At 44.0% G+C, this 71,780-nt stretch overlaps 1 protein-coding gene and 1 long non-coding RNA gene across 6 annotated transcripts; one reads left to right on the forward strand and one right to left on the reverse strand.

Annotated features, from left to right (window-relative positions):
- Positions 1 to 11,050: 11,050 nt before the first annotated feature.
- On the reverse strand, positions 11,051 to 16,722 carry LOC105731237 (uncharacterized). Its single transcript, XR_010343211.1, has 3 exons — positions 16,455 to 16,722; positions 11,913 to 12,403; positions 11,051 to 11,175 (listed from the first exon to the last, which is right to left on the reverse strand). It is a non-coding gene; the product is annotated as an uncharacterized LOC105731237 (long non-coding RNA).
- A 131-nt stretch (positions 16,723 to 16,853) lies between these two features.
- THNSL2 (threonine synthase like 2) lies at positions 16,854 to 34,550 on the forward strand. Of its 5 annotated transcripts, XM_012472967.3 has the most exons (9): positions 16,854 to 16,917; positions 19,484 to 19,718; positions 21,090 to 21,284; positions 21,690 to 21,842; positions 25,270 to 25,500; positions 28,734 to 28,882; positions 28,989 to 29,114; positions 31,082 to 31,233; positions 31,659 to 34,550. In XM_012472967.3, the coding sequence occupies exons 2-9, from the start codon at positions 19,496 to 19,498 to the stop codon at positions 31,885 to 31,887; spliced, it is 1,458 nt and encodes a 485-aa protein (XP_012328390.2). In that variant the 5' UTR covers positions 16,854 to 16,917; positions 19,484 to 19,495; the 3' UTR covers positions 31,888 to 34,550. The 5 variants fall into 5 exon arrangements, with proteins under 5 accessions (XP_012328390.2, XP_012328391.1, XP_064234038.1 ...); XM_012472965.3 differs by lacking the exon at positions 16,854 to 16,917 and having other exon boundaries at positions 18,017 to 19,718; XM_012472966.2 differs by lacking the exon at positions 16,854 to 16,917 and having other exon boundaries at positions 18,017 to 19,718; positions 31,662 to 34,550.
- The last annotated feature ends 37,230 nt before the right edge of the window (positions 34,551 to 71,780 follow it).

Raw genomic sequence — 71,780 nt, forward strand, 5'->3', positions numbered from 1 at the left:
GAACATATAGGGAAAACCATAGGAAATCTATTTAATGAGTAACAGCTGAAAATTTCCCAAGTCATGGAAGAGGTATAAACATTCAGATACAGAAAGCTCAAAGGTACTCAAATAGATCCAACCCAAAAAGATATTCTCTGAGGCACATTACAATCAGACTGTCAAGTCACAGACATAGAGATAATTCTAAAATAGCAAGGGAAAAACGTCAAATCACATATAAAGACATTTCTATTAGACTAACAGCATACTTTTTATCAGAAACATTATAAGTCAGGAGAGAATGGGATGATATATTCAAAGTACTGGAAGAAAAAAAAGTGGCAGCCAACAATACTCTACATAACAAAGTTATCCTTCAGAAATAGAAGAGAAAAAAGTTTTTTCCAGACAGGCAAAACCTAAAGGAATTCATCACCACTAGACTGGTCCTACAAGAAATATTAAGGGAATCCTACATTTGGAAGTGAAAGAAAAATGTCTACCACCATTAAAACACACAAAAGTACAAAACTCACTGATAGAGCAGATACACAAATGAGAAAAATAAAGGCATCAAACATCACTACAGAAAATGACCAAATTGCAAAAGTAAATAATAAGGGAGAAAGAAAGGAAGAAAGGATATACAAAACAATTGGAAACCAATGAACAAAATGACAGGAGTAATTTATCACATCAGTAATAATGTAAATTGTTTAAATTCCTCAACTGAAACATAAAGACTGGTTGAATGAATTAAAAAAAAAGACAGAACTTTATGCTGCCTACAAGAACTCACTCCATCTGTAAGACACATATAGACTGAAAGTGAAGAGATGAAAAAAGATATTCCATGCAAACAGAAACCAAAATTGTCCAGAAGTAGCTATACTTATATCAGATAAAGTAGTTTTTAAGTAAAAAAATAAAAAAGACAAAGAAGATCCTTATGTAATAGTAAAGGGATCAGTTGAATAAGAGGATGTAACAATTGCAAATATATATGCACCCAACATTGGAGCACCTAGATATATAAAGCCAATATAACTAGAGCTAAAGAGAGAGAGAGGCTGGGCGCGGTGGCTCATGCCTATAATCCCAGCACTTTGGGAGGCCGAGGCGGGTGGATCACGAGGTCAAGAGATCGAGACCATCCTGGTCAACATGGTGAAACCCTGTCTCTACTAAAAATACAAAAATTAGCTGGGCGTGGTGGCGCGTGCCTGTAGTCCCAGCTACTCGGGAGGCTGAGGCAGGAGAATTGCCTGAACCCAGGAGGCGGAGGTTGCGGTGAGCCGAGATTGCGCCATTGCACTCCAGCCTGGGTAACAAGAGTGAAACTCCAACTCAAAAAAAAAAAAAGAGAGATAGACCTCAATACAATAATAGTTAGGGACATTAACACCCCACTTTCAGCACTGGACATAACACTTGGACACAAAACCAACAAAGAAATATCCAACTTAAATTGCACAACAGACCAAATGGAGCTAATGGACATTTACAGAACATTTTATACATTAGCTGAAGAATAGACATTCTTCTCCTGAGCATATGGAACATTTTCTAAAATATACCATATATTAGGCCACAAAACAAATCTCAACAAATAAAGAAGCAAAATCATATCAAATATTATCTCAGACCAAAATGATATTAAACTAGAAATCAACAAGAGAAACTCTCAATACTGTACAAATACATGGAAACTAAATAATGTGCTCCTAAATTATTATTGGTCAATGAAAATATTAAGAAGAAAGTCAAAAGATTCTTTGAAATAAAATGGAAGCACAACATGAAAAAACCTATGGGATACAAGAAAAGCAGTATCATGAGGGAAGTTTATAGCAATGGAGAGCTACATCGAAAAAGAAGAAAGACTCTAAATAAATTGCTTAATAATCTACATCAAGGAACTAGAAAAGCAAAAACAGATCAAACCCAAAATTAGTAGAAGGGAAAATAAAAATAATAAAAAATAATAAAATAATAAAAAATCAGAGAAGAACAAAATGAAATAGAGACTAAAACAACAATCAAAAGATCAATGAAATGAAAAGTTGGTTTTCGAAAAGATAAACAATGTTTACAAGTTATAAGAGTAACCAAGAAAAAGGAGAGAAAAGCCAAATAAATAAAGCCAGAAACAAAAAGAAGACATTAAAACTGATAATAGAAATTAAAAGGATCATTAGAGACTTTTATGAACTATATGCCAACAAATGCCAACCTAGAGGAAATGGACAAATTTTTGGACACATATAACCTACCAAGATTGAACAAGGAAGAAATAGAAAACCTGAATAGACCAATAATGAGTAACACTGAATAAGCACTTAAAAAAAAATCCCCCAAAAAGAAAAGCCCAGGGCTAGGTGGCTTTACTACTAAATTCTACCAACATTTTAAAGAACAAGAATTATTTTCAAACTCTTCAAAAAAATTGAGAAGTAGTGAATTCTTCCTAACTCATTCAATGGGGTCAGCATTACCTTGTCACCAAAACCAAACAAGAACACTGCAAACAAAAAAACAAACAAAAACTACAGGCCAATTTCACTAATGAAAAATTAATATAACTGATGCAAAAATCCTCCACCAAATATTAGTGAACTAAATCCAACAACATATCAAAAAGATAATGTACCATGACCAAGTGGAATTTATCTCAGGAATGCAAGAATGGCTCAACATACAGAATCAATAAATGTGATATATCTCATCAACAGAATGAAGGACAAAAACCACATGATCATGTCAATAGTTGGAGAAAAAGCATTTAATAAAATGTAATCTTTCTTCATGATAAAAACTCTCAACAAATTAGGTATAGAAGGAACACACTTCAACACAATAAAGACCATATATGAGAAACCCACTGGTAACATCATACTGAATGGGGTATGCCTACTTTCACCACTGTTATTCAACATAGTACTGAAGGTCATAGAGCAATTAGGCAAGAGAGGAAATAAAAGGCTTCCAAATTGGAAAAGAAGTTGATTTGTCCCTCTTTGCAGATGATATAATAGTATATATAGAAAAACCTAAAGATTTTACCAAAGAACTCTTTGAACTGATAAATAAATTCAGTAATGTTGCAGGATACAAATCAACATACAAAAATCAGTAATATTTCTATACACCAATAACAAGTTGACTGAAAAATAAATCAAGAAAGCAATCCCATTTGAAATTTCTTAAAAAAAAAAAAACCCATAAGTATAAATTTAACCAAGAAGGTGAAAGATCTCTATGATGAAAACTGAAAACTGATGAAAGAAATTGCAGAGAACAGACAAAAATGGAATGACATTCCATGCTTACACATTAGAATAATTAATATTGTTAAAATGACCATACTGCCCAAAGCAATCTACAGATTTAATGCAATCCCTATCAAAATACCAATGGCATTCTTCACGTAAATAGTAAGACAATCCTAAAGTTCCTATGGAACTACAAAAGACACTGAATAGCCAAAGCAATTCTTAGCAAAATAAAAAAGCTGGAAGCATCACAATATGTGACTTCAAAATATATTACGGACCTATAGGTCTAGGCAAAGATTTTATAGCTAAGACCTCAAAAGCATGGACAACTAAAACAAAAATAGACAAATGGGACTATATCAAACTGAAAAGTTTCCATACAGCAAAGGAAACAAACAACAAAGCAAAGAGACAACCTGGAGAATGGGAGAAAATATTTGTAAACTACTCCTCTGAAATATACAAGGAACCCAAACAACTTAACAGCCAAAAACCCAAATAATCAGATTTTAAAATGGGCAAATGATCTAAATAAGCATTTCTCAAAAGAAAACCACATCAACAAATATATGAAACAGTACTCAATATCACTAATTATCAGGGAAATGCAAATAAAAGACTCAAGGAGTTATCATCTCAGTCCAGGAAGAACAGCTATCAGCAAAAAGACAAATAAAAACAAAAATGAACACTGATGAAGATGTGAAGAAAAGGGAAGTCTTATACCCCATTAGTGGGAATGTAAACTAACATAGCCATTATGGATGCCAGTGTGGAGATTCCTCAAAAAACTAAAAATGGAACTACCATACCATCCAGCAATAATATCCAGTATTTACCCGAAGCAAAAGAAACTAGTACATCAAGGAGATACCTACACTTTCATGTTTATTGCAATATTATTCACAACAGCCAAAAAATGGAATCATTCAAAGTGTCTACTGACATATGAATGGATAAAGAAAGTATGGTGTATGTACACCATGGAATACTAGTCAGCCATAAAAAAATGAAATCCTGTCATTTGCAGCCGCATGGATGATCCTGGAGGACATTATGTTAAGGGAAATAAGTCAGCCATATGTCCTGTGATAAACATCACATGTCCTCACTTATATCTAGGAGCTGAAAAAATTGAGCTCATAAAAGTAAAGAGTAGAATTGTGGTTATTAGGTGTTGAGCAGATTAGTAGAGAGAGGAGGATAGGGAGAGGTTGGTTATGCCTACAAAGTTATAGCTCCAAGGGAGGAATAAGTTCTAGCATTTTGTAGCACTGTAGAGTGAATATGATTAATAATAATTTGGTATATATTTTCAAAAAGCTAGAAGAGAAAATTCTGAATGCTTACAACATAAATAAATGATATGTGTTTGAGGTGATGGATATGCTAATTACTCTTATTTTATCCTTACATTGCATATACTTATATTGAAGTGTTCTGTATCCCATAAATATGTACAACTATTACACATCAAGTAGAAATAAAAGATAAAAAGAAAAAGAAAAAGAAAAAAGAACATTTGTGACTCATGGGAGAAGGTAAAAAGACCAACATTAATAGGAGTTTGGAATAAGTAAATGGCAACCCTCATGGATGACTTTGAGGGGTTCAAGACTTCAGTGGAGAAAGTAACTGCAGATGTGAAAATTAGCAGGAGAATGAGAATTAGAAGTGGAGCCTGGAGATGTGACTGAATTGCTGCAATCTCATGCTAAAACTTGAACAGATGAAGAGTTGCTTTTTACGGACGAGCGAAGAGAGTGGTTTCTTGAAATGGAATCTACTCCTTGTGAAGATGCTGTGAATATTGTCAAAATGACAACTAAGGATTTAGAACAGTACATAAGTTTAGTTGATAAATTACCAGCAGGGTTTAAGAAAATTGACTCCAATTTTGAAAGAAGTTCTACTGTGGGGAAAATGCTACCAAACAACATCCCATGCTACAGAGAAATTTTTCTGTGAAGGGAAGAGTCAATGGGTGCTGCTAACTTCACTGTTGGCTTATTTTAAGAAATTGCTGCAGCCACCCCAACCTGCAGCAACCACCACCTTTATCAGTTAGCAGCCATCCTCATTAAGGCAAGACCCTCTACCAGCAAAAATATTATAACTTGCTGAAGGCCCAGCAGACCACTAGAATTTTTGGCAATAGAGTATTTTTATTTATCTATCTATTTTTATTTTTATTGTGAGACAGGGTCTTGCTATGTTGCCCAGGCTAGACAGGAACTCCTGGGCTTAAGGAATCCTCCTCCCTTAGTCTCCTAAGTAGCTGCAACTACAGACACATGCCACCACACCTGGCTTTAGAAATTAAGTATTTTTATTTTTCTAAACTATTTTATTTCCATAGGTTATTGGTGAACAGGTGATGTTTTGTTGCATGAGTGAGTTCTTTTAGTGGTGATTTGAGAGATTTCGGTGTACCCATCACCTGAGCAGTATACACCGAACCCAATTTGTCATCTTTTATCCCTCACCCACTTCCCAACCCTTCCCCCTGAATACCCAAAGTTCATTGTGTCATTCTTATGCCTTTACATCCTCATAGCTTAGCTCCAAGTTATGAGTGAGAAAGTATAATATTTGATCCGTCTTGAGTGGATTTTGTATAAAATGAGAGATGAGGATCCAGTTTCATTCTCCTACATGTGGCTAGCCAATTATCCCAGCACCATTTGTTGAAAAGGGTGTCCTTTCCCCACTTTATGTTTTTGTTTGCTTTGTTGAAGATCAGTTGGCTGTAAGTATTTGGGTTTATTTCTGGGTTCTCTATTCTGTTCCATTGGTCTATGTGCCTATTTTTAGACCAGTACATTGCTGTTTTGGTGACTATGGCCTAATAATATAGTTTGAAATTTGGTAATGTGATGCCTCCAGATTTGTTCTTTTTGCTCAGTCTTGCTTTGTCTATGAGGGCTCTTTTTTGGTTCCATATGAATTTTAGGATTGTTTTTTCCAGTTCTGTGAAGAATGATCGTGGTATTTTGATGGGAATTGCATTGAATTTATAGATTGCTTTTGTCTATATGGTCATTTTCACAATATTGAGTCTACCCATCCATGAGCATGGGATGTGTTTCCATTTGTTTGTGTCATCTACGGTTTCTTTCCTCAGTGTTTTGTAGTTTTCCTTGTAGAGGTCTTTCACCTACTTGGTTAGGTATATTCCTGAGTATTCTTTTTTTTGTAACTATTGTAAAAGGGATTAAGTTCTTGATTTGATTTTCAGCTTGGTTGCTGTTGATGTATAGAAGAGCTACTGATTTGTGTACATTAGCAATTAAGTATTTTTAAATTAAGGTATGTATATTGCTTTTTAGACATAATGCTATTGCACACTTAACAGACTACAAGATAGTATCAACATAGCTTTTATATGTACCTGGAAACAAAAAAAAAATTATATGACTTGCTGATTTCACTTTATTGTGGTGGTCTGGAACCATCCTGCAGTATCTCCAAGGTATGCTTGTAATAAAAAAGGAGCCAGGTGACCTTGAAGATGAACCTTAATTCTATTTGTTCCATCTATAAAATGTGGGGGAAGGTCTAACCTACCTTCTGATTCTAATATGTTACAAACATTTTAGACAATTGCTGCTTTCCGATCATCTACTTAACAGAGAAGGCAAGGGAAAAGGAAAAAGTGATAAAGTCACTGCTACTGGAGATCAAGGAAAACAAATTAAATATAACATCACTAACGTGGGTACAGAACTGGTAGTTAACCACTTACTATGCCATAGTAAGGAAAGATAATTTTCATAGAAAAAATTCCAATGCTGATAATTTTCTGGGAAAACATTTATTGTTTCTTCTCCTCCTTCCCTTCCTCCTCCACCTCCTTTTTCTTCTTTTTTTCTGGCAATAATTTCCAATCTACTATGGTTATAGCAGCCTATACACTCTAGTATTTTTTTGATTTTTTTCTGAGACAAGGTCACACACTGTTGCCCAAGATGGAGTGCAGTGGCGTGATCACAGCTCACTGCAGCCTCAACCACCTGGATCACAGTCTCCTAAGTAGCTGGGACTACAGACCCATGCTGCCATGCCAGGCTAATTTTTGTATTTGAGGTAGAGACGGAGTTTCACCATGTTCCCCATGCTGGTCTCGAACTCCTGGTCTCAAGTGATCTGCCTGCCACAGTCTCTCAAAGTGTTGGGATTACCGGTGTGAGCCACTGTGCCCAGCCAGTATTTGCTTGATTTTTAAACTCTTTTGGCACATGAATATATATATGCCTTATGCAATTTAATGAATTAAAGAAAATTTTCTTTGTAATCTGTACAATTCTATTGCCACTTCTAAGGATTTCTTCCTCCCTCCACACCAAAACCAGACCTAGGGCTAATTTGCAATGAAACCCCAGTTACAAGCACTTTTGACCAAGTACTGCCATCTAGTGGCAGTGAATGTAACTTTTTTGCCGGAACAAGGAACCAGAAAGTTTAGTCTTAGGGTGCCAGTACTATGTAGGAAAGAAGGCTGTCAAACACCGCATCAGCCAACTTTCTGCCTGGTGCAGGTGGGTAAACAGAAACCTTCTTCAGTTCCACCTATGACGGCAAACCAAGTCACCGAGGCTAGTTCAGAGGTCACCTCCTCCGTGACGCCTGCATTGAGTCTCTCACAGGCCCCTCTACTCTCTGTGCTATGCCAAAGCCTGTGCTTGTTTCCCTTAGAGCACTTCTCAGCTGGGCTATGCATGTCTGTCTGTCTGTCCCTCTCCTGCTCTCCAGACTATGAGCTTCTGGAGGGCAGAGGTCTTGTTTCATGCTTTCCTTTATATGCCTAGAGCCTTGGCATATAAATAATATATACAAGATTATACATCATACATACATACATATAATTATACAATTTATGGAATAAAAATGATTGAATGAGAGAGTAAATGTCCATTACTTTAATAATGTCAATTCCAAAAAATGTGACATCTGCTTCTCTTTAATCATTTTGTAGATGTGGCAGATGCTGCAAGGTTTTGCATGAAGGCTCCTACGGGAAGAGAGAGCTTCTTCCCCAGCTGCTGGGAACTGCTGGCAGAAGGTCCTCAGCTATAACCTTCTTTCTAAATTGTGTCAGCTGAAGAAACAGCCTCTCCCAAGGTCAGCCCTCCGCCTGGGGCAGCCGTATCCAGTACCTGACTAGTATGGCAGTATGAGGGCCCACAGTTAGAGATTCACCTCTGATTCCTGAAGATGCTGTGATGTTTCTAAGGCCTGCCCTCAGGGGCTTAGTGTGTCTTCCTTGTGTCTCCTTCCCCAGGCCCTGAGTAATCTGTCCCATCTCTGCACCTGCAGAAACATGCCCCTCCCATGGCACAGGACACACCTCTAGCGTCCCTGCTCCTGCACTCAGGCAAGCTCAGCTGAGTACTGTGGTTTAATTTACAATGTTGCCCTGTTTTCAACTCTATCGTTTGCCTCTGTATCCCTTTTGTGTCTTGCATTGTTTCCTTCCTTCCTTTCCCTTGACAAATAAACACCAGACATTGTCTTGTGGAGTCTCACATTGTGAGAGATATAGAATCCACAAGTTCTGAGTCTCCCCCCACATTGTTCAAACAAATGCTGCCCATCTTCACTTTGAAGACAGTAATTGTACCAAGGAGAGAGCTTCTAGACCAGAACCCAGCAAATTTTTTCTGTAAAGGGCCAGACAGTAAACAATTTAGACTTTGCAGGCCACGTGGTCTATGTCGCAACTATACAATACTGTACTGTTGGAGTACAAAAGCAGCCATAGGCGCTACTCAAATGGTTCCAGTATAACTTTATTTACAAATCAGGCAGTGGGCAGGATTTGGCCCATAGATCATGTTTGCTGATGCTGTTCTAAGCAGTCATCATCTACTCCCAGCCTGGGCTTGACCTATGGCTGTCTTGCCTGACTCATGTGTTCTGTCTTCCAATGAGTCTTGGCCTCGTGTAGTCTCAGGCTTGTTCTTTGTGACCCAGAACTGTGTCATCCAGATGGCCTGCATAGTACCTGTGTCAACTTGAAGCTCACCTGAAGTTTTCCATGCACACGAAGTAATAAATTATATGCTGACCTTGCCCTATTTTATGGTGAGAAGAAACCAATGACTTTCTCCAGTGTCTGGTAGTGATAAGCCTATGCTGAAGAATTAAGCCTGAGGAGAGGGCTGTTTTAGACAAAGTGCTCAGGGAAATCCTTTCTAAATAGGAGAAAACTGAGCAGAAACCTGGCTGCATTAAGAGGGAAGACCTCTAGGGGAAGCCCATTCCAGGCAGAAGGGCAAGAGAGTGAAAAGATGTGAGGTGGTCATGTGTTTGTCACGTGGAGGAATGGTCAAACGCCACGTGGCTTGAGCAGAGTGAGCAAAGGGTAGAGTGTAGGGGATGAAGTTAGATTTTAATCCTACATTTCTAACTGCCTGTGAAAATGAGCTTTCCAAAAATATATGTGCTGTAGTTCTGGTTATTTCCTGAAATATCAATCCAGGCCCATTGTTATGAACAACGCCAAGCTCTGTATTAAGAACTCATTACTTCACTAGCACATTCATTAGCTTCTGCGTTGGCAATTTTTAGGTATCTGAACAAAGGCCGTTTGCAAACATTGTACCGCAAACATCATATTGACATCACTCTTCCTCATGATCCACGAGAAAGTACCTATAAAGGGCTCCTTCTCTACCATGCCCCCAATCCATTTGCTATTTCTTTAGCTGCCTTTTTTTAAGGCAGCTCATTAGCCCTTCACTCTTTGTGAGTTTTTTTATTATAATGAACAAATACAAAAGTTCTGTAAATGTGTCCGCAGACCACTGGATCAGAATCACCAGGGGCACTTGTTGAAAATAAAGATTCTGGGGTCCCTCTCACTGACCATGTAAATTAGAATTTCAGACGTTGAGCCCAGGAATCAGCATTTTAAATAAGCTTCCTAGGTACTTGCTACTCAAAGTGTGATCATCAGACCAGCAGCATGGGTCCCTGGGAACTTGTTAAAAATGCACAATCTCAGGCCCTATGCCAGGTCTACTGAATCTAACTGAATTTAACAAAATTCTCAGGTGTTGCCTTTACCTATTAAAGTCTGAGAAAGGCCTAGATGATTCTTCTTACATCCTGGAATGTGAGAACCACTGATTTAACACCATTAAAGGGAGGCAGCAAATTTTTTCAGAATAGGGTCTACACTGAGATTTGGATCCCAGGAAATGGTTGCATGGCTTGCCCAGTAGAAAAGGAACATATGCAGTCTGCAGGTTCCCTTTCTGCACGTGAGACCACTTTAATCTACAAAGATTTTATAGTTTTCAATGTATCCAGCTGCAGAAGTGTGTCCCTTTTCTGAAGCTTGCAATGTCCTTGCTGATGACTGTTTTCCAGGAGTGTTTATCATGGCCACTGATTGTGGAATTTCATATTGGTATCAAATCTGCTTTTACAGGCTGACTCTGTGCTGAGTTATTAGTGATATTCAGGTGGCTGGCAGTTTATGCAAGTCAACGTTGTTTTCTTTTATTCTTTCATTCAACAAGCATGCACTGAGTGTTGCTAGTTACTGTTCTAGGTGCTGAGGAGACTTGAATACAAAAAATAAGGTTCCTGCTCTCATAGAGCTTCCATTAGAATAGAGAGGTAAAAAAGCTAACAAGCACATAAATCTGATTGCAATAGTGGTATGAGGGCAATACGTTGGCAGTACGATAGAGTGACTGTGGGCAGATGGGCTCTTCGGGTGCTCTAAGGCCATTCTGAAGTTACAAAACTATTATCTCACTTTTAGAAAAGAAAAGCAGCCATCACACCTATCAAAACCAACATTTATTAAGAGCTCAAGTGGCTGGTAGGTGGCCCAAGGGCTGTAGGCACAGTGGTGAATGAGGCAGGCTTCTGCTCTCAAGCAGCTGATGTTCCAGCAGGGGTTGAGCTAGGGGTAGAAAATAAACAAAACAAAATATAAGCAAGGCAACTTCAGGCTGCAGTAAGTGGAATTAGGAAAGTAAGAATGGTGATTTCACAGAGAGAAACAGGGAAGGGAGAATGATTAGGAAAAGTTCATTGAAGTGATGTTAGTGCCAATACCTCAGTTGTGCGAAAGAGCCAGTCATGGAAGACCCTAGGGAACAGCATTTAGTTAGAAGGAACAGCAATGTCCAAAGATGTGAAAAATCTTGGCTTCTTTTAGAAAGGAATAAAGCTAAGTACTACTCGAGCATCACAATGGGTGAGGGTTGGAGTGTTTCAAGGTGAGACTAGAGAAATCACTCAGGGACACAGACTCAGAACTGAATGGTGAAATGGTGATGCGAATTGTTGAGGCTTTAATCACTGGTGTGCTGGGACCAATTCTGCCACTGGGAGAATGGGTTGTGTGGTGGAAGGGCAGAGACAGTAGGGAGTAGTGCTGAGTAGGAGGTGGAGGTGGTGGGAAGTGGACCATATATTCTTGGGATAGAACCTGTGGGGCTTGCTGATGCGTTGGATATAGGTGATAAGGGAAAGGGAAAAATCAAGAATGCCTGCTTGGGGGCTTCAGCAGCTGAGGCAATGGCAGTGCTGCTTACAGAGTGAGGGAAGGGTAACAGGGAGAATGCAGAGTCCTGTGCAGGACACGGGCACTTCATTTTGTACTCTGGTTTTGTAACAGTTGTTTATACCCCTTACCCTTTTTTCCTTTTTGCTTGGCTTCTGTCCTGTCAGTTTCTGATAGAAGAAATGTAGCAGTTAGGATATTGTTTGGCTCCTTGCAAGAGAAAATAAGGTTTAGACAAGGAAGTACAAGGCTTGTTCAGTTGCTCAAGGAAGCCACCACAGTCTCAGGCCCCTTCTATCTTTCTGTTCTCTCATCATTAATTTATGGCTTTCTTCCTCATGGTGCAAGGTAGCAGCGGTTCCTCTGGCATTGGAAGAAAATTCTCCATGAATATTTCATAGATTTTCATGGTTCAGGCTTTCTGAACAGAGGAGGTGTTTGGATTCCCATGGCCTTAGAAACTGGAGATAGTGTCTCCCTAAAGGTATAGAACTCCTGAGAGATTTGGAGAGTTAAAATTCCTCTTTTTATCCATCTTGGAGTCATTTCTTACAATCCAGATGATCAACCAAGTGATGCCTTCCTCTTCTCTGTTGGAGGACATTTCTTTAATGAGTAATCTCTCCTTGGAGGAAAGAATAAGCAGATGTACCAGTGGCCTCTGAATCTCCTGATTTTGGGATGTAAACTCCGCTTTTACTTAATTCTACTCAATAGGGATAAATGGGTAGAAATGTCTTTCCTATTTGCTTGAACAAAAGTATCTTTGAATTTAGCATAAATGCTTTCATGCATACAGAGCAATGCTTAGCATGGGCCAGGGGAAGGAAAAAAACATGACTGGAAAACCAGCACCCAGTCCTTATAACAAACATCTCTTATAAACACACACTGCGCAGACGGTGAAAGAACAGCACCAGAAGTAAAAATAACTACAGAACTATTTGTATCCCTCTCAAATTATTCTGCTGGTTTCTCAAAAGCTATTGAGTAAAACTAGAAATCAGAATACTAAAAGGCATCTCTCATCTGTATTAATTCTGCACCATTCACTACTATTTAATAAATTCAGCAATGGAAAAATGTATTTGGAACAGCAGGAAAGAGTACATAATATTAATACATATGAGAAGCTCCCAGCAACAGAGGAGGCTTTGTTCTCTGAGTTTTTAGAAATGATTTCTAAAGTTGTTTACTTATGAATAAAATCACGCCTGAATCAGTCTTTCTCTGGTTGTTTTGTTCTCTCAGTGGCAGCAACGTGCTCCTTCCCAAGACTCAGTCTACCCTGCAGGCCTTAAAAACCGTCCTCTCTGGGCAGCTGTTTTGGATAATGCACCCTGACTCCTAGCCATGCAGTTTTTATATTTTTTGCAGATTTCAAATACAATATAATTCACATAACATAAAATCCACCTCTTTAAAGTGCACAATCCCGTGATTTTTTAGTAAATTCACACTAATTTGTATTATCTATCCCCACTATCTAATTCCAGAAATTTTAATCACCCCTAAAAGAATCTTTGGAATCATTAGCAGTCACTCCTTATTTCTCTCTTGCCCAGCCCCTGGCAACTACTAATCTACTTTCAGCCTCTTATAGATTTACCTGTTCTGGGTATTACCTATAAATAGAACCATACAATATGCAGCCTTTTGTGTCAGGCTTGTTTCACCTGCATAGTATTTTCAAGGTTCATTCATGTCATAGTATGTATCAGTATTTCATTCCTTTTATGGCTGAATAAATTTTCCATGGTTTGGATAGATCACATTTATTTTTCAGTTCATGAACATATGGGTCATTTCCACATTTTGGCTATTATAAATAGTGCTGCTAAGAACATTCTTATGCTACATTTTGCATGAATCTATGTTTTCAATTCTCATGGGTATGTACCTAAGAATGGAATTGCTGGGTCACATTTTGAGGAACTGCCAAATTGTTTTTCCAAATTGGCTGCAGCAGTTCACATCCTCACCAGTAATGTATGAGGGTTCCAATTTCCCCATATCCTTGACACTTGCTATCTGTCTTTTTTGATTCTAGTCATCCTCCTGGGTGACAAGCAGTATCTCATTGTGTTTTTGACTTGCATTTACCTAATGACTAATGATGTTAAACATCTTTTGAGGTGCTTATTGGCCATTTGTCTATCTTCTTCAGAGAAAAGTCTATTTATGTTCTTTGCCCATTTAAGACTTAGATATTTTTATTATTGAGTTGTAACAGCTTTTCATATATTCTGGATACTAGATTGGTTATCAGGTGTATGATTTGCACATATTTTCTACCATTTTATAGACTGTCTTTTCACTTTCTTAATATAGTCCTTTGATGCACAAAAGTTTTAATTTTGATGAAGTTCAATTTATCTGTTTTCTCTTTTGTTGCATGTGCTTTAGGTGTCATATCTAGGAAACTGTTGCCTAACCCAAGGTCATGATGATTTAAACCTATGTTTAATTCTAAGAGGTTTATAGTTTTAGCTCCTATATTTAGGTCTTTGATCCATTTGGAGCTAATTTCTGCATACGGTGTGAGGCAGCGATCCAAACTCACTCATTTGTGTATGGATGTCCAGTTGTCCAATTATAATTTATTTAAGATTATTCATTTCCCATTGAATAGTCTTGACATCCTTGTCAAAAATCAATTGATTGTATGGGTATGGATTTATTTCTAGATTCTCAATTCTATCCCATTGATCTGTTTGTCTGTCCTTATGCCAGTACCAGGCCATCTTGATTAACATGGCTTTGTATTAGGATTTAAAATTAGGAAGTGTAAGTCCTCCAACTTTGTTTTTCTTTTTCAAGATTATATTGGCTACTCTGGGTTCCTTGTACCTCCAAATGAATTTTAGGATCATTTCTGCAAAAAAGGCAGTTGGAATTATGCCAGTCATGTTTTGCATGACAGTTTGGGGCTATTTATTTGGCACTCTTGTTACTGAGTTAGAAACTCAAGAAGTGAGGGTGATTCAGGGTACTTAAATTCAAATATTACCCCATTTCCTCCAAAAACCACCACACATATTTGGTAAAATGATGGATTATCAATTTAGGAGTTCAAAAATGTTCAGAGAGAACAGTGTGTTCTGACTTGGAATGTCATCTTCTCTCTCTTCTGCCCTGCTGTCCTTGCCCAGCTTGGATACCAGAAGCAGCCTGCATTCTGGCCTCTGCCCTGCACAAAAGCTGGAGGACTTTTAGCAGGTTGCTTTCTTCTCCAGAAGTCTAGGCCCTAACCTAATTCTTAGCAAGGGCTCTGGTTCCTAACTCCTACATCCGGCACATGGCGACAGAGGTAAATTCTCCTGCACAAGCTTAGAGAAGCCTCTCTAAAGATAGCTCTGCCTGGGTCACACAGAAGAAACAGCACTGCATGGATCCCAGGGCTCTGCTTCAGCATTGGCTGGAATATCGTTGGCTTCAATGTTATAGACAGCTAAGCACTCTAATCTATAAGGTTGAAAAGAAAAAAAAACAAGTGGTTTCTAATCCTATAAAAACTAAATGTTGATACCATGTAGAAGTCTCTAAGAACTCCACATCCCTACTGTTGCTTGGCATTCAGAATTCTGTCTTCCTCATGGGCTATGCAGAAGTTTCTGTTCTCTGCGGCTGCACTATTCTTTATGTCCCAGACAGAGATTCCCAATGAACCCTGTTGCTCCCTGAGCCTTTTGTTCCTCTCTTTTCTGGGGAGTCAAACTACAATTCACAGAAGAATTTCTGGCCACTCCTCCCGCCCACAGAATCGCAAAGGCCTGCAGGCCTGTGTAAGTGTGGCAGAGGGCGTGTGGGAGAGCTCCATGGAAGATGCATCTGTCCTTATGCAGACTCCACTGATTGGTTATGAGTGCTGTAACGCACACTGCTGAATCTTGCAGCATTTTTGCCATGGACCTCAGTTTCCCTGACCTCTGAGTGATTCAGTACACCTGACAGAGGGGATGAAAACCTTTGGGGGTCCCTGCCTGGCCTATATCCATCTCTCTTGGAATGGCCCTTCTGACCCCTGTGAATTCTGTGACAAGTCCTCAGCCCCAGCTTGGGACAAGAAGGCCAATCCCATTAGCTGAGCAGTGACCAGTCTCTCTCTCTCTCCCTCTCTCTTTCCGGAATCTGAGACCCACCCAGACTACGGTCAGTCCATGGTAGCTGCGTGAACCTGTGTGGATATGTCAAGTGGGCACCACGTATGGGCAGAATTTTGGAGAACAAAATTCGAATAGGTAACTTGAATAAGCAGAGACCACAAGCGTAGGACGATGTCAGAGATAGGAGGAAGAAAAAGGTGAAACAGGCAACGATAGAGGGCCGCTGGAGGCCCAGCCGGGACTGCCACAGTGACCTGACCCATCCAGGACTAAACCTTTGCCCGCACCTGTCTGCTCCGGCTCCTCTAACTTTGCTTCAGAGGGTTGGGCCCCAGGAGCTGAATGTGAATCCAGGGGCATTTGGGCACATCTAAAGGGCGTTTTTGTTGCTGTTTTTTTTTTTCCTTCAAGTGTTTTTTTCTCTTAAAAATGTGGTGATGGGCTTTTATCCTGGAATAGACCTATGCTTAATAAAAAGTGTTTCTCAAAAAATATAAAGAATTTTTATACCCCTCAAAACCACTGAAATGTTTTAAAAAAGATTTTTTGGAGTTGAGTCGATGTCACCTACCTGGTGGGTCCTGAAGTCTTAACATACTAACCACAGTTTGAGGACCAAGGCGTCTGTCCAGTCCTCTGATGCTGCAGACGAGAAACTAGAATCCTAAAGGAACGCAGGGCCTTTCTTCCTCGCATCTTTCTAAACTGAAAACTGAGGTTTTGTGGGACTCACAGCCCTGCAGCGAAGATTCAGAGGCTGAAGGTGAATAAAGCGTTTAGCAAAGAGCCTTAAAAAATAGGCCGCGGGAGGCGCACAAGGCTTCTCTCTCGTGATGCTGCCCACGCCCTCTCCTCCAACCTACGCCCCGCGTCCCAACCCCAAGTCCTTCCAGCTGCGGAACCGAGACCCGCAGCCCCGGCCCCGGCCCCGGCCCCGGCCGGAAGCCCCACCCCGCCGCCGGAGACGCGGACTCGGGAGCGCGCACGTCCGCATCCCCGGTAGCCACGTCGCGCCCCGCACGTCGCACAGGTAACTCTTGCCAACCTCGCAGCCCTCCCGGGGTCCTCGCGGGCGAGATTTCCGAGTTCCCGACGCTCTCGCGGCTCCACTCAGCCCTGACTTCCGAGGGCCCGCGTCGGCCGCTCCGCCCGTTTCTGGAACCTTTAGTTCGGCGCTCGGACTTAGGAGAACTTGGGAGGATGGTGGTGGGGTTTCCGATGCTTTACATTTTCTGCGGGGTTTGGGCAGTCCTTGGGGAACCCCGAAACCGAAGTCCGCGGTGTATTCAGGGTCTGGGATTGGAACCTCAGGCGCCTGCGAGCCCCCTGAGGGCTTGGGCCGCCCTCCTTGGCGGGATGACTGGCGCCGGCAGCCTCAGAGAGCCGGGGGCCTGCCTCCACCGCTAAGGGTGGCGTGGGCTGCTGGGGTTCGAGTCTCTGCCCTGCTCCACCCCTTCTCACAAAGCCCCTCCACCTCCCTGAGGAGCTCCCTTCTACCCCCCTTCCTGTCCCCAGCCTTCGGACTACTCCTATTTTCGTATTATTTATTTATCCTGGTTATTGGTCAGAGTTTCTCTGACCTTTTCCACTCTGGAATAGGTTCCAGAGGAGTCACTCGCCCGGGAAAATTATTAGAATATAAAATCCCAGAGGTCACACGTAGTCCAGGTCCCCATCCCATGCTTGGCGCCCTCATAGAGCAGCCTCACAACAGCGCTTGGTTTTCTTCCTCAACTTCACCACCACCTGTGGTTGCTGATTCTGCCTCTGGCTTACATGGAACCCAACCATGTGTATTTCTCTGTAGCTCTGCTCTTTTGGCCTGGGAATGCTGCTCCTGCAGGCCATTGGACAGAACAGGGACAGTCCTGTTGTGTGAAGGGCATGGGTCTGTGCTAATCAGGCCCTCTCCTTCCATGACCTGTGCAGAGCCCTGCGCCAGCCCCTCTGCCCACTGTTCCAGGACAGTTGTTCTACATCCTCCTTCCCAGTGCCCGAGGTGTTCCTTCCACCCAGGGAAGGACCTTTCAAAAATATTTTCTTTTGCTGTACCTTACGGCCCTGCCTGCTCCTGCCCTCGCTTCTGCCATGGTTTCTTTGGCAGCTCAGGCGTAGCATTTAAGTCTGGTCCTATGAAGGCTTTCTTTCTGTTACTCCGGGGTCTTGGGCAGTTTGCGATGGCTTTAACTCTTACTACAGAATTGCAGAAATTCCTCTCTTTGTGGAAGGCACTGCTAGCCCCTGCCCCCGACGCCCCGTTCTGTTTTATGGAACACTGCGCCTGCTTTGCTTATCCACTGCAGTTAACTTTTGGAGTTACCCAGATTTCATCTCTTTGACATGGACTCACATACAGTATGACCTTGTGTCCTGGATTGCCAGAGATATTTCTGGCTTATACCGTTGTCCCAGCATAATCACTTTCAAAAGATTCATGGTTTGTATGATCAAGCTTGTCTTTGTCTCTAAGTTAGATGCACTTAAATTTGTAATTAAGAGAGTGGCACGTGCCAGCCCATGTGAGAGTTGCACTGACCCACAGATTTTAGAGCCACAGACTAAGAAACCAGAATTTCTCCAAGTCAGTGCTCATACCCTTCATGTAGATAGAGAGCTTTGGGTGGCTTTGCCCCCAGAGGGTAGGGGTTCCCCTCCTACCCTGGCACAGAAAGTCCAAGCTAATACTGAGAAGTATGTCTAGTCAAATTCATCCCCAGTTACTATGGGGCTTTGAAGCCAGTCCTCCTAAATTCACAGCCATGATTCAGAGGAAGGTGTTGTTCAAGCCCAGCTCCTTGACATGGCACCTGGTTCCTGGAAAAGTAACTGACATGGAAGTGTGACCAAAGTTAGGCTTGAGGTGTCCTGGGCTTTCCCAGGAACCAGAGAACTCAGTCCATGAAGGGCCAGTTAGTTTTAAAGAGACTGCATGTCAGCACTTCTAACTGTCCTAGCATTAGGCTAAGAGGTAGAACACTGGTTATCTACTAGGATGACCAACCATCTTTGCCTGGGATTGAGGAGTTTCCTGGTACCTGAGTGTTGCAGTTTTAAGACCGGAAAACCCCTGGGCAAACTGGGATGAATTGATTACCCTCTTCTCAACCCTGGCTGCACGTTAGACTCTCTTGATAAGCCTCTCATTTAGAGACTAATGTAATTGATTCAGGTATTTGTACTTTTTAAAAAGCTTTCAAGTTGATTCCAGCAAGCTACCAGAGTTGAGAATTACTTGGCTGTAGACAGTGTTTCTAATAACCATTGAAGTTGTTTGTTTTTTGAGCAGAAGCAGACCCAGACATCTCTCAAAGGGGTGTATGACCCTGTGTGTTGGTCTTCACCTTATCAAGAGGGATATCAAGCTAGCAGTTGCCTACACTATTATCTGTCCCCACCCCCAGCCCTTCTTTCCTACTGGTGAGGACCAAGCTTTCTCCTTTCCTGGCATGCTCTGATACCCTCTCCTTCAGGATAGGAGGTCAGTGGAATTGCCTCGTTTTGATTGGTGGAATCATGATTGTGTGTGTACTTTGGCTTTGCCCTATGGGATGTGGGAGCTTTGAGACCAGATGCCTCTGGGACTGTCCCATCTGCAGGCTTCCAGGATCATGTGGTACATTAGCACCAGAGGCATGGCCCCACGGGTCGACTTTGAGGGGGCCCTCTTCTCTGGCTATGCGTCCGACGGAGGCCTCTTTATGCCTGAGGAGCTTCCACAGTTGGACAGAGAGACCCTGTGTCAGTGGAGCACACTCTCCTATCCTGGTCTCGTGAAGGAGCTGTGCGCCCTCTTCATTGGCTCTGAGCTCATCCCAAAAGGTGACTTAAATGGTGAGCACTCCCACCTCTACTTCCACTCCCCCAGCCCTTGCCAGCTCCGTCTACAGAGTTGCAAATGCATCACCAAACCACTAAGAAGTCTATAATCACGTTTCTCAAACTTTGGGATTTTTTCCTGACTCTAGAATCCCAGAACTGAAAATATTCTGAAAGATTTCATCCTTTCTCCAGCAAGATGAATGTTGAAATTACTTATAGGGAATTCTTTCTTTCCTTTTCTTTCTTTCTCTGCCTCTCCCTTTCTTTCTTCCTCTCTTTTCTCCTTCCTTCCTTTCCTTCCTCCCTTCCCCTCCCCTCCCCTCCCCTCCCTTTCCCCTCTTTCTTTCTTTCTCTCTCTCTTTCTTTCTTTCTCTCTCTCTCTTTCTTTCTTTCTTCAAAAACCTCTTCAAGACTAGGGATTTTAGAATTATCTTGAGCGACTTGAATGTTGGGGTGTTTCTTTCCTGCACATAAAGCACCCAGACCCCCAAATTGCTATTTTGTTTTTTGAATGGTAATTCCAGAGGGGAATTCAAGACTGTCTGGGACCAGCTTGTCTTAAGCTGTAATGTGCCTATGGATTCCCCTGGGGATCTTCTTAAAAAGCAAATTCTGATTTAGCAGGTCTGGGGTAGGTGTGAGAATTCTGCATGTCCAGATAATCCTAGACTACTGGTCCATGAACCACACTTTAAGTAGCAAGTACAAAATCCATGACATAGTGGTGGTGGTTTGGGGTTGGCAAGAGAAAGGACCACTTAAAATACAGTCCAGTGACCAGCAGTGATGGCATTGCTTGGGCATTTGTTGGAAATCCGAGACTCCCTCCCACTGACTGAACCAGCCTGCATTTTAACAAGATCCCAGGGGCTTGGTTTGCCAGTGACAGTTTGACAAGCTCTGCTCTAGGACTTCTACAGTTTGCCCTAGGGAGGGCTGTATATCAACCATCCAAAGGTTCTGGTGTCACAGGTGTGAGAGTTAGTAATGCAACAAACAAAAAGCTTCCTCTCTTTAGGAAGGAACATTAGATGGGATGTGACATTAATGTGTTATGTAGCTATTTAATTGACCCCTGATTGGAGTACTTACTCACAAGACAGTTAAACAATGAAGAATTATAAAAAGTGAAAAATAAAGTCTTCTAGTACCAGTTCTGGTCTCTGGGGAAATCACTATAAGGAATCTATGAACAGTTTGGTGCATGTTTTCCCAGACTTTTTTCTAGGTTTATACAATTGTATTCAAAAATGGTATCATTTAAGATGAAAATTTGGCCTTTTAACTTAGTAGCAGGAGTTGGAAACTTTATATTCAGAGACTGAGAGGGAACTTGAAAGAGACCAGGCCCCTCAGTGGCTCTCCACCCCTGCATCCTCACAGATCTGATTGACCGAGCCTTCAGCAGATTTCGTCACAGAGAGGTGGTCCATCTGTCCAGGTTGAGGAATGGGCTGAACGTGTTGGAGCTGTGGCATGGCGTCACATATGCATTTAAGGACCTGTCTCTGTCCTGCACAGCACAGTTCCTACAGTACTTCCTGGAGAAGAAGGAGAAGCACGTCACTGTGGTTGTAGGTGTGTTTTGGGGCATGAACGCGGGATACCTGAGTGTGGGGTGTCCACCTATAGGATGTCATTCATTGAGCCACTCAGGGACTATGTTACCAGTTCTTCCAGAGCTGGGTTCCTAACCTTTTCTGGTGCCATGGACCCCTTTGCCAGGCTGATGGAGGCTGTGGATCTTTCTCAGAGTAATGTTTGAAATGCCCAAAATGCTTAAGATGATGTCATTCACAAGTTCACTAATGTCCTGAATTTCATCCGTGAATCCATAGACCCTAGGTGGAGTACTAGGTTCATATCCTCCAAGTATTTGAAGTAGATGTTGCTTTATTTGACAACAGTGCTTTGGGGACCATTTGTTTCCTCATTCATTCCCTTTGTTCTGAAGGGGGCGAGTTCTTCTTTCTTCCCATCCAGGAACGTCTGGGGACACAGGAAGTGCTGCCATTGAGAGTGTTCAAGGGGCAAAGAACGTGGACATTATCGTTCTGCTGCCCAAAGGTCACTGCACAAAGATTCAGGAGCTCCAGATGACAACAGTGCTGAAGGAGAACGTCCATGTGTTTGTAGGTGTGTGCTGAGGCAGAGTCTCTGGGGACAGTGCAGCCCTACCTTAATTGGGTCTGCGTTGGGAGATGAGCCAGAACACAACTGCATGATTGGCTGGCTGACTGTCTTCCTTTTATCAGTCGTATTCAAGGTTGGTGTATATGCCTTGGCTTAGCTCTGGGCAGGGTTCTGGCTACACAGTAAACTATTGAAGGCGACAGAGACGTAAGTCAATACCAACAGTACAACATAGGAAGTACAGACTGAAAACCAAAAAATGCCGGTCCAACCTGCAAGTGTCATATATGTCGGGAGCATCATGCAGAGCCATGGGAGCCACGTGACTTGGATTTTGTTCCAAGACTGAAGTTTAGAGGACACCAACATGTTAAATAATTATTTTAAGAAAGTGTGCTACCAGGTGCAGTGACTCACGCCTGTAATCCCAGCACTTTGGGAGGTAAAGGTGGGTAGATTGCTTTAGCCCAGGAGTTTGAGACCATCCTGGGCAACATGGCGAAACTCTGCCTCTATAAAAAAATACAAAAATTAGCCAGCCGTAGTGATATGTGTCTGTAGTCTTAGCTACTCCAGAAGCTAAGATGGGAGGATCGCTTAAGCCCAGAAGATTGCAGTGAGCCAAGATCATGCCATTGCATTGCAGTCTGGGCAACAGAGTTGAGACTCTCTCAAAAAAAAAAAAAAGAGAGAGAGAGAATGTTTTATTACATGTTGACAGTTCATGCTGTTCTTTATAATATGGGAACAACTAAGCCATGCACTGGTTATCCGGTCTAAATATTTAAAACAGGGAACTACTCAGTGGTACCAACCACTGGTTATACTCCTACCTGAGTCACATTATGAGAATCACAGCATTTTGTGCTTGGAGAAAAGCAAACGCCATCTTCTTTAATATCAGGTCATCTATTCTGAATGGATTTAATCTTTATAGGGATTGAGAGTAGAGAAAGATGGGGTGACTGTGGGTGGAGCTGTACATTTTTATTTTTACCTCTCACACCCCAGTGGACTCTAGGTAGCTGTAAGGTGGGGACTTGGCATAAGTTTCGGCCTGGGCAGGCTTTGGCCTTGGGCAGGCTTTCCAGGAGGCCTGGCTTAGTTTGATCACTTACCTGGCAGGACAGCAAGTGTGATGGCGGAGAATATTCCTTCTACAACTGGCCTGGCCTCCTATGATAATCCTGTAGGGGTTATTTTTGTATAACATCAACTTTGACAAGGAGCAAAAGCATAGCGAAAGCAAACCTCATCCAAAGGAGTAGCGTAAATATCCTTTGCCAATTTGTTTAAAAGCAAGCAAACTGCCCCTCTGCTCTGTTCTTTAGAGAGTGCATACGCTTGCCGGTGAAAAGTCCATGATTTAGCTAATGCAGGTGTTGATATCATCTACACATTAGCCTTGCTAATTGCTCACATTTGGCTGCATTTTCCTGTAGTTGTTACAAGACTTTAATGCACCAGATTCAGGCTCCTGAGGATCCTTGTTGTACCCCAGGTACCAAAATTGCTACTTATGGATCTAGGACTGTCTTTTCCTAGAATGAAGGAGAGGATAGCATTTTGTGCTTCTGTCCTGTCTCTCTCTTCTTGCCTTGTACACAGACCTAAGGGTGTGAATGAAAGCTCCATTCCTGACTGTGGATTGGAGAACAGTGCCCAGTTGTAAAGTAATGGCAGAAATGTGGAATCTGATGAATGCAGTAAGTCATTAAATACTGGATCTGAAGGGGGTATTTCTGTTCTGTACATGTTCAAGAAAATAAGAAACTAAGGCAGCAGACTTCACAGAAATCAGTTTTGTTTATAAATGGCAGTATTCAAATGCTTCCTTTCCTTTCTAGAGCTTTCTGGTTTGGTTTTAAGGAGGATGTGTGTTAGTACAGGATATAACAGCAAATACGTATTTTTCTGTAGACTGATAAGCTTAGGGAGTAGGAATGGACCACTTAGATTATTGTGTGTGGACGTTTGGTTTATAAGGTCATTAATTTCCATGTACATTGTATACTTTGTTCTTAAGCACAGAATAATCAGCAAGTGCTAGGTATTTATTAATTATATTATTTGGGATACTTTTGGCTGGAAGTAGCAAAAAATTCAACTCAGACCAGCTTAAACAAGAATGTTTTCCAGCTTCCATAACTGGAAACCCAGAGGAGGAGTGGGCTCCCAGTTGCTTGATTTGGTGACTCAAAGTGCTCTCAGGAACCTAGGTCCTTCCCTTTCTCTGCTCTGCCATGCCAGTCCTAAGGCTCATTCCTCTTGTAGTCATAAGGTGATTCCTTCAGGTACACATCTCTCCTTTCCTATAGCTCTTTTTTAAAAGCAGCAAATCTTTCTTTAGAACCCAGCAAACTTGTATCACCATATTAGGTCTCTGATGGAAAAAAGAAAAAAAAAAAAAAAAAAAAGAACCCAGCAAACATGTCCTTGTGGTTCACTGACCTGAATTTAGTCACATGCTCATTGTGGAACCAAACCTGACCCCATGAGAATACCAGGCACTGATTGGTGTGGTCCTGGCAAAGGAATGGAATCACCACGACTGGTTCTGGCCATTCCAGGTACACACGTGGATCTAGAATTAGTCCCCCAGGCCTAGTGCTGCTACACAGTGGTGAAGGGCAGAATAATTAGCACCCTTAATGCCTACTCTGATACATTTCCCAGTAAATTTCACCCCTCTCCCCTCCCAAGTGTAGATCCAGTGGAGAAATACTCGGGTATCAGATAAGAAATCAGTATTGGCTTGATTGCTTACTGAGCTAGATTGGGGGATATAACTTTTATTAGTAGACAATTCACCCATAAATTTATCGGGCAATTCACTCATATATTACACTGATGCACACACCCAGCTTCAGGGATGAGAAATTCTGTCCTTGTAAGCTTACCTGCCTTGTAGGAGCAGAGAACAGAACACTTACCCTGTGATCTAAATGAGGGCAGAGGGCACAGGGGAATGGTGACAGTTTCTACCCTGGCCCCTGATAGAGGACTGTGGAGGAAAGGCTAGGTCTCTTACCATCTCACAATCAGGCACACAGTTCCTCTTCTGTGGAAGAGTGGGGGAAGTGGCATGGAATACAAAGAGAAATTCTCCCAGTATCCCAGAACGTTGACATTTGCTATTTTATTTTCTATAATGGTAGAAACATTGGAACTGGTTCTGGCTGCCTTTTCTGTTCTAAACTAGGGCAGATCTTCAGGAACACAAGAATCTGAGGCATGGTTTCTGTCCTTGAGGACCTTAACATTGAGTCTAGAAACTGAGGCCAAGCTATGTGAAAGTAAAGAAACCAAGGCTGGGCAAAGATCCCAGAATGATGGGCTTAGCCTGGGAGGGCCTTGTCACAGGTGAGTGCTGACCTCCTGGGGGTTCTACGTGCTCCTGACAGCTGCCCTCTCTTCTGTCCCCTGGCAGTGGAGGGAAACAGTGATGAGCTTGATGAGCCAATCAAGGCCGTGTTTGCTGATACGGTTTTTGTCAAGAAGCACAATCTGATGAGCCTGAATTCGATCAACTGGTCCCGGATCCTGGTGCAGATGGCCCACCACTTCTTTGCTTACTTCCAGTGTGCACCGTCCTTGGACACGCATCCCCTACCCCTGGTGGAGGTGGTTGTGCCAACAGGGGCTGCTGGTAACCTTGCAGGTAAGGAGCCCCTGGGGCACAAATGGGCTTTCCAGAAAAATGCCTGTGGCCCCAGTCCTTCTAGCTGCCCTTTGGCTACAACTGTGAGGAGAAAGAAGGTGGAGTCCCAGTTCTGAAGGTGATGGGAAAGCCCATAGAAGAAGCTCCCAGAACATGTTCCCCCTCATTGCCTGGGGCAGCGTCCTGGGTTCCTGCTGCCATCAGAGGGTGATGGGTTAACCCCGCATGCTCCTGCAGCCTGACCCAGTGTGCTCGCTGGCTCAGCAGAGTGTGGAGAGGCAAGGTCAAGGGTCAGCTGTTGTGCCTGGCTGGCAGTGCCCTCAATCAGAAATGTGGACTTTGCTCCCAGCCCTGGTCAGCTGCCCACTGTGAGGGCAAGTGTCTTGACTGGCATATGTGTTCCCACTCCTGGACACACTACCCTGACCCTGTGTGAAGTGGAAAAAGTTCTGGACTTGGGGTTCTGGCCCAAGTTCTGTTCTTTACTAGCTGAGAGGCTGTGGAGCAGTCCTTTGGACTCAACCTCTGAGCTATAAAATGAGATTGTATCATCATATCTCCCAGGACTGCCTCGATGAGCAAATAAGATTCCTGTGTGCATGCAGACTTTGTAAGGACAAAGTGCGGTACACCTGTGTAGCATTAAAGTCATTTCTCTAATAATCATTAATATTTATCAAGCACTTACTGTGCAACTGGCACTGTTCTAAGTGCTTTTCATGTATTAACTCATTGATCCTCCTGTGGAGAGGATACTTTCCATTTTGTAATGAGGAAACAAAGGCACAAAGAAAGCAGTCATGCCCTAATTACAGAGCTGGGCAGCAGTGGAGCAAGGAGCGTGGCCCAGGCAGTCTGGCTGCAGAACTGACAAGGATAGGGGAATTACTGTTCCTGATAGTTCCAGCGATGGCATTGGTTCTGGTGGGTACCAAGGATGGTCTAGCTGAGAGCACAGAAGCATCTTAGTGGTTAGGAACCTTCCTGACCTCTGCCACTAATGGGGGTGGAGAGAACAGTGGGCTGGCAGGCAAGGAGGGATGGGCTTCTTTGCCACTATGGGTAAAGCCCACCATGCTCCCCATTCCTATCACCCTCCAATTAGTGATGCACCAAGTTGTGCAGCCAGTGGTCCTCTGCGGCCCAGAGCCTACTACAGTGCTTGATAGAAAATAAACACGTGGCCAACATTTGCTGAGGGTGTTTCTATCCATCTTTCCTCTGTCATGAACCAACTCTTTGGCTTTAAGGCCCTGGACCTCCCTGAGCCTCCATTTCTTCTCTGTCAGGCAGGGATATCATGATGTTCTCATGAGGATCAGGTGAAATAAGAATGAGAAAGTTGAGGTCAGTAGTTTGAGACCAGCCTCCTGGCCAACATGGTGAAACCCCATCTCTACTAAAAATACAAAAATTAGCCAGGCATGGTGGTGCATGCCTGTAATCTCAGCTGCTCAGGAGGCGGAGGCAGGAGAATTGCTTGAACCAGGAGGTGGAGGTTGCAGTGAGCTGAAATTGCGCCATTGCATTTCAGCCTGGGCGACAGAGACTTAGTCTCATAAAAAAAAAAAAAGAATGAGAAAGTGTTTTTCCAAGTTAAGAGTGATATTAGGTGATGTGGTTATCCTAACTCCTCTTAGTTACTCACCAGAGGTAAACTGCTCATGAAACCACCATATGTAAAACCTTACTAAACGATGTGACGTATCTGGGCTCTACGCCTCTCAGGGGGAGGAATTCCTTGCTTGTTCCATGAAAATAAGACCTGCTGTTGGGATGGACTGAGGGTGCTGCTCTGGCCTCCCCTGGTGCCTGTGCAGGGAGAGTAGTCTGAAGCTACTGGCTCTAGGAGGCTGAGTCAAGGGAGGGTATGTGCTCTGGACGTGGGTGTATTTTGAATCCTGACTCTGACACTTCACAGGCTTCAGACAGGTCATTTTGACCTCTTGGAACTTTCATTTCCTCTTCCAAAAATTGGTGTTTTATAGTAGTCAGCCATCTATTAAATACTTTGGCACCTGGCAGGGGGCTGACACATAGAATAGCCTCATGGTGTGGTGATGTGCTCCTAGTCATTCTCACGCTCTCTCACTCTCTTGCTCTCTCTCTTCTCTCTCTCTCTCTCTGTGTGTGTATGTGTGTGTAACAGGTTTATTTCTAAATGATTCACATACCATTCACACATTTTAAGTAAATGATTCAGTGGTTTTTAGTATAATATATTCACAGAGTTGTGCAACTATCACCATAATCAATTTTGGAACGTTTACATCACGCTGAAAAGAAACGCTGTACCCATTAGTAGTCACTCCTGACTTTTCCTTAGACCACCTCCTTCGCCAGCCCTCAGCAACCATGAATCTATTTTGTCTCTATAGACTTTCCTATTCTAGACATTTTCTATAAATGGAATCATAGAGTATGTGGTCTTTTGTGCCTGGCTTCTTTCACCTACTGTGATGTTTTCAAGGTTCATCCATGTTGTATCATATATCAGTACTGTTGCTATTGTGTGGATATACCGTACAGTGGTATATTTTATTTATCAGTTTATCAGCTGATAGACATTTGGATTGTTTTAACACCGTAGCTGTTATGAATAATACCACAGTGAACATTTGTATATAAGTTTTCACGTGAACATATATTTTTATTTCTTTTGGGTATATAACTAGGAGTGGAATTTCTGGGTTATATGATAACTCTGTGTTTAATATGTTAAGGAACTGACAGACTTCAGTTTTCCGAAGTGGCTGCACCATTTTATGTCACCACCAGCAATGGAGGAATTTTCTAGTTTCTCCACATCCTCACCAACACTCATTATCTGTCATCTTGATTCTAACCATCCTAGAGGGTGTGAAGTGATGTCTCATGATTTTTGTTTATATTTCTCTCGTGACTAATGATGTTGAACATCTTTTCATGTGCTCATTGGCCATTTGTATGTCTTCTTTGAAGGAATGCCTTTCTTTTGCCCATTTTTAAATTGGGTTATTTGTATTTTTATTGTTGAGCTGCAACAGTTCTTTATATATTCTAGATACAAGTACCTTATCAGATATATGAATTGCATTTTTTCCCATTCTGTGAGTTACCTTTTCACTTTCTTGATAGTGTCGTTTATAAAGCACAAAAGCTTCAAAACACAAAAGTTTTTTAACTTTGATGAAGCCCAATTTACTTTTTTCTTTTGTTTCTAAAAAGCTATTGTTCTCCTGTCTTGTCTTAAGCTGGGTACATTGCTCAGAAGATAGGCCTGCCCATCCGTCTGGTTGTGGCAGTAAACCGCAATGACATCATCCACAGGACTGTCCGGCAGGGAGACTTCTCTCTGTCTGAGGCTGTTAAATCAACCTTGGCATCAGCTATGGACATTCAGGTAGGCCTGGGGGAGGTGTGCAGATCTGGCCCAGGTATTAGTTGGGGCTGGGTGGGGCTGGATGGGGCTGAGATCAGTGTGGGCCTGAAACTGACTTTCTGCCCAGGTGCCCTACAACATGGAGAGGGTATTCTGGCTGCTGTCTGGCTCTGACAGCCAGGTGACAAGAGCCCTCATGGAGCAGTTTGAAAGGACCCAAAGTCTGAATCTGCCCAAGGAACTGCACAGCAAGGTCAGTCACTACCCACACACCACAGAGAAAGGAAAGGGTACAGCCACATTGCAGACCTGGGGTTTAGAAGTCTGGTCAGGGGAAGAGGACACCTGTTTCTTGAGGAAGGGAGGGAGGGAGTGAGAGAGGGAGGGCCGAACTTAACAGGAACAGTGGTCTCTGTTCATACTGGATGGGCAAAATGGCTCCCAGTTGCCAGTATTATTGGAAATTAACACCCATAATAAGTAAAAATAAGTTAATGTGTCAAGCCATATATTACCAGAAAGTATGCAAAGTGCCTCATGTATATTATTTGACTTAAATCTCATAACAACTCTATGAGGTTTACTATCCACATTTTATAGATGAAGGAACTGAGGCACAGAGTTTAGGAAACTGGCCCAGTGTCTCAGAGCTCACTTGGGATTGAGGCCATTTGACTCTAAACCATGTTCTCTATTACCTCTCCTCATTCAATCAATTATTCCATGTAAAGTGGCAGTACAAGTGACTGGCTCATAGCTCAAGAAACAGGTGTCCTCTGAGTGGCCATCCAGACTGTGCATACCTCCAGTGACCAGGCCCTCACTGCCTCACACCAGCTCTCACCATTACAAAAGTCTTTATGTTGAGCTAGAATCTGCTCCTAGCTTACACAATCTGATTCTATATCCTAGTATTTCCCGTGTTTAAAGAGAATCCTCATTTACCAAGTTAGTCTTCTCACTTCCTTTAGTGGTCTCTTGCATGACATAATTTTGCATGATCATTATCCACCTTAAAGTGTTGTTTTCAAAGTTGGATACAGTTTTCCAAACTGAGCCATACCAGTGCAGACTGGAGCGGAATTTCGGCATTCTGGAATCTGTGCTTCTTTTGATGGACCCAAAGATCAATTTGTTTGGTTAATGGTTTGTTTTGACATTCACATTCCTTCTCATATAAATGAGGTTCTCCGTGAAGACAGACACCATACCCTCCACTCCTTCGTTCTCTCTCTGGCTATACACATAGAAGACACTTCACTTGCTGGAATGGCATTCATCCATTCATGTTATATATCTACTGTGAGCCAGGAACTGTGCTAGGTGCGAGAAACACAGACAAGTAAAATACATTCATTGCCTGCTGGGAACCCTAATTCACAGCAGGTAGCTATATGAAAATCTATGATACCAGCTGGGTGAGGTGGCTCATGGCCTGTAATCCCAGAAATTTGGGAGGCTGATTCAGGCAGATCATTTGAGGTCGAGTTTGAGACCAGTCTGACCAACATGGTGAAACCCTGTCTCTACCAAAAAAAAACAAAAATTAACTGGGCATGGTGGTGCGTGGCTGTAAATCCCAGCTACTTGGGAGGCAGAGGCAGGAGAATCGCTTGAACCTGGGAGGTTGCAGTGAGCCAAGATTGCATCACTCTACTCCAGCCTGGGCAACAGAGAAAGACTCTGTCTCAGAAAAAGAAAAGAAAAACAGCTGTGATCTTTATTGCAGTCAAGTATATGCAGGGTGCTTGATGTATTGTAAGCATGCAATACATTTTCAGATGATCAAATAAACCAAACACACTGACAAGGGAGTCCTCCTCTGTCTGAAGGAAGCAGAGAGGGCTTCCTGGAGGAGGTGCTGGGTAAGCTGAATAGGAACTGACAGGAAGGAGGTGTGCCAACAACCAAGCACCAGATGTGTGGCTGCCCCAAGCCTTCTGGCTGTGGCAGGTTGTTGAACAAATCTATATTTGTTGACTAGGAGCCAAATCCCAACTAAATGGATTGGCATAAAACTCAAATGGATCCTCAAATTGAGTGAGTCAGCTCAAAACTGGGAGGCTGTATTTTATCGTGAGCCGCATCTGAGCCATTCTGTCTGAATGTTCCATTGGATCCTTGGGTTTTGTGTGGGTCTGTGGTGGAGAGTGGGGTTTTGTCATCTTTCCCTGCTTCCCCCTACACTGAGTCTCATCCTTCTGACTTGGGACCCTTCAGCTTTCAGAGGCGATGACATCCGAGTCAGTGTCGGATGAAGCCATCACCCAGACCATGGGCCGCTGCTGGGACGAGAACCAGTACTTGCTGTGCCCCCACTCGGCGGTGGCCGTGAACTACCATTACCAGCAGTTGGACAGGCAGCAGCTCAGGTATAGGCCATGGGGCCTGGGTCACTGGGGGACCATTTGAATTTCAGGGGCCCTCTTCTTCTCCAAGCAGCAGGAGAGACAGGAATGCGAACAAATGGCTGTAATGGAGTGTGATGGGTGCTGTGTGGAACTGGGCCCTGGAAACTGTGGGCCCAGAAGAGGGAGCATGACAGGTATCCCAAGGACAGCCAGGGGCAGAGTTGGTGGCTGAGCTGGCTTCCAACCAGGAGGAGGAATTTGCCCAGGTAGCATTATTATAGCAATAAGTTTAAGGTGCCAATCGTCTGTCTGTGTCTCTCTCCTCCATACCCCACCCTATCCCTAAACTTCCCCTGTTCCTTCTCCTCCCTCCTCCATCTTTTCCTTTCCCATCCCTCTATCTATTCTCTCACTGTCCTCCTGCTGCCACCTGCCCCCATCCCCAGCAGCACTCCCCGGTGCTGCCTGGCCCCTGCCTCTGCAGCCAAGTTCCCGGAAGCTGTCCTGGCTGCTGGCCTGACCCCTGAGACTCCTGTGGAGATCGTAGCCCTGGAGCACAAGGAGACACGCTACACCCCGATGCGGAGAGGTGACACCTGGACGCTGATGCTTCGGGACACCATTGAGGACCTTAGCCGGCGGTGGAAGCGCCGTGTTCTGAACGCCTCCCAGTAGTCTGGCTGGAGGTGGCTTCCTTTAGGCTTCAGATCCCAGAGAGGCGCACGCTCTGAGCTGCCTTGTGCACCCTCCCCATTAAGCATAGGTTAGGAGGTTCCTGGGAGGCTGCTTAGCTGGGTCTGGAGCCAGCTGGCTTTGCTCTGTTCCCTGATGTCTCTGTGCCTGGTCACCAGGGAGGCTGAGTGAGGGGGTGTGAACAGTTGCCAGAAGCACCCCCTCCCTCCCTGGCCCGAGCAGCAGTGTCACAGCTGTAGTGAAAGTTTTCCCTGCAAAAGAAGAGCCTTGGGCACAGGATTGACCATAGCTCCAGGGGTTTAGGACTCCAGACCTGTGAAGGTGGAGGTGGCTCACCCCCTTCATGCAGGCCTTATATGGTCTCTGAGCCTTAGTTGATTTGGCCCCCCAAACCAAATCCAAAGCTTCTGGCCCGCCTTGTCAGAGACTTCCACCCTGTTCACATGTTGGGAATCCCTGGAATAAAATGTTTGTTCAGTGTAATGGAGATGGCATGTCCTGTGGGGAAGTCCCTTCCTAGAAGAGCTGCAGGACTCGGGGCAGCCCTGGGGACTGCTGAGTGGTGGGCTGAGGTGTGTGTAGCATCACTCTGCTGCCCTGCATTGGCCCAGGCTTGAAGGGCCAGCAGAGAAGGCATGAGCCGGTGGCCCTGGTGGTGGTAGCATCCACAGAGGTTGAGGTGGGGCTCACCAGATGGAAGCTTTGTGGGAAAGCATTGGCATCAATGTCAAGGCGCCCTGTTGCTTATACATCACTTGGAATTGAGCCTATTTGACTCAAGTTCCAATCCAATTCATCAGGTTTCAGTCCTGTGTGGGTTGAGGAGCGTTTTAGACAAACACATGAACAGCAACACAAGCCCATGCCTTGGATGCTAGGGGCCCCTAAAAGGGCAGGGGAGGCAGGCATTAGATGGAGGGATTTTTTTGCCACTAGAGGATGCTGTTGCCACCACCCTGGGGGCTGCTGTGAAATGACCTAGTGGGCATCTGTTCTCCAGAGCCCTCTTCCCCTGCCTGCCTCAAGATCTGAAGGCGCTGCTCACCCAGATGCAACCCCTGCAGGGCATTCCCCATCAGAACATCCCAGCCCCACATCTCCGTGGGACTAAAGGGAAGGCCTGTGGCGCCCTCTGCTGGAAGACTGGACTTTGAGGCACTGCAGTCAGTACCTAGAGGGGAGGACAGGGATGCTTGACCCCAGGAGGACAGAAGGAGTGTTCTTAAAGGAGTGACAGTGACTCCTTACCAGCCACGGCACTTGGCGGTTTCTGAGACATTTTAACATCCACAGCAGCAGACACTGATGCAGCCCCTGGGGCCACTTACCCATTAGATATGATAGGCCTAATGCTTGGGGGCCACCATTCATTAGAGACCCATGAAAATGTCTTCAGTTCTTTTAAAACCAAAAGAAGATAGTGAGTATAATCCAGCTGTGATTTTATTCATTTTTCTTCTAACGCAGTTTTACCATAGAATTTTAAATATATTTTTTTTTGTAGAGGAAGATAACCATGAAAGCAAAAGTGCCCAGTACCCACAAAAGTTACTGTGCAGCCCTGATAATACCTACTGTGTGCCAGGTGACATTTTACCAAAATTAGCTCATTTAATCCTGACAGCAACATGTGAAGCAAGTGCTACTGTTTCCCCCATGTTGTGGGTGAGAACACAGGCTCTGAGAGATGAGGTAACTTACCAGGGTGGCAACACTAGGAACAGAGAGGCCGGGACTTGAACCCACACATCGTAGCCTCCAGTTTGATGTTTATTTCTCCTCATACACAGCCTCCTGTGTTAGCGGGCACAATCTTATAGCGCTTGCTCTGCTGCCTGCTTCCCTCCATCCTTCCCCAGGCCCTGGCCCTACTCCGGAGTCCTCCCACCATCTTCCTTTCTTGGATTGGTCTGGGAGATGGCCATGCTTCTCCAGGAGTCCTCCAGGGGCCGCTGCAGCCCTGCTTTCCGGGTCTCTGTAAGTGGCACTGATGCCTGCTGCGGGCAGGCCCATGCAGGTGGCTCCTTTTTCTTTGCTGCTATATTCTGAGGACCTCTGGCCAGGGCCAAAGTCACAGGGAAACCCCATCCCCTGAATGGTTCTGGGACCTATCCAGCTCTGAGAGGCCACCATGCCAGTGAGGGAGGCCCAGAATAAGGTCACACCAGCCACAGCGCACGTTGACAGGAAACCTGAACTGAGGCTACACTGGCCACAGGGAGTCCTGGGGAAATGAGAAGGACGAGAGTGAGATGAAGTCTGGAGAAGTGCCCACCCCTGTAACACACATACACACACGCACACACACATGAGCTGAATTGTGTCACTTCCACTATATGTTGAACCTACAGTATCTCTGAATGTGACTGTATTTGGAGATAGGGTCTTTAAAAAGGTAATTAATTAAAACAAAGTCCTTATGCTGGGCCCTCAACCAGTGGGACTGGCGTCCCTTATTTTATAAGAGGAAATTAGGACATAGACATGTGTGCACAGAAGGAAGACTGTGAAGTCAGAGGAAGAAGGTGGCCATCTGCAAGCCAAGGAGAGAGGCCCCAGAACTAAAGCAACCCTGAGGGTGCCTTGATCTGAGACTTCCATCCTCTAGAACTGGGAGGAAATAAATTTCAGATGTTTAAGTCTCACCCAGTCCCAAGGAGTCTCTCTCTCTCTCTGTCACTGTCTCTCTGTCTCTGTCTCTCTGTCTCTGTCTCTCTGTCTCTCCTCTCCTCTCCTCTCCTCTCTCTCTCTCTCTCTCTCTCTCTCTCTCTCTCTCTCTCTCACACACACACACACACACACACACACACACACACACACACACACACCACTTAGTGGAAAAAACAAGGATCTTAGTACTAGATGAAGTAAGAATCAGGGTGGAGCCTTTCTTTTCTGTGTCACTCACTTACTGGTAGTCATCACAACTAAGCCATTTAATCTCTGGGAGCTGTGGTTTTCTCATCTGCATCTAACAAAACAGATGATCCCTGACTTAGGACTTTGCAACTTTAGGATGGTGATAGTGTGAAAGCAATATGCATCCAGTAGACTGAGTTTGTATGCATTCTGTACACTTCGGATTTTGATTTTTCCCCAGGCTAACGAGGTGCAGTATGATAGTCTCTTGTAATGCAGGGCAGCAGCAGTGAGCCCAGCTCCCAGTTAGCCCTGTGATCACAAGGATAAATAGCCCATATTCCACAGTATGTTGTGTTGACAGATAACTTTGCCTAACTGTAGGCTAATGTAAGTGTTCTGAGCACATTTAGGGTAGGCGAGGCCAAACGATGATGTTTCTGTAGGTTGAGGGTATTAAATGCATTTTCAACTCAGGATATTTTCAACTTATGAAGGGTTTATTGGGATGTAACTATTGTAAGTTGAGGAACATCTGTACTTACCTTGCTGGTTTGCTTTGAGGATTACATGAGATGAAATAATGTATTTCCAAGTGCTGGGTAAACTCTCAAATGCCATACAAATGGTTCTTACTATTAACACAATTATAGTTTGCACTGAACAATTTAGTACTTTTAAGCTATCTTGTGTTTTTTACTAATTGCTTTGTGAATTAGTCTTATCTTGCCTGTGATGTTGCCTCTCCCTTAAGGATAAAGTTCTTCTGTGCCCCTCCCCACCCCCACAGTGCTGATGCAGCTTTGGGCGTAGGGTTAGAGATTGACCTGGCCCAGCCAATGTGCCCCACAACAGGATCTGTTAGGGTCACTGGGGACCATATGCCACAGATTAGTCAGTAGTGGCTCTGCTAGTCAGTTAACAAACTATGTTAATTTGCAATGATGATGAGGATAGTACAATTCCTCTGTTGAGCACCAATGATGTGCTGAGACCCTTATAAAACACTTTCCAGACATTGATTCCCTTAATCCTTATGAGGAGTCTAGGAAGAAGTAGAGATGAGGGAATGCAGCTCAGAGAGGTAAGGTAACTTGTCCAAGGCCACACAGCCAGTGTGTGGTGGAGGAGGGATGTGTAGGCTGGTTATAGGATCCGTGAGCCTAACCACTTGGGTAGAGTACCATACCATGAGGAGTGCTTTGGGTCTGTTGCCTCCAAGTTTCCATCAAATCAGTGTGTGGTGGTCTGAAGGCTAAATGGGGAGGTAGAGGGTAGAGGAGAGGGCCCATCATTAGGAGAAGGGCCAGATGCTCTGGGGAGGGGGCATGGAGCCAGAAGCTTTGGGAAGAACTTCCCTCTGACTTAGGGTTGCATGTGGAACTGGGCTCCTCACAGTGAGGATGGCCGGGAGCAGGTGTCTGCTCAGAGGAGGGTGTTATTGTAGGAAGAAAGTGAGAGTGGTTCTGGGAATTTCCAGCTGCTGGCAGGGAGGCCCAGCTGGGTGGGCCCTGCAGGAAGAGTGGGGGAGATGGAGCCTTTGCTGAGTTTTCTCAGCTGTGGCCCAAGAGGAACATGGGGTGAGCAATATAGCGAGAGCAAGGCCATCAGCCTGCTGAAAAGAGGACAGGGTCATCTCAGTGTTCAGAGGTTGCTGCCTTTGCCCAAAAGAGTTTTCCTTCTGAGGTCTGCCCTTTCACATCCCACCCACCAGTCCTCCACTCCACAGCTGGGGGGCCTCCCAGGGGCCAGGGGCTGGGCAGATGCTGAGGGCCAGTGTGGTTACTTCCTAATATGTGCTGGACAGTGATGGATACCAGGGGAGAGGTAAAAATGAAGAAAAGATGTGACTGGCGTTGATGGAATTCCATGGCCATAACCAGGAGCTGCCCCATGGCTTGAGCAATGTGCTCTCCATTGCAGGCCCCAGGTGCCTCTTACCCTTCCACCCGTGCAGTGACCTTAGTGTTCCAGAGGCTGGTTTGGGGGTCTGTTCCCTGACTACTTACTCATTCCTCAAAGGCCACTGCCATAAACCCAGGCCCTAGTCTCACACCTAGCCTTCACTGTGAATGTTCAACTGGAGCAGAACCAGTAGGAGGAGCTGCAGGCCCAGAAAGATGCCTGGGTCAGGGCTGGGAGAGTGTGGACAACAGTCTGGGTCTTGAAAGGCTTGAAGTGTCCAGGGAGCCTTCTAGAGTCAGAACTATTTTCTTATCCTCAGTGGTGTGGTCATTGCAAAGATTTAACATAAACCAACATCCTGGAGGAGGCACAGGGCCTCCTGTTGCAGGCAGAAGTGTCTTTGAGGCTAGGGAGGGGGCTTCCTTTCCCTGAAAGGATGCTCAGGGAGCTGAGTAAACCAAGGCCAAGCCCTGTAATAGACAAAGTTGAGAATGGAGGCAGGGCTTGGACCGTTCAGGCCAGGGTGAAACTGCGGGAACCTCCCCTTGGTTTGGCCACCAGGGAGACCATGGAGGTGACCCTCTTGCCCTTTCCCTTCATCTCATCCCTGGTGTGGATCATTGTTTTCCTCCCCCTATCCCTTATCTGGAGAGTGCTTGCTTGTAAAATTGGCTCAATTCAGGCCATGAGGGTTTAGGTGGGTCGAGGGGAGCTCTGTGCAACGGTCCTACCACTAAAGGTCACCGTGACCTGCCACCTGCCCAAAGGGCTAAACACACCCTCCAAATTCTCCAAGCCCAAGATAAGCCCAGCAATGATTTGTGTGGCCAGAAGAGGGCAGCAGAGCACACCCAAGGTCCTCCCTCCAAAGAGGACTGACCACTTCTCTTCCTGCCCCCACCTCACCCCCAGCCCCACTCCCACAAAGTCTGACTTTGCTTTCTGGGACTTAGAGGCCTTGAAGGTTGTTGGTGGTGGTGGTTGTGGTGGTGGGGGGTGTGGAGAGGAAATTTGGCCCCAAATAGATATATATTTTAAATTCATTGCTTTTCAAATTTTATATTGGGACATCCCTCCTTTAAAAAAAAAAAATCACAGATACCTCTAATATTGTCTGAAACAGTTTTTGTTTTCATAATAAAGCTACTTAGACATGTGCAAACATAAAATTACCCATGAATTCCTTGTACTGATAGCTCCCATACAAGGATAAGCAGAAATGAACATTCAAATTAAATATGAACACATCTACAAACAAAATTTTAAAAATTCAAAACAATCTCATTCATAAATGCTATGTCATGTGCTGCCCTCAGAGCTCCAGTGCAGAGGGACTCTGGCACTTCATTCCTACAACGTGATTTTTGTTGTTGTTTATTCCGTATATTTATCTCCCATTTGTGGTGGAATAATTTTGCTCTTCCATCCTTTTCCTATTCTAACCACAGGGAAATAGCCCAAGCACAGCATCCTAAGCACATCCCACGTCACATGGTCTTCGCTTGGTGCCAGCTTGTTGTATATGTGTCCCTTCCATCTGCTTCTGCTTACTGGCTTGTGACAGTTGAGATAGTATTTTTAAGGTGGCCAGACTGATAATCCAGAAAATGTCGTTTTTCAGAAAAAAAAAAAAATCAAGGTGAAATCACCCCCCCACCCACCCTGCAGGCACACACACATGGTTGATAGAGTCCTGAAACAGCAAGAATGCATGCCTGGAGCACCATATGAGAAACATCATTCCCCGCCCCCAGCCCTTGCTTCTTACAGATGAGCAAACTGAGGCTCAGAGAGGTCACACCGATAATCAGGGTGGGGCAGCTGGAGAACTCAAGGGCCTCTCACTTTGTACAGCAGTGCCTCCTGTCAACACCCTCAGGCAGCCCAAGACAGGCGGGGCTCTGGGAAAGGAGCCCTGGGGATGTTCAAAGTGATTGGCCATCCCAGTTTGGGGTTGACTTTTGTGCAGGTTTCAAGCAGCCATCTTCCAAAGCTCAGAAAATGAAAAAAATTGTATAGAGATAGTCACTGCTGCAGATAGGAAGACTTTGTCTCAGATCTCCCTGGAAACCCTAAATCTCTGGCCTCCAGGTTTGGCAAGAAGGCCCAAGCAAGGGCTCTGTGTGTATTCTCATTTAGTGAATTTTTTTTTTGAGATGGTGTCTCTGTCACCCAGGCTGGAGTATAGTGGTGCAGTTTTGGCTCACTCCACCTCCTGAGTTCAAGCGATTCTCTTGCCTCAGCCTCCCAAGTAGCTGGAATCACAGGTGCACACCACTACGTCCAGCTAATTTTTATATTTTTAGTAGAGATGGGGTTTCTCCATGTTGGCCAGGCTCGTCTCCAGCTCCTGACCTGTAATGAAAGGTTACCACTTCCTTCAGATATACATGTCGGCAGCAAACCAGTTAATCCTAGCAACACCTGTGTCTTTGTCAACAATAGAAACCACAGGCCTTTTCACATGACATTACAGCAGTTGTGGGTGCCTTGAAATACCATTAACTCTCATCATCACTACTTTGATATATTATTAGACCTGACACCATATTGTGTTTTTAATTATCAATAAAGAGCATATGTTTCTGTGTTCAAATATTTTAAAATATTTTCATAACTGTCTTTCAGTATAATTGGTTTCCTTTCTTCTACCATGTATTTTATTTTATCCTTTTGAAAATATTCTAGACTTTCAAAAAAGTTCATGACACAAGAGAATACCCTTTGGGGGAAACACATCTGTAAAGAGTTACCTTTTTTTTTTTTTTGAGAGAAGGTCTCACTCTGTCACAAGGGCTGAAGTGCAGTGGCACGATCTCAGCTCACTGCAGCCTCAACCTCCCTGCTCAAGTGATCCTCCCACCTCAGCCTCCTGAGAAGCTGGGACTACAGGCTCATGCCGTCATGCCCAGCTAATCTTCATATTTTTGGTAGAGATAGGTTTTTGCATGTTGCCCAGGCTTGTCTTGAACTCCTGAGCTCAAGCCATCCACCCATGCTGGCCTCCCAAAGTGCTGGGATTATAGGCATGAGCCACGATGCCCGGCCAAGAGTTACCATTTCTTGTGTATCAACTATAAATTGAGCACATCTGGGTTCTTTAGGTGTATTATCTCTAAATCTTGCAACAAAGAGGTGTACTTTTTTTTTTTGAGACAGAGTCTCAGTTTGTTGCCCAGGCTGGAGTGCAGTGGCGCAATCTGGGCTCACTGCAACCTCCACCTCCTAGGTTCAAGTGATTATCCTGCCTCATCCTCCTCAGTAGCTGGGATTACAGGCGCACACCACCATCCCTAGCTAATTTTTGTATTTTTAGTAGAGACAGGGTTTCACCATGTTGGTCAGGCTGTCTCAAACTCCTGACTTTGTGATTTGCCTGCCTCAGCCTCCCAAAGTGCTGGATTACAGGTGTGAGCCCCGTGCCCGGCCTAGAGGTATACATTATTATTCCCCCTTTTATACATGAGGAAACTGAGGCTCAGAGAGGTGCCTAATATCACATATGCTATAAAACATAATAAACATGTCACATATTATTATGGAAATATGGAAAAAATGAAACTAGATAAATGACTGTTTTTGTTCACTGCTATGTCATCCATGCTTGGGGTTTCCTAGATGCTCAGCAGAGGTTTGTTGAATGACAGGATGGAAAGATATCTAGTAGCCCTACTAGGCATGGGACGGGAAATCCTTCAAAGGAAAGATGAGGGTCAGGATGAGCCCTGGGATTCTGGGAGGTGCTGGGCTGGTGTAAACCAATCATGATATCCCATCCTCTATGATAGTTTCAGAAATGGCCTGTTACCTGGTTCCGGCCCATGAGATGGGGAAAACTCATTCAGGACCGTCTCTGCCTCTTGACATTGGGGTGAAAGCTAGTGCAAGTTGGAGCCCCTGCCACCTTGTCCACCATAAAGATGGCAGAGCAGAGGTGAGGGGGCAAGGGCCTTGGTGATGGTGAGAACCTCTGAGCTGAGCAGCCCCGCAGCTTCTCACCTCTGCACTTTTTGTCAGAGAGACAAAGAGGCTAGTTATATTTGAGCCCATTTTAGTTGAGTTTTCCGTACCTTGCAGCTAAGGCATCCTAAGTGACAGATTGTGTGTGAAGAGGGGGATAGGGTCATCCTGAGAATGGCATTTGTGGTGTGATATGGCTGCATTCTTTTTCTTTTTTTTTATTGCATTTTAGGTTTTGGGGTACATGTGAAGAACATGCAAGATTGTTGCATAGGTGCATATGTGGCAGTGTGATTTGCTGCCTTCCTCCCCTTCACCTATATGTGGCATTTCTCCCCATGGTATCTCTCCCCAACTCCCCACCCTGCGCTGTCACTCCCCTATATCCCCCCTACAGACCCCAGTGTGTGATGCTCCCCTCCCTGTGTCCATGTGTTCTCATTGTTCAACACCCGCCTATGAGTGAGAACATGTGGTGTTTGATTTTCTGTTCTTATGTCAGTTTGCTGAGAATGATGGTTTCCAGGTTCATCCATGTCCCTACAAAGGACGCGAACTCATCATTTTTGATGGCTGCATAATATTCCATGGTGTATATGTGCCACATTTTTCCTGTCCAGTCTATCATCGATGGGCATATATTTTTTTTTATTGCATTTTAGGTTTTGGGGTACATGTGAAGAACATGCAAGATTGTTGCATAGGTGCATATGTGGCAGTGTGATTTGCTGCCTTCCTCCCCTTCACCTATATGTGGCATTTCTCCCCATGGTATCTCTCCCCAACTCCCCACCCCATGCTGTCCCTCCCCTATTTCCCCCCAACAGACCCCAGTGTATAGTGCTCCCCTCCCTGTGTCCATGTGTTCTCATTGTTCAACACCCGCCTATGAGTGAGAACATGCGGTGTTTGATTTTGTGTTCTTGTGTCAGTTTGCTGAGAATGATGGTTTCCAGGTTCATCCATGTCCCTACAAAGGATGCGAACTCATCGTTTTTGATGGTTGCATAATATTCCATGGTGTATATGTGCCACATTTTCCCTGTCCAGTCTATCATCGATGGGCATTTGGGTTGGTTCCAGGTCTTTGCTATTGTAAACTGTGCTGCAATGAACATTCCTGTGCATGTGTCCTTATAGTAGAACTATTTATAATCCTTTGGATATATACCCAGTAATGGGATTGCTGGGTCAAATGGAATTACTATTTCTAGGTCCTTGAGGAATCGACATGGCTGCATTCTAAAGAGCTGGTGCTTTATCCCAATAGGTGATGGCTTGGGGTGGATGGTCTGGGGGACTGAATGATCAGAAAAAGGGGTGCGGTGGCTCACGCCTGTAATCCCAGTACTTTGGGAAGCCAAGGTGTGTGGATCAGCTGAGGTCAGGAGCTTGAGGTGAGCCTGGCCAACATGGCACAACCCCATCTCTACTAAAAATACAAAAATTAGCGGGCACCTGTAGTCCCAGCTACTTGGGAGGCTGATACAGGAGAATCACTTGAACCTCGGAGGTGGAGGTTGCAGTGAGCTGAGATCACGCCATTACACTCCAGCCTGGGTGACAAGAGTGAAACTACTCTGTCTCCAAAAAAATAAAAAGAAGAAGGAGGAGGAGAAGGAAGTGGAAGAAAAGGAGGAAGAAGAAGGAGGAGGAAGAGGAAGAAGAAGAAGAAAAGAAGAAGGAGAAGGAGCAGGGGCCGAAATGGAGTGATTTATGATCTAGGACTTTGTAGGCAGTGTGGAGGATGGGATAGTGCAAAGTGATAAGTAAATGGTTAAAAAAGGTAAAATGGTGCAAATATGGTAAATAAGCAAATTGGGAATGCGCCTTATTCTGCTCTCAGCTTGATGAAAAAGAGGAATAAAACAAGTAAGCATGTTCATATTAGAGATTTATTGTAAAACTCAACTTCCAGGGAATGCGTTTGAGTTGGTTGGTGCAGTCTCACGGACCTCACGGAGGATAGGCTGCTGAGGAGGAGGCTGGAATGGTGGCGTTGAGACCCTGTCAGCACCAGCAATGACATCGGCATCTTCAAAGAAAGCATCACAGTCTCCTCAGTGCCATTTTACTGCCAGGAATCTTCCCTTCTAGTCCTTAGAATTTTTTGAAAATTGTTAATTTTTCTGTGATTTAAGTGATTACTCCTAATGAACCTTCATACCTCATTTTCTCTACGCAGACATTTTCAAGTGTATAATACATTGGTATGAACTGCAGTCATCATGCGGTATGATAGATCTCTTGAACTTGTTCTTCTTTCTAATTGAAACCTCATTTTTTTCTAGATGAAAGAAAGCATGCTATGTTTTGGCATAGCTTTAGGTCGATGGTTCTAAAGCACAGAGACCTGTCCTGGGGACAGAGGTGATGTTTGTGTGGATGGAGGAGTAGCCTGGGAGTCAGGAGGCCTCCTGGCTCCTGCCCCTGCTGCTATCTGGTTGGGTGCCCTCCAATACCTCATCACCTGTCTGCGCTGTAGGGACCTGTCTGCAAATCTGGGGCTGGGCTATTCACAGCCCCATGTCCTCTGCTTTTTTTCTCAGTCCCCATGCCCTTGGACTCTCACAACCCTTCGTTGGACTGCATCTTTTGCTTGCGCTGGTCCTTCAGAGGGAGAGGATGGGATTCCTCAGAACAAAAAGTGCTGTTCTCCATGTCAGATCTGGTGTCAATAGACAGTTGAACATCCAGTATTTGGCAGCTTGGTAAACACAGAGATGCATACTAAAGAAGGTAGGCCCTGGACAGAAGAGCTGTACACACACATGCACACATTCACACACACAATCTTACACATTCATACATGTATATTCATATGATGTGCACACAAACACACACAGAGACAGACACACGCACACACCAACAGATGGACAGACACAGACATGCACACCCAGATGCACACACACAGACGTGTACACATACACACACACATACAGTCACACAGACACAGAGACACACACAGAAACAGACACACAAAGACATGCACACACACACACACAGATGCGCACACGTGCACACACACATACAGACGGACACACACACACATACACACACACTCAGGCATGAAGGAGTGGGAGCACTAGGTAATTTCCTGTGATGGTTCTGAAAACTCATTGATACAGTGTTGGGCACTTAGTGAAAACTTCCTAGAGAGAGTGAGTCAAATATGTTACTAAAGGGTGGTAGGTTTTGGCTAAGGGAGGTCCCCAGCTGTTGTAGGCTGAAGAGTGTCTCTTCCCTCTCCAAAATTCGTATGTTCAAGTTCTAACCCCAGTACTTCAGAATGTGACTGTGTTTGAAGATAGGGTCTATAAAGAGCTGACTGTAGTAAAATGAGGTCATTAGGATGTACCCTAATCCAACATGACCCATGTCCTTATAAAGAAGAAGTTTGGGCACAGTCATGTGTAGAGGAAAGGCCAGGTGAAGACACAGAAAGAAGATGGCCACCAGCAAGCCAAGGAGAGAAGCCTGGACCAGATCCTTCCCTCATGACCCTCAGAAAGAACCATCCCTGCTGACACCAACACCTTGACTTGAACTTCCAGTGTCCAGAACAGTGAGATGATAAATTCCTGTTGTTTAAGTGGCTCAACTGTGGTACTTTGTAATGGCAGTCAAATCCTAGTTGACTAAAACACCAACCAAGAGGCAAAGCATGCAGAAAATCACTCAGAGAGATTGGAATGTAGTAGAGATCAGGCTGTCTTGATGAGGGAAGGGAAAGGACGCAGCTCCTGTGTGCCGGGCAGGTGCAGGACACACGACCCCATGCGAGGCGCCCCAAACACTGCTTTCAGATGAGAAACCAGAGGCTCTGAATGCCAAAGACCACACTGCCAGGTCGTGGCTTCCCTTTGCCTGTTGTTCACCTCCCTTCCCAGCTGTCATCATCATCATGATCGTTGTCATTTTGACTGGACATGTGCTGCTCACTGTGGCCCACATCCAAAAAGTCTCACTTTGCTGACCTTCCCACCTGTCCACGGATATTTACTCAGCTGTGTAATAGATACCGTGATGCTCCACCCAGATTCCCTCTTTGGGGTCTACACACCTATTTATCCTACCAGCTGCTCACAGCTTACAGCTGCATCCCTTGCTGGGCATTGCCCTGGGTGGCAGGGAGCTGCCTCACCTAAGGCTACACCTCCTCCCAGGGGTCCAGGCTGGGATAGAAAGGACAGCTCCCGGCTCCCTGCAGGACTGAGTCCTCTATTGCAGATGCTTTGTGGGTCACCTTTCTACCTGTCCTGCCATCCTCATTTCCTTGCAGGTGTGTCTCCTGAGAGTACGTTCCACAAAAGTCTTGGCACACAAATTTCCATCTCCATATTATGGAGACTCCACTTCCATCTGAGAAGCTCCATTCTGGAAAGAGCCCTGGCAGGAAGTCAGCACTCTGGGTCCCTGCACTCATTCCACTTAAGACAGCCTCATGACCAGAGGCAAGACTTCCCCTCCCTGGGCTCAGGAGCCTGATCTGTAAAAGTGCCATGGCTTTTTCAGCCTTTTCCTCCAAAGTTCAGTAGAGGAGAGAGAGCACGACAACACAATCCACCTGCCCTGGTGGTGCAGCTGTTTACAGGGTCTAAACCATCCATGCACGTTTCCGTGCCATTCTTCGTCATGAGTTGAACTGTGACCCCATAAAAGATGATGGAGTTCTAACCGCCAGGGTCTATGAATGTGACCTTATTTGGAAAAAGGGTCTTTGCAGATGATGAAGTTTAAGATGAAATCATTAGGCGGATTCCCAGTCCCATATGACCAGTGTCGTTATGAAAGGGAGGCATTTAGACACGAAGACAAACATAGAAGGAAGATGATGTGAAGACAGGGAGAATGCCAGCTGCAAAACCAGGATTGCCTGGGCTACCAGAAGCTGGAGACAGGTCTGGGACAGATTCTCCCCCAGAGCCCTCAAGGGAAGCCAAGCCTGCTGACACTTTGATTTCAGATTCTGGCCTGCAGAACTGTGAGACAATGCAAGTTTGTTGTTTATGCCACCCAGTTTATAATAGTCATGGCAGCCCCAGGAAACTAATAACTCCTTAAAGTATCTTTCTGTCTTAGTAAATACAAATATAAAAATGTTTTCCTTCGGGAGCAGTGGCTCACACCTGTAATCCCAGCACTTTGAGAGGTCCAGGTGAGAAGATCACTTGAGTCCAGGAGTTCAAGACCAGGCTGGGCAACATGGCAAAACCTTGTCTCTACAAAAAACATACAAAAATTAGCTGGGTGTGGTGGTGTGTGCCTGTAGTCCCAGCTACTTGAGAGGCCAAGGAACCCAGGAGGTGGAGACTGCACTGAGCTATGATCACACCACTGTACTCCAGCCTGGTCTACAGAGTGAAACTCTATCTCAATTAAAAAAAAAAAGTTTTTCCTTCAACTCTTCAAGTAAAATTTATGTCCCTACAAGATACCCATGCTCAGTCTATGGCCTGAAGAGCTCCCAGTGGCTCTACCACCTATTTGGAAAGATGTGGGCTTGGATTCAGGCAAGTCATTCATTCATTCACTCATTCATTCAACAATTTTTTAAGGTGCATCAGCAACAAGCCAGGCATGGTCTTTGGCATACATATATAACAGATAAAGTCCACACCCCTCTGGAGCTTTCATTTTGGAGAGATCAGGAAGCAGGCAAGCGAGAAGTCAATAAATCAGCAAGTAATTCCAGAGCAAGGAAAGTAGGCAAAAGGGCAAAGCTGTGATGGGGACAGAGAGGCACAAGGCCAGCTTTGGAAGGGGTGGTCAGGGGAGGTCTCTGAGCTGCCAAACCAAGAATGAAGGTTAGATAGCCAATCACAGGACCACTCCAGGAGGAAGTCACAGGCCAGAGCAGGGGCTTAGGGCTGGGGAGGACCTGGGGCGTTTGAGAATCCCAAAGAAGGTAAGTGTGATTGTGGCCATGTCCTCAAGGACGGTGGGATGAGAGGAGGTCCCTGAGTCTATAGGGACCCCATCAGGCAGACCCTTGTAAGTTCCAAGAGGGGCTTGGATTCTCTTCTAAACAGTGAGACAGAATGGTTTAATCTGCATGTTTAAAAGATGAGTCTGTACTATATAAGCCAGTAATTTCCCTTCTGGGTATATACCCAAAGAATTGAAAGCAGGGACTCAAACAGATATTTGAACATCCATGTCCACAGCAGTATTACCTACGATCGCCAGACGGAAGCAACCCAAATGTCCTTCAACAGATGAATGGACAAACCAAATTCAGTATATACACATGGCGGAATATTATTCAGCCTTAAAAAGGAATGACACTGTGGCATATGGATGAATCTATGCCACAAATTCATCCATCCTTTTCATTTGTTGAAAGGACAAATATTGTATGATTGATTCTACTTTTATGAGGGTCCTAGAGTAGTCAAATTCATAGAGGCAGAAAGGGGACTACGTGGTTAGAAGGGGCTAGGGGGAGGGGAGAATGGGAAGTTTCATGGGTATGGAGTTTCAGTTTGGGATGATGAAAACGTTCTGGAGATGGATGGTGGTGATGATTTTATGACAGTGTAAATGTACATAATGCCACAGAACTGTACACTTAAAAAAGGGTTAAAATGGACCAGGTGCGGTGGCTCATGCCTTTAATCCCAGCACTTTGGGAGGCCGAGGCGGGCGGATCACGAGCTCAGGATTTCGCCTAGCCCAGCCAATATGGTGAAACCCCGTCTCTACTAAAAATACAAAAATTAGCCGGGCGTGGTGGTGAGCACCTGTGGTCCCAGCTACTTGGGAGGCTGAAGCAGGAGAACTGCTTGAACCTGGGAGGCAGAGGTTGCAGTGAGCTGAGAGTGCACCACGCCACTGCACTCCAGCCTGGGCGACAGAGCAAGACTCTATCTCAAAAAAAAAGCACGGGGGGGTGGTTAAAATGGTAAATTTTATGTTATGTGTATTTTACCGCAATTTAAAAAAGCAAAAAGCTCCGTTTGGTTGCACCTTGCAGAGGGGAGGGAGACGCAAGCTAGAGTAAAGCGGTCGGCCCGGGCCGGATCCCCAGTGCTCCTTGCATTATCCGGCTGGCTCCAGGCCGTCGTCCATCCAGAGATCGTGCGGAGGTCCCAGCACTTTGGGTGTTGAAAGTGCAGCAAAGGCCAGGAGTTAGGGGGCTCGGCTCAAAGCTCCCCACATTTGAAATGACACTGCAGCCTTGCATCTAGTTGTCATCTGTGGCTAAAACCGGGAGGCTGCGGGGCGGAGTCCTGGGACCACCAGCTGCTGCTCAGACCCCTTCCCACCTCCTGGAATGGAGCATCCTGATCTCCTGATCCGCATCAGAAAACTCCTGCAGGCTCTTTCCTGCACCCGGCCCCTGGCGCTGCCTGGGCAGGCCCAGCACGGGGGAATCACCTTGCCCTAAAAAAAAAAAAAAAAAAAAAAAAAGGCGAGAGAGGGAGAAAAGCAGCACAATTAAAATCTTAGTGTATGAATAATTACATTTTAAAAATCCCCACTTTTTTTTACATCAAAAGGAATTCTGTAATCAGAGGTTTAATTTGCAGATTTAGTGGCATTTGGCAGGTTAAAAGTAGGTGCTGTGAAGTGAGTAAGCGTGGGATTTGAGGCTGGAAGCAAAGAATGGGGGGATCTGCTCGGCCAGAAATCCCAGCTTTGAGCCGCCTCTGAGCTTCGCAGCCGCACTTCCTCTGCCCAAGCCGCCCTCAACCGAGCTGCTGCGCGGGGGCGGGAAGGAGGTCCCTCAGGAAGAGGGACAGAGTCCAGAGCTCCAGTCCTGTGGCCTCACTTCCTTCTTCTCCTTCAAAATAGATTTATTGTTTTTTTCTTCTGTTATTTGCTCATTGAAAAAAAGAAATCTGAAAATATAAAAAAGCAAAAAGCAAAAGAAAGAAAACGAAGATCACCTGTAGTTCCGCTGCCTGGAAGGTGGAGTCCTTTTCCTCTTTCCTAAGATAATGTGGATAAAATTCCATCGCCAGCTGGACTGAGCTTCACAAAAGCATAGCTGTAGTATTCGACTTTTCCTTTCCCTCTTCTCTTCTGAGAGTCTCCCTCTCTTTCCTTCCCCAAGGGAAAATTAAATAAAAACAAAACAGGAACTTTCACAGATTAAAGTGGGAAATGGAGGTTTTTGCCCAAGAAACTTCCCAGAGGAGATGCCTTGTGGAAGGGGTTTGGAGCAGGGCAGTCCCTGGGGGTGGGGCTAGCGGGCAACAGAGAAAGGGAACCCCGGGTGGCCTCCCACAGGGAAGGGAAGGAAAAGAGGCAGGAGTGAGTGGTGTCCATCCCCTGGGTCAGCCCGTTGCTGCGGGCAGGCAGCCCAGGAAGGGGAATCTTGGGTCAGGTGACATTCCTTCAGGAGGCCATTTCCACGTAGGGACCAGAGTGCTGGCTGTCCACAAAGAACTCCCAAGAGCTGGGGGTGTGCCCTTCAGCCCCAAGGACGGGTGTGTGTGTATATGCGAGAGAGCGGGATGGGGGTGGGGAGAGAAGGTGCACCGCACCTGGTCCATTTTAACCCTTTTTAAGAGAGAGAGAGGAGGAGGAGGAGTAGGGGGGAGGTAGAAAAGAGAGGGAGAAAAGAGAGAAGAAGGGAGAGAGAAGAGACAGAGAAGAGAGAGGAGAGGGACACAGAGAGACAGGAAAGAGAGGACAGAGAGAGAGAGAGAGACAGGAGAGAGAGAGAGAGAGAGAGGAGACAGAGGAGACAGGAGAGAGAAGAAAGAGGCGAGAGAGAGAGAGAGAGAGAGAAAGAGAGAGAGGACTTATGTCATTGTGAAATACTTTTTACAAGTACAGTGTACTGGGGGACATGAAGATGATTAAAATGTAATAATGCTATTGGATCACACTAGAGAGCAAAACATGGCCTCACAGATTCTTTGCAGCAAGAAGTTATCAAAGGGAAGTTTATATTTTTACTTTAGAATAGAATTGTGAAATTACAGAAATTAAACTATTTTTATTTTGTTAATAACTAAATAGATCAAGATTTTAAAAACATAGGAATATCTTTTGTTATAAAGTATGATCCCTACAAATTTTTTAAATTCAAGTATTTATCTTTGCATTACTTAAAAACCATGTTTCCATTTAATATAAGGAGAAAGGTGACTGCTTTGGATCTTTGTTATCAGGGTCAATATCAAGTCTATTTTCTTATTTTATTTTTCTCACCAGCACAATGTAGCAAATAAGAAAAGATCAACTGCCTGTTTTGCAATATTTGTACAGTGCTTTATTATTATTTTTAGCAATTAGTTATTTCATTTTGGACAGCTCTCTTCCCAGCTTTTTAGAAACCGAAGGGTCTCTCTTCATTTGGAGGCTGCCTGACTTTGTGATTGTCTGTCAGAACCAGTTTGGGAGCACATGATTCTGCTTTTTACAAAAAAACTTCCTATAGAATTACTATATGACCCAGCAATTCCACTTCAGGGTATATATCCACAGGAATGAAAATCAGTTTGCTGCAGATAGATGTCTGTATTCCCATGTTCATTGCAGCACTATTCATACTGGTGAAGTTATAGAATTAAACTAAGTGTCCATCAACAAATAAATGGGTAAAGAAAATGTGGTATATATACACAATGGAATACTAGTCAGCCTTAAACAAGATGGAAATTCTGTCATTGGAAGCACATAGATAAACTTAGAGAAATTTTTGTTTGTTAAGTGAAATAAACCAGGCACAGAAAAACAAATATCACACGTTCTCACTCATATGTTACAGTGATAAGGTTTGCTCTGTGCCCCCACCTGAATCTCATCTTGAATTGTAACTCCCACAATTCCCACTGTCGTGGGAGGAACCCAGTGGGAGGTGATTGAATTATGGGGGCAGCTCTTTTCTGCACTGCACTGTTCTCATGAAAGTGAATGAGTCTCACAAGATCTGATGATTTTAAAAAATGGGAGTTTGCCTGCACAAGCTCTCTCTTTGCCTGCTGCCATCCATGTAAGACGTGACTTGCTCCTCCTTGCCTTCTGCCATGATTGTGAGGCTTCCTTAGCCATGTGGAACTGTAAATCCAATTAAACATTTATTTTGTAAATTGCCCAGTCTCAGGTATGTCTTTATCAGCAGTGTGAAAACAGACTAATACAGGGAGCTACATCAAAACATCACATTGTGTCTCATAAATATATACAATTATTATCTGTCAATTAAAAATAAAATAAAATTATTCTTCTAAAGCCATGAAAATTATGAGGCAGTAGAAATGTTTAGGATACAAGAAATACTTAATGGCGCCACAGATATATTTGAATTGTATGAGTCTGAACATGCAGCATAGGCTGATAATGATCATTTAAGAATCAAACAGCACAAGGATTAATTATTATATGCCCCACATATAGATAGAGCTGCACTGGATGCCACATGTTTATGATCAGGTAACGCTGCCTGGCATTCTTCAGTAAGGCACACTATTTTTTTGATTGTTTCAATAGGTTTTTGGGGAACAGGTGGTGTTTGGTAACATGAATAAGTTCTTTGGTAGGGATTTCTGAGATTTTGGTGCACCCATACCTGAGCAGTGTATACTGTACTGAACGTGTAGTCTTTAACCCCTTCCCATCCTTTTCCCTGAGACCCCAAAGTCCATTATATATATGTGTGTGTATATATATATATATATATTTTTTATTTTTATTTTTGAGATGAAATTTTGTTCTTGTTGCCCAGGGTGGAGTGCATGATCTCAGCTCACTGCAACCTTCACCACCTGGGTTCAAGTGATTCTCCTGCCTCAGCCTCCCAAGTAGCTGGGATTACAGGCACCCACTACCACACCTGGCTAATTTTTTTTGTATTTGTAATAGAGATGGGGTTTCACCATGTTGGCCAGGCTGGTCTTGAACTCCTAACCTCAGGTGATCCACCAACCTCGGCCTCCCAAAGTTCTGGGATTACAGGTATGATCCATCACGCCTGGCCTACTGTGTTATTCTTATGCCTTTGCATCTTCATAGCTTAGATCCCACTTATGAGTGAGAACATATGATAGTTGGTTTTCCATTCCTGAGTTACTTCACTTGGAATAATGGTCTCCAATTCCATCCAGATTGCTGCGAATGGCATTATTTCATTCCGTTTATGGATGACTAGTATTTCATGGTATATACCACAGTTTCTTTATCTACTCATTGATTGAAAAGCGTATTATCACATAATAATATCAATGGCACCTATATAAATGATGAGTATTTTTCTTAGGTAGAGATTTAAAAATTTTTTAGAGCAAAAGTATAGCTAATATAGCTTTGAGGGACTTTTTTGTACGTGAAACATCTATTAACATCCCATGGGACACAAGCTGCACTTTAGCTCCCGTGATAAATTGGTGAAATCATGCTTAATGTGAAATCATGCTAATTTCACCTGAAGTGCAAAAAAAAAAAAAAAAAAACAGCAAATACTCTGGATGCTGTGGTAAAAGACGTGCTCTAGAGTATAGGCGAAAGGTCATGAAAGATTCAAGGACCTGCTATGTTGATAAAGTTTTTAAGGGTCTAGTGGTTTGGAACATGGTCAGGATATTCCCTCCAAAGTAAAAGACAACCTATTGTACATTAAAACTCCTACTGCTATGAAAGATAAATAGTACTTAATAGATATCTTGGGGTTTTGGAAGCTGTATATTCCATACTTAGGAATACTGGTGTGACCCATTTATCAGTTGATATGGAGGCCACTAGCTTTGAGTGGGGTCCAGAGTGAAAACAGGCTCTGTAGCAGGTTCAGACTATAGTAACCTAGAAGATTACATGATGTGAAGCATATCTGTGGCAGAGAAAGAGGGGAAGATGACATCTGGAGCTTCCAGCAAACTCCCATGAGAAAGTGGCAGCACAACACTTAGAGTTGTAGAAGGTCAAGGCATTTGCAACAGAGAATTATACATCATCAGTTCAAGAACAGCTCCTGACATGTTACTAGGCCTTTGTAGAAACTGAGTCTCTGACCATGGGAACTCAAGTAGTCATGAGGCCATGGGCTGGCTATTGTTAAAGCTACCAAGTCCCAAGTTGGCAGGAGGGAGGAAAATGGGCTGGGCAGCAGAAATCTATCATAAATGAAAGTGATACACTGGAGACTGGATCTATGCAGGTTTGGGTAAGGGGCAAGTAAGCTACACACATAGATGGTCCTGGCATCCATATCCCTTAAGTGCATCTTCCTCAGCTCACACCTATGGTCTTGGGCAGGAGGGAGGGTGCTCTCTATGACCAGCTGACAGAGGAGGAAAAAGTTAAATCTTGGTTCGTGCATAAGTCAGCTTAGTGGTAGCTGCAGGACCAAAGTGGACTGTGGATGCACTACAGCCTCTCTCAGCATGGCCCTAAAAGACAGCAGTCAGGAGACCTCCCAATGGACACCTGGTGTAATATGATGTAATATGATATACACATTAGATCTCTGTCTCTGGTTCCTGGCACCACAACTCCTAAAAATCCTTGGAATCTCCAGAATAAGAATGTCTTTGGCATGCTAATTAGATGACTAGTGGTCCCTAGATAGCTTCAGGATTGGGGCTGGTCACCAGAAGAATTTCAGCCCACCCCTCAAACTCTGGAGACAGGAGAGAGGCTGAAGGTTAAATTGATCACCAGTAGCCAATGATGTGATCAATCATGCTCACATAATGAAGCCTCCATAAAACTCCAAATGAACAGGTTTGCAGAGTTTCAAGATAGCTGGACACATGCCTGGAGGGTGGTGCACCCAGGTAGGGCATAGAAGCTCTGTGTCCCTTTTCTCCTGTACCTTGCCCTATATGGCTGTTCATCTGTATCCTAGGTAATATCCCTTATAATAAACCAGTAAATGTAAATGTTTCCCTGAACCTTTCTAGTAAATGAATTCAACCTACAAAGTGGGTGATGGGAACACTGATTTATAACCTGTTAGAAGCATAGGTCACAACCTCGAGCTTGCAATTGGCATCTGAAGTTGGGGAGTCTTGTGAGGCTGAGCCCTCAGCCTGTGGGATCTAACTCCTGGTAGACAGTGTTAGAATTGAATTTAATTATAGGACACCCAGTTGGGGTCTGCTGGAGAATCGCTTGGTTGGTAATGTGAGGAAAAATCCCCATGTGCATGTTGGTGACTTTTCTCCATTCCACGAATGCAGGTGAAGTGTTCTGTGTTAACTGTATAGGAAAAGAAAAAAAAATACTTTTTTTTCCTGTATCTCTTACATCCGGCCATTTTCTTTTTGTGGACAGAGAAATTGCCTAAGTAAAGAGTAAATATAGACTTCTGGACTGTGGTGAATTGCTTGGCTGGCTTGTTAGGAATCTAAAAGAAGCAACATTGGAAGATCAGGGACAAAGAAGTTTGGAGAAAAGGTCTGTGGACAGATCTGTGGGAATGGGCCCAAAGTATAAGGATTTTTTTTTTTTTTTTTTTTTTTTTAGACGGAGTCTTGCTCTGTCTCCCAGGTTGGAATGCAGTGGCTCAATCTTGGCTCACTGCAAACTCTGCCTCCTGGGTTCAAGCAATTCTCCTGCTTCAGCCTCCTGAGTAGCTGGGATTACAGGCACCTGCTACCACGCCCGGCTAATTTTCTACTTTTAGTAGAGACGGGCTTTTTCCATGTTGGCCAGGCTGGTCTTGAATGCCCGACTTCAGGTGATCTGCCCGTCTTGGCCTCCCAAAGTGCTGGGATTACAGGCGTGAGCCACTGCACCCAACCAGGTGTGAGGATCTTTATATTGACCCCTTAATGCTCAGCAAGGAGCTTTCACTGCCAAAGAGGGGACTAAACAACTGAGCAATTAGGATCACTCAGCCAATAGATCTCAGCCTACTTCTGTCCTCAGCCAGCTCAGTGTTTGCACAATGGCTCATGAACAGTAATCCTGGTGGCAGAGATGGAAGTCATACCTGGGACCAACAGCATGGAAATCATCACACCAAGCCTATTTCCTGCTTTCCATAAATATCTATGTGACCTAAATCTGATCCTGCCTCTAGAACCAAATACTAGTTTACAGGAAATACAGAGGAGGGAGAAGAGAGAAGAACACTTAAGTCACACCAGAGGGATCCAATCAGGAAAATCCAAACTGTGAGTAACTCCGTAGAACAAATGCCTGAATTTCTTCAACAGATAAATTGCAGGATGAGATAGAGTATAGATTAAAAGACTATTTAAAAATTTATCAACAGATTACAATGTGTGGTCCTTACTCAGATCATGATTTTTTTAAAAAAGGGAAAAATTCCAAACAATTGGAAATATGAACCCCAAAGAGATATTTGATGATATTAAAGAGTTATATTTAATTTTGGGGGTATGATAATAGTATTGTGATTTTGTTTTGAAAAGAGAGAAGAATCTTAATCTTTGATACACACCAAAATATTTACAAATGAAATAATACAATGGCTGGGATTTGTTTCAAATAAAACTAGAAGGAGAACTCGGCTGGAGTATATATAAGGTACCACTGGCCAGGGGTTGATGACTGTTGTCAGGGATGAATAATAGGTAATCAGGATGTATTATTTATTTCTTGTCCTGCTATTAAAAAATACTCGAGACTGGGTAATTTATAAAGAAAAGAGGTTTAATTGGCTCATGTTTCCTCAGGCTGTGCAGGAAGAATGGCAGCATCTGTTTCCAGGATGGCCTCGAGGAGCTTACAATCATGGCAGAAGGTAAACACTTTACCCGGCCAAAGCAGAAGGAAGAGAGAGTGAGGGGGGAGGTGCTACTCACTTTTAAATGACCAGATCTCATGAGAACTCTCACAAGAACAGCACCAAAGGGATGGTGCTAAACCATTCATGAGAACTCTGCCCACACAATCCAATTACCTCCCACTAGGCCCCACATACAACACTGGGGATTACAATTTGATGTGACATTTGGTGGGGACAGAGATCCAAACCATACATGTCATAGGGGTCCATCATACTCTTCTGCCTCCACTTTTTACCTATTATAAATTCTCCACTGAAAAATGTTGTGTGATCTGGACCCATTTCCTCACCTGTAAGATATAGAAAAAGGAGACACTCTTCAATCTCCCTCAGTCAATGTTATGAAAGTAGAACTAAGGTAATAGACGTGGAAGAAAAATGGAAAAGTTAAAATTATTAAGTAAATTTAAGTTAAATAATATCATAGATAAAACTCTAAGCAGGGCTTGATGTAAGCCAGTGTGCGTAATAATCAGAAGAACCTCCCCTCACCTCCCCACCTTCTGTCTAGATGGAATTTCTGGGATTCTTCAAACTGGGCTCTGTGACTCTCAAAGGGTCTTGCTCCTACTTTCTCCCTAACAGCTCTGCTTTGGTCTGTTTGTTATAATGGGTTCAGGGCCAAATTGAGCCTTTAAAAGCCCTGAATACTGAGTACTGCCAAGGTTGTGGTGCCCCCATTGCTACATACAACTTGTTTTTAATTGCTGCCACGAAGCGAACTCAGTTTTAGGTATGCTGATTGAAAGACTCCAGCTGCATTTATTCGAATGGAATTTCTCTCCCTTTCCCTGCTTTGCTGAGGCTCTGAGTATGTGCTTGGTGTGCCTTTTAGGTAGTCAGAGCATTGACTAGGGTGTCACAGAATGTGGAGGTTTCTTTGGTTCAATTCATTCACTTCAGAGAACAGAAAGAAAAAAAAAAAGAAAAAATGAGAAAGAAAAAGGAGGTTTCATTGCTTAAATTTTGGATCAAATCAGGTATCTATTTAATCCTCTCTCCAATAGCTCACCAAGCATTTCTCCAGCCTTGGCTTAAAAACCTTCCATACTGGAGATTTATGTTCTCCACAGAGCCACCCTGGCACATCTTCTGATGTTTGTTAGAAAGTCTTACATCCAGGCCAAACACATCACCTTCAGTTCTTCCTCTGCCCTCAGGGCTCCACTGAGTAGATTTAATCCCTCTTTCACTGTCTGGCCGGCTCAGCCAGGCACACAGCCAAGTCCTGGGAGTCAGCCTGTCCCTCCTCCATCTCTCCCACCCTGACTCCTCAGTCAGTAACAGTAATAGTAGCCACAATGAACAGAACTTGCCACATGCCAGGCACCAAAGTCACACAGCTCAAGGGTTATAGTGCAAAGTACTAGTTTCTCTGATTCTGGGGTCCATGTAACTAGCCTCTGCATTATGATTTTAACTTCTTATCTAGGATAAAACAGCCTCAAAATGCTGCCTCCTTAAACATTCACAGAATATTTCAAAACTGTTTAAAAATTGCATTTTTTAAAACTCAGTTTAAAAAGACCAAAATGTTCTTTCAAAAGAGGCATCTAAATGTGTTCCTAATTTTGTATATGGGCTTAGGTTTTGTAACCAATAAAAAAAGCTGCTATCAAATATGAAAAAAAGAAACATTCAGAGAATAATAGAAGAGAAAAAAATTCTCAGGTACTCTCTGGCCTTTGACAATGGAGCATTACCTACAACCTGAAATATTGAATCAAGAGGTCTCCATTGTGAATTTGAAGTCCTTCTGAGTTGGGTAAACATGGTGGATCTGCTCTGCTTCCCCTTTAAGGGGGCATCTCTTGGTATAGGCAGAGCTGGGGCCACTGTGACCTATGGCAGGAGGGAGGCAGGAGTCCTTGGATTTGCTGCGTGCTCTTTGGGTGTCACTGGAGTCTGCAGTGATCCCAGTGGTATTTGTTTTGTAGGAAGTTCATGACTGAGGTATGGGATGGGAGTCACTGGCAGCTCATTAAAGTCCAGGGAGGTGGTGGTATCTGCTTGGCTAGCTTCAGTCCCTGTCAGTGTTCTTGCCACAAGGAAGGCTGGGTAAGCAATTTCTTGGGTTTCTTCTTCCTTAGTGTGAGATGGGCTCTTTTCAATAAGATTAATAAAGTGGGATATTTCTCTAACATAGGAAGGAGGATCAAAGCTAAGACTAGCAAAGGTCTATACTCCCAAAGTCATAATACTCCCCAGACCTCTTCATTTAGTGAATCCACAAATATTTATGGAGTCCAAGGTTCCTATAAAGCTTAGTGAATGGAAAGTGATTTTCACATTTAGCCCAAACCTCAGAACTCCAAGAGCTCAAGGGTTTTCAGATTCTATATGCACGAAGCCCCAACATAGCTCTTTATTTACAGGACCAGGGTAAGGGTTTAGGGTGGAGGAGGATTAAAATGACTTGCTCTATCCTCACAGATTTAGAATGCCTGGCTAAAATTCCCAAACTGTCATCCTACTGCAAAACTTATATAGAACTATCAAGGTAGTATTTTATAACATATAAAAAATTGCATTATCTCCACAGCTCAGAAATCATGGGTAAGTCTCCAGTACCAGGAGAATAATCATTCATTATTCACTCATTCATTCACTTGTTAAATCAAGCTAAACTCTGGCCTGAGAAAGCCTCTGTACTCCTATACTTGGGTCCTTATGATTGAACCATAACCTAATTTAGTGGTAGGCAGACTGAAAACCTAATTTAGGAGTATGCCTCAGTAACAATAGCTGAGTCTCAGCCAACCCCAGCAGTCATACTTCAACCACTCACAGGCAGCAAACCGTTCAAATCATGTGCAAATAAGACAAATGCTGAGCTGCAACCACTGTGGCTATTTCTCTACCTGGTTGTTTTCTGTACACCACTTTCCTTTTTCTGTTCATAAATTTGCTCCCACCATGTGGCAACACTGGAGCCTCTCTGAACCTATTCTGGTTTGGGGGCGGCCCGATTCACTAGTTTTTTTTTTTTTTTTTTTTGCTCAGTTAAGCTCTGTTAAATTTAATTTGTCTAAGGTTTTACTTTTAACACACTCAAAGTTTACTTGTGCCTATTATGTGCCAGTAACAGTGCCAGACACTTGAGATCTGAAGATGAAAGCGGCTGGGCATGGTGGCTCATGCCTGTACTCCCAGCACTTTGAGAGGCCAAGGAGAGGGGATTGCTTAAGCCCAGGAATTTGAGATCAGCCTAAACCACATAGTGAGAGCCCCAACCCTACAAAAAAGAAAGAAAGAAAGAGAGAGAGAGAAAGAAAGAAAGAAAGAAAGAAAGAAAAATTAGCCCGTGGGACTACACCTGTAGTCCCAGCTATTCGGGAGGCTGAGATGGGAGGATCATCGCTTAAGCCCTGGAGGTTGAGGCTGCAGTGAGCTGTGATTGTGCTACTGCACTGCAGCCTGGTGACAGAGTGAGACTCTATCTCAAAACATTATTTTAAATGAATAAATACAAAGAAAAAAAGATGAAAGCCATGGACCCCGCCCTTAATGAGCTCAGGGCATAGCCGAGGAGATGGCTATAAAACCAATTACATAGGGAGAGACAGGAACACATGCATTAGAGTACGCATGGCCCCTGTTGCTGAAATGCCCTCCCCAGCACAGCAAATTAACCCCACCGCCATTCCCACTCCAATTCATGTATCCTGCTAAATCCTGAGCTGCTTTCACATCAATATAACTCTTCACTGGGAGACTCTCCATGTTCCTCTGTGTGTCCTGATTGCTGGAATCTCCTGGAGACATGTGAGAGAGGAGGTGGGACCCATGGCGTTTTTATCGTTTGTCTTCTTCAGTTTCTAACAGGGTGACTCCTCTGATTTCTCTTTAAAAAAAATCCACATGTATTTAGTGATGCCTTTCAGGAAGATTAAAATACATTTTAACTTTTTCAGTACCTGAATGTGATGGGGTTGCTTCCCAGAGCCACATGGACCCTGCCTGCACCTCGTAGGCACTGAGCGACCATCTGTGGGATTTGTTAGAAGGCTTGCCTCCCATCCTAGTCTTGCCTGCTCAGCACAGGGCTCTCCAAGCTGGGGGCTCCCTACCCCAGCTCAGAGCTTAGGAAGAGTTTTGCTGCTTGGGAGATGCTCCGCCTCCATCCACTCTAAGTGAGGAATCTGGGCCCAGAAGATAAAATGGTTTTCTACCTGATGAAACTTGCTGCTTCTCATATTGGCCAGTGAGCTTTGGTTTCCGGCCAAGTCCACGGTGGGCTTCCCTGCTTTGATGTGGTTTTGCAGGGAAAACATCCGCAAATGAGCAACAACCAACAGAGTCGCTTTTCTCTCTTAGTTCACCTTGAGTTTTTGAAAAGCAGTACTAATTAGCCTCTTGAAGTTGGCTGGGGCTGGGAGGCCACAGCGCCTCTAGAGGAGGGAATGGGTACAGGCTTCAGAGCCTGAGAATCTGAATACATTTAAGTTACTTTAGGATTTCCAAACAGTTATCCAAACATATGTGTCATTGGTGGAAAATGGGAAGATGAAGAATTTAGAATTAGGAGACCTGGGTCTTGAATCATTCAGGCTCTACCTCTCAGTCAAGTTGCATAAATTTTTATGTCTGAGCTATGGTTTTCTCATCCACAAAATGAGGATGTCACAGTCCTGCCTCACTGCTAATAGTCTCCAAAGAAATGATACCTGTGACAGCCCTATAATCTGTAAAGCACTATCCATGTTAGATATTAATCAGGTATAAATGCCAATCCAACAATAAGACAAAAGGATTGTTCTTTGATATTAGAGGCAAAGCACATTGCTCAATTATTGTTGCAAAAGACTTTTCATTGTATCAGATACACTTTATATCACAATGGCAATAACAATATTGTCTACGAATGAATTTAATATTTAAAGTATTTTAATTTGTCTTCTTTTGATTGTGCAAAACTTTAAGAAAAACTTTTAAATTTTGAAGTAAATGTAGACTCATAGAAATTTGCCAAAAAAAAAAAAAAAGAGAGTATATAGGGAGGTCCCATGCAGCCTTCACCCAGCCTCCCCCAATGTTAACATCTTGCGTAACTTGTACACTGTCAAAATCAGGAAATTGGCTTTGATACAATTCATATAACTTGTTCATATTTCACCAGTTTTGCAAGCACTCATTTGTGTACATGCATGCATACAATTGTATGCAATTTTATCTTATCACATGGGTAGTTTTGTATAACTACCTCCACAATCAAGATACAGAACTGTTTCATCACCTTAGGGATCCTTCATGCTATCGATTTACAGATGCACGCTTTCTCCTCCAACCCCAATCCCCAACTTCTGGAGACCACTAATTTGTTGCAATTGTTCAAGAATGTTGCATAACTGGAATCACACAGTATGTAACCTTTTAAAATAGGCTTTTTCTCCCAACTCAGCTTAATTTACTTGAGATCCCATGCAAGTTTTTGTGCTTGTCAATAATTGGCACCTTTTCCTTGCTTAGTTGTATTGGTGGCATGGACGTGCCACAGTTTGTTTAGTCATTCACCCATCGAAGGACACTGGGGTTCCAATTATCCTTTATAAAAAAAAAGGAATCATTTATTGATTCATTCAGTGAACATTTATGGAGTTGCCCTAGTGTGCCAGGTGTTGTAGTGTGTATTGGTGATGTGGCAGTAAGTGAGAGACGACCATCGACCCATAAACAAAGAGGATGATTGCAGGGGGTGATAAGGGATACAAAGGACACAGACAGGCAGAGTGAAGAATTACCAAAGTACATGACTCCTTTAGATGAAAGGTGGATGGAGGCCTCTCTGAGGAGGCAACGTTAAAATTGAGACCTGAATGATGCGGAATCAACCCTTGTAAAAGTCCCGAAAGAGCTTTGTTTTTATACATTTATGGGGAAAAACTCTTTACGTGTGTGTGTGTATACACACACACATTTATTTATTTGTTTGTTTTTAGAGATAGTACTCACTATGTTGTCCAGACTGGACTTGAACTCCTGGGCTCAAGCAGTCTTCACACCACAGCCTCCTGAGTCACTGGGACTACAGGCCACCATGTTGAGCTTGGAAAGAACTTTTAGGCAGGAGGAACAGAGAATACAAACACCCAGAGGGGGGCATGAGCCTGGTTATTGAAGGAATAGAGAGGAGGCCAGGGAGGCGATAGCCAATGTGAAGGCAGGGGTAGGAATGGGGAGAAACAGGCAGCGGCAGCTTGGGCTGCAGGACTGTACAGCTACAGGGCTGTAGTCTACAGGGAGGAGTTTGGATTTTATCCTAAGGATATCAAGCAGGGGGAGGCATGATGCCATTACCGTTTTTAAAAGATCACTCTAGACTTTATCATCTAGACACAAGCTCTATTTTATCATCTAGAGACAAGCTCTATTTTAAGCCCCTGGGTATAATTTCATTAAATGTTCATTTATTATTCATAAACCCTTGAACAAAAATTGAGTGGAAATAGCCTCTGTTGCCACTAGCCACGTGGAACCACCTTTCCTCCCAGTCCAGTGGGAGCCCCTGGAGGAGACAACAAGTCAAACACATACCTCCCTTCCCTTCTTCCCTTCCCTTCCCCTTTCCTTTCCTTTCCATTTTTTTTTTTTCGGCTCCAAAGCAAACAGCTCAGCAAGCGTTGATTCCTACAGAAGAAGAATTTGCCAAATGCTTCCTTTGTAGACAACCCCATTGCATTTCACTTGGACTCGTGGAGAGCTTGCTTCCCTCCTCCAACCTCTTGCTGTGCATGAAGTCCCCACCCATGAAGTCCCCTATGTCCCAGTCAATGCTTGGGTGAGAGAAGACAAAGGGGATAAGCAGGCCGGGTGCGGTGGCTCGCGCCTGTTATCCCAGCACTTTGGGAGGCTGAGGTGGGTGATCACCCAAGGTCAGGAATTCGAGACCAGCCTAGCCAACATGGTGAAACCCTGTCTCTACTAAAAATACAAAAAAGCAGCCATGCGTGGTGGTGTGAGCCTGTAGTCCCAGCTACTCTGGAGGCTGAGGCACGAGAATCACTTGAACCCAGGAGGCGGAAGTTGCAGTGAGCCAAAATTGTGCCACTGCACTCCAGCCTGGGCAACAGAATGAGACTCCATCTCAAAAAAAAAAAAAAAAAAAAAGGAGTGGGATGCGATTAGCAGACAGAAGAGAAGGAGGGAGATACTCTACCAGGTCCCCAGGGAGTTTGGGGTCAGCTCAGGGGATTGGAGGTGGGCTTAGGACACACACACATACACAGAAAGAGAATGAGAATGAAAGTGAAAACAAGGGAAGACCAGAGTGAGCTGACATGGCATACAGGAAGACCATGCACTGGGCAGTGGGAGGCTGGGTGTCTAGTCCTCTCTTTGGCAGTGGGGAGCAGTCACTTTGCCCCTCTGGACTTGAGTGCCTCATCTGTGGCCTGTATGTTCCGATCAAAGGTCACTTCCTAGCCTCAGAACAAGTCAGTTCAAGACCAGTATGCTGGGCTGGGCATGGTGGCTCACGCCTGTAATCCCAATTTTTGGAGGTTGAGGCGGGTGGATCACTTGAGGTCAGGAGTTTCAGACCAGCCTGGTCTCTACTAAAAATACAAAAATTACCTGGGCATGGTGGTGGGCACCTGTAATCCCAGCAATTCTGGAGGCTGAGGCAGGAGAATTGCTTCAACCGGGAGGCGGGGGTTGCAGTGAGCAAGATGGCACCACTACATTCCAGCTTGGGCGATAGAGCAAGACTCCATCTCAAAAAAAAAGAGACTGATATGCCTTTCTGCATGCCTAAGCTGCCATATTGAAAATAAGAAATGAATTCAGGCTTAGCAAATGCAGGGATTATCTCCCTCCTTCAAAACAGAGTCACAGAGTCTCTAAATTGAACAATTCCAATGATCAGAAGTTGATCACATACAGAGGCTGTCCCAAGGCCTTCAATTCTGGAGTAACTCACATTTAAAAAAATTTGATATGCAAAAATTTAATTTTTCTAACTGATAAATTAGGGCATGGGTTGATAAACAATGGCCCATAATCTGGTCCACTGCCTGTTTTTGTCTGGCTTGGAAGCTAAAAATGGTTTTTACATTTTTAAATGATAAAAAATTCGAAAGAATGTTTTGTGACGTTATATGTCACAATATATGAAATTCACATGCTGTTGTCCATAAATAAAGTTTTACTGAAACACACTCATTTGTTTACATATTGTCTGTAGCTGCTTTTGTGTGATAAAAGCAGAGCTGAATAGTTGCAACCGTCTTATAGTAGAAACTGTCTAATGTATAAGCCTAAAATATATGCTGTCTGACTTTTATAGAAAAAGGTGGCTGACCCCTGTGGGGACAGACTCTAAACGGCCTGCATGACTCCTGCTTCTTGGTATGCTTGTCTTTGTGGCATTCCCATCCCTTGAGTGATGGTAGAACTTGCGACTTGCTTCTAACCCATAGAATGCAGCAAAGGGCATCACTCCTGTGATTACATAGGATTGTAACTTTCATCTTGCTAGGAGCCTCTCTCTTTTTGCAACTTTGGGAAAGTCAGCTACCATGTTGTGAGCTGCCTTATGGAGGCTCATGTGGCAAGAAACTGAAGGCGGTTTGAGACCACAAACAGCAAGCAGTTGAAGCCCTTAGTCTGACAACCTGCAAGTAACTGAATCCTGCCAACCACCACATGAGCTAGGAAGTGGATTCTTCTTCCCCTCTACACTCAGCCAAGCAGCATACCCATTCCTCCTGTGAATACACACTGAGCCACTTCATCTGTTTTGGAAGCTGTGTAGAATTCCATTAATAGCTGTTCCATAATTTTTAACCAATTTTTCATTGATGGGCAATCAGGTTGCAAACAGTCATTTGCAAGCAATCATATGCAGGCAATGTTGTGATCATCCTTGTGCATAAACGTGTGCCTTGTTTTATAAATATTCCTGTGGGATAGAGTCTTAGAAATAGATTCTTTTTGAACCTAGCATTAGTTCCAATAATGAGCTGTACTAGAAAGAGCACCAACCATGAAGTCAGGAATCTTTAATTCAATGAGTTCCATTACTCACTTGCAGGTGATCTTGGACAAGTCACTTGACTTCTCTGAGCCTCAGTTTCTTATCTGTGAAATGAAGATAATTGTCTGCCATTGGCTTATCTCAGGATGCTGAGATCAAACAAAATAATGCAAGAGTGCATTGAAGGAAATTAAGCACTACACAGATAGGGGAATGGGTAGTGGTGGTATTATTATCTCTTAGGTATTTAAGCATGGGAGAGGTTATAAAATTCTCTATATGAATTTAATTAACTGCATTTTTTTTCTTTTTTTTTGAGATAGAGTCTCTCTCTCTTGCCCAGGCTGGAGTGCTGGTGTGATCTTGGCTCACTGCAACCTCTGCCTCCTAGTTCAAGCGATTTTCCTGCCTCAGCCTCCCAAGTAGCTGGGATTACAGGTACATGCCACCACGCCCAGCTAATTTCTGTATTTTTGTAGAAATGGGGTTTCACCATGTTGGCCAGGCTGGTCTCAAACTCCTGACCTTAAGTAATTCGCCGGACTCAGCCTTCCAAAGTGCTGGGATTACAGGTGTGAGCCACATCGCCCAGGCCAATTAACTTTAATTTTTAAACCAGACCATAACACAGACTCAAAACAAACATGAGTCTTTGCTAGTGGAGACGCCAATGCTTGTCTGCAAAAATCCAGAGGGCTGCTGGCCTGGGCTTACCATGTGGCCTTTGAGACCAGAGTGAGACCAAAGGCATGGGGTCCAAGGGAGGCTGGTTCTGACTTGCTCTACAGAAAGGTTTTCTAACAATCAGTGCCATCCAAACTGCAAGAGTTTAGCCTATGAGAGGTTCTCCCATTTTTGGGAGTATTCAGGAGAGGCAGATGAGCCCCTGCAGGTATAATACAGAGAATTGCCCCACAGGAAAACCTGCCACCAGGAGTACTTGCATCAACCCTTTTCTCCTCTGAGAGAAAATCACTCCCAGTCCAAAGGTGGGCTGAGGGCCCTGGCTGGCACCTGTGGACTGGCACAGTCGCTAATCTTTTCATCATTTGGAATGCCTTTCTTATTTACATTCCACTCTACGGAATCTATTCCTCAAAGGTTTTGCCTACCAAATAAACCACTTTTATTATGAAACAATGAAGCTCCATTTCTTTTATTTGTTAAATCAGAGGCAATCAGAGCTTTCTCTCCCCATAAAATAACCAGGGTTGCCCCTTCAACTTATACAGTTACAGTCACAAACCATGACACTTGCTTCAGAGAGGTGGATCGACTTGCCAAAGGACACACAGCTGAAAAGTTGCTGTGCAAGGATGGGAACCCAGGCTATCTGAACCTGCACCCTACCTGCTGAAGCAGAGACCCCTCCCCAGGGCCCTTATGCTGGCCTGCTTGCAATGCCTCTAGCGTCACAGGACACCCTTAGCAGCTCCAAGCAAAGCGCCATGCAATTGTAGTTAGAAGATAGGAGTTCAAATCCTAACTCCACCACTTTCTAGCTGTGCAAGCTTCTGGAAAACTGGGAACAATGACACCATACTCTCAGAGCAGCTCTGAGGAGCAAATGAGACCACAGAGGTTCAGGCATTGGTCACTGGACACGTTGCTTAATTTTTAAAGGGAAGGTTTTCATCCTGTGATTGAATATGAGAGAAAACAGCACATGTGCGGGTTGAAACCAGCACGCATCTCCAGTGTCTGCCTCTTCCTAAAGCCCAAGAATGGCTGAAAGTGAGGGGCGGCCTCTGTACAGATCAGGTGCCCACGCTGGAGCCGCATCCATCCACGAGGAAGTGATTAAGGACTTGATACTTCCTGCTGCCTCTTAGAGGGGTAGCAGGGCAAAACTGGCTGTGGCAGGAAAGCCTGAGTTTCCTCAGTTTGGAAACCCACACTGTAATAACTCTGAGATGTTACAATGGATTGAGTGCATTTGGTGTGGTTGTTCTTTTATGTTGCACGGGTCCTGAAATGAATCTGTTTTCGTTGGTGCCCAGATGGCCTCACAGCCTCCTCCACACAGAGCCCAGGGAGCCTCCTCCAAGCATGTGGATAAACTGAGCACATTTAGCCCCTTCTCTTTACAGGAAACCCAAGTCCAGAGAAGGTGAATGATGATTTCAGAGTCATGAAGCCAGAGCCATGGGCAGCAGCCTGGGAATCCCGTGCCTTATCTAGAATTCTGGAGGGTGCCCTACTAGCAGGGAGCAGAGCAACAGCTGGGGCGCTACGCTTCCTTCTCAGGTTCTTGAGGGATCAGACCTCAGGGAGAGGCAGCCTGGGTTAGTCTTCAGAGCCTCTCGATTCTCTCGGAGCCCTGACCAGCCACAGCAGTGACATCCACCAGCTGTTGCACAGGCACTTGCTGTGACAGGCACGGCACTGGGCTCCTGGTGCAGCATCTGCTTTATGCTGGCACTCAATCCTTGGAGGTGGGGGCACAGGATCACCTCATTTTACAGACAAGGAGCATAAGGCGCAGAAGGATGTAACTTAGCCAAGGTCACACAGTTAGAGAATGGCAAAGTCTGGATTTGAACCCAGCATTTTTAAGAAAATCTAATTAGAAAAAAGAAGGCCATGACATGCATTATCCTTGCAGTTGGTCTGAGGGTTTGGTGAACGGGGTCTGGAAAGGTAGTTTGTGAGTGAAAGGGGTCATACTACCCCAGTCAGTGGTATGGTAATAGGGTGTGAGCCCATGCTCAGCCCTTTTAACCCTGGAGCTCCCACATCCTCAGCCAGGGGACCCCGAGTTCAGGCCTAGAGAGCCATAGATTTTTAGGCCAGTGGTTTACAAACTTGAGCACATACCAGAATCACTTGGAGCTCTTGTTGGGTTTCTGACTCAGGAGGCCTGGAGTGGCATGAGAATCTGCATTTCCAAGCAGGTCCCAGGTGATGCTGACACTGCTAGTTGGACCACACTTTGAGAACCATTTCGCTATGTCTTGCTTCTCCCCCGCACACCCATGCACACCCTGGCCCCATCTGGGCTAAGACAGGGGGATTTAAACAAGCAAAAGCTTCCAGGTGGAGAGGAGAAAGGACTTGCCAGTCAGGCAAACTGGGTTTTGATTTTCTTATTGGCTTTTTAGTCCTCTAATTTCTCTGAGCCTTAGACAATTCTCTAGAAAGTACAGATGCTATGACTGATTTCATAGAGTTGCCGAGATTATACATATACATATAAACCCACCTGGTACATAATACAAGCTAAGTTCATGGCAGTGACCCTGTGACTGGACACAGTAGGAGCTCTTTGATTTCTGCTTTTCCACCGGCCTCTGGACTCCTGGACCAGGCTACTCAAATCCTGTATTCTTTAAAAATTAATCCTAAAAGCAGTATTGGCCTTATTTAGAGGCCTGTATTCCAAAATGTGCCCTAATCCCAGAGCCTTCAGTAGACAGCATAGCCAGGGAGAGCAGGAGGAGGTGGCAGAGGAAACTGGAGGAGCTGGCTCAGGTGGCAGAAGAGGCAAAGCGCCTGCAGTTTAACAGCTTAGTGACCCATGGCAGCACCCTCTAATCCCCAACAGCTGTAGGCTCTGGGCTTTGTCTTATGGGAGGAAGCTGCTGGCTGTTGGGTCTGTACTTGCTGCAGCAGGGCTGGGCTGCTTGGTGCACAGGTGCTGGGGACTGCAGGGTTTTGATCTTGCACAGGGCCTGGCATCTGCCCAGTGGCATGGGTGCATGCTTGGTTCCATCTGCTGAAATCAAGGTACTGTCAGGGCCATGCCTGCCTTGAGACTCTCGGTAGAATCATTCCTTGTGTCTTCCAAGCATCTGGTGGTGACCGTCCATCCCTGCCGTCCCTTGGCTTGCAGCTGTATCACTCCAACCTCTGCTTCTGTAGACGTGCAACCTCATTCCTGAGTGTCTCTGTCTTTATATGGAGTTTTCCTATTCTTTTAAGGATACAGTCATATTGGACTAGATCCCACCCTAATGACCTCATCTTAACTTGATCACTCCTGCAAAGACTCTATACAAGGTCATGTGTATAGGTGCCAGGGATTAGGACTTCAGCAGATCTTTTTTGGGGGGTACAATAAAACTCATAACAGATAATGAGCCTGACTAGGAGAGGATGTGGAAAAGACATCCAGACCAGCCAAGAGACAGGGAGACCTGTCAGGAAGCCTTTGCTGAAAGCCGGGTAAGAAGTGAAGACATCCACCTTAGCTAAAGCACTCAAGGTGGGGACTGGGAGGCAGGTGAAGTGGGTGTGATTACGTTGACTTACAGGTGAGGAAACTGAGTCATGATGAAGCTATGTTACCCTGTCTAAGGTCCCATATGTACAGGTGTGAGCTCAGATTAGTATCACATGATCACTTTTCCAAAGATTGATCAAGTAACCCTGTCCTCATAGATAGTAAATGACGCCTTGACTGAGGTCTCACCACTAGTAAAGAGATAGAGACAGAGCTGAAAGTGCTGGTCTCTTGCCTCCAGGTCCAATGCAACTTAAGCACTGGGAAGTCTTACCTCTGCCCCAAACTCTTGCTGGAGCAGGAGCATAGTAGGAGCCTGTTCCATGGCTCACCCATGCTTGAGGATGCAACTGAGAAGTCATGAAGCAAAGGCAGCTTGGAGGACAGAAGACTCAACATCTGAGTGTGCCGTGGTCTGGGCTTTTCAGGGCCTCAGAATCTTTGTTCAAAAAATATGAGTCCTATTGTCTATTTCCCATGGTTGGGGATTATTAAACATTTATGCAACAGTGCTAGGCCCAGTGCTTGGGCTGTATTAGAAACTTAATAAATATTGTGTTTCTCCCCTCATACATGTTTGAACCACTTAAGCCTGTGCTTTTGCATTAGACATGTGTTTTAATTTGAGCTCTGTGGGCATCTCAGCTGGGTGTGACTATGGACAAGTGACTTTGCTCTCTGAGTCTTAGTTTCCCTCATATATGAAGCAGTTGGAAAAAGGTGGTTAAAAACAAAAGATTGGGAGCCAGAGGGCCTGGATTCAGATCCTGGTTTCTCTGCTCGCTAGCTATGTGACTGGGAAAGTTCCATAGATTTTCTGTGCCTTGGTTTCACCATCTGTAAAGTGGGGATAATCATAGCATCTACCTCATAGGAGATTTTGAAATTAAATGAGGTAATGCACATAAAGCACTTAGTGTAATGCCTGACACACAATAAGCATTTAATAAATATTAGTGTTGTCATTAATTGTGAAATATGAACAACAGTACTATTTGTAGGACTGCTGTGGTATTAAATGAGAAATGTTCATACATCCTAACACACTTAGGATACTGCCTAGGGTATGATCAGGTCGCCCCTACTCTCTACCCTAAGCTGCCTCCCTAGCGAATGCTTTTTTTCTTCTTTTTCTTTTTTCTCCTCTCTGCCAGTTTTGATGAGGATACAGATTAGGCTGGTGACTCTGGGAGCAGAAATGTGCGTGTTGGCCTCAGTCATGGGTGACAGGATCAGAAGCCTTTGTTGTGCCTCCTGGGGAGAGGTGGATTACGCCTCCTTAGGGTCAGCCCAGGCATTAGCCTGCAGTCGCTTCCTGACGGGGGGCTACTCTCCCCCAACTTGGTCTCGGGGCAAAAGCCAAATTGGAAAATGAGAGAATGGAAAGGAAGCAGGAGACACAAGGAAGCTGCTGGGAGATGGCTGGGCCACACATTTGTCATAGGCCAGCCTTCAAGAACTCCTGAGCTGGGTGATCTGAATTATAACCTTACACAATCATGGATAGGAATTGAACTGAGCTCTCCCTGTCTGAACTCTTTCCTTTGTACCCCTTCCTTATCCTAAGTGAAAAACAAGAACAAGAGAACTGAAACTACCCAAGCCCGAAGCGACCTCTCTTCATACACATTTATGTCAAAATGGATACTAGACTGAAAAGCATGTCTCCCCAACAGATGATTCCAGGACCTGATAATGAAACTTCAGCATCAGAAAGGACCTCAATCATAAAACAGGACATGCTTTCGAATGGGACTTATACCCACTGAGGTATCACAGCCATTGAGAAGGGGGTGTTTTTGAAGGTGCAAAAATAAATATTAATTTAGTTAAAAATTTGGGGCAAAACTTTCATCTTTTTCTTTTTCATGCATTGTTTTTTCCTTTTATGCTTTAGTTTGGGTGACTTATATTGATCTGCTTTTGAATTTCTGATTCTGTAGCTGTAGTTAACTGATTTGGTAACAATTTTAGATTAAAAAAAGAGACTGCCAAGCTGGAGACAGTGTCCTTATGAGATGACAACAATGAAGGGGTCAGACGTTAGACACAAACATGCAGTTAAGTCACTCTTTGCCAGAAATAATGGCCAATGAGTATCCAATTTCGTTGGCCAGTCCAAAATTTACAGTGGGAGATCTGTGAAAGCATACTGATTTGCAAAATGGTGGATGCTGAGGTACATGGTGAAAAAACTTTCACTACTTCTCTCATTTTCCATATCTGAACAATAGTAGTAATAAGGTCTTCTCTGCCACATTCTGAGGGTTTTTCAGAAGGACAAATCATAACTAACAATTTTTATGTATGTGCCATGCACTATTCAAGGCACTTTGTTCTTACATACTGCTCAGAGCACAGTTTTCTTATAGCCACAGAGGACAAGTAAAATAATCATCTAAAAAATCAGAAGTTACTAAAATTTATTTGTCCTTTTGCATATTTTTTATTAAGGGACTTCTATTTTGCAGGGCACCAAGCTCAGAATAAATGGCATTCACCAAAATCTAGAACCATAGATTTTATCTTGGTGGAGTGTCCTGTAATTGCCAGTAGACCCTTTTGGTTGTTGGTGATGTTGAGCTCAGTTATATCCTTGATGATTTTCTGTCTAGTAGCTTTATCAATGCTGAGAAAAGGGTGGTGAAGTCCATCAGGAGTTGTGGGTTTGTCTATTTCTCCTTTAAGTTCTATCAGTTTTTGCTTTATATATTTTCATGCACTGCTGTTTGGTGCATGCACATTTAGGGTTGCTATGTCTTCTTGACGGACTGATGCTTTAATCATGATGTTATGTTCCACTTTGTCTTTGGTAATTTGATTTGCTCTGAAGCCTATTTTATTTTATAGTAATATTGTCACTCTTATTCTCTTTTCATTAATTTTTGCATGGTATATTTTTGTATCATTTTACTCTTAACCTATCTATATTATTATATTTGAAGTGAATTCCTTGCATATAGTTTAGAGTCAAGTCATACTTTTTTATCCACTATGCCAACTTCTAACTTTTAATTAGCATATTCAGACCATTTATATTTAATGCAATTATTGATATATTAAGGCTTATATATGTCATTTTATTATTTGTTTTTGTTTATTGCTTGTTTTCCATTGTTCTATTTCCACTTTCCTGCCTTCCCGTGGATTGCTTGAACATTTTTTTTAAGTCAGTCAAATTGAGCACTGGGAGGTTGTATACCAACTTTAATGACACTAATGTCAATAAGTTCTGATAGCCCACTACC

The sequence above is a fragment of the Aotus nancymaae genome, unplaced genomic scaffold (genome assembly GCF_030222135.1).
Source record: "Aotus nancymaae isolate 86718 unplaced genomic scaffold, 86718_ANA_hifiasm-v0.15.2.pri h1tg000017l, whole genome shotgun sequence".
NCBI classification, from domain to species: Eukaryota; Metazoa; Chordata; class Mammalia; order Primates; family Aotidae; genus Aotus; species Aotus nancymaae.

What these genes read in the sequence shown, in the direction of transcription:
- THNSL2 (XM_012472965.3), top strand. Translation starts at nt 19,457, where the DNA reads ATGCCTCTGGGACTGTCCCATCTGCAGGCTTCCAGGATCATGTGGTAC. An exon ending in CCCAAAAGGTGACTTAAATG is followed by an intron (nt 19,719 to 21,089) that starts GTGAGCACTCCC and finishes GCATCCTCACAG; the next exon opens with ATCTGATTGACCGAGCCTTC. An exon ending in CATCAGCTATGGACATTCAG is followed by an intron (nt 28,883 to 28,988) that starts GTAGGCCTGGGG and finishes CTTTCTGCCCAG; the next exon opens with GTGCCCTACAACATGGAGAG.